This window comes from Fundulus heteroclitus, chromosome 14 (assembly GCF_011125445.2).
Source record: "Fundulus heteroclitus isolate FHET01 chromosome 14, MU-UCD_Fhet_4.1, whole genome shotgun sequence".
NCBI classification, from domain to species: domain Eukaryota; kingdom Metazoa; phylum Chordata; class Actinopteri; order Cyprinodontiformes; family Fundulidae; genus Fundulus; species Fundulus heteroclitus.
This window is the reverse complement of record NC_046374.1, coordinates 35,184,020-35,254,995: the sequence shown is the minus strand read 5'-3', so window position 1 is coordinate 35,254,995 and position 70,976 is coordinate 35,184,020. Positions and strand designations below refer to the sequence as shown.

General features: G+C 38.7%; 5 protein-coding genes and 1 long non-coding RNA gene across 12 annotated transcripts in view; all 6 read left to right on the top strand.

Annotated features, from left to right (window-relative positions):
* Positions 1–2,948, top strand: part of LOC118565785 — a 3,863-nt gene extending 915 nt beyond the window's left edge. The window contains exons 2-5 of the mRNA XM_036146780.1: positions 837–1,199; positions 1,293–1,382; positions 1,493–1,586; positions 1,668–2,948. Coding sequence (XP_036002673.1) covers positions 837–1,199; positions 1,293–1,382; positions 1,493–1,586; positions 1,668–1,869 — 749 coding nt within the window. The 3' untranslated portion in view covers positions 1,870–2,948. The remainder of the gene's footprint in view (positions 1–836; positions 1,200–1,292; positions 1,383–1,492; positions 1,587–1,667) is intronic.
* A 12,075-nt stretch (positions 2,949–15,023) lies between these two features.
* On the top strand, positions 15,024–16,968 carry LOC118565796 (type-2 ice-structuring protein-like). The gene is made up of 7 exons (XM_036146814.1): positions 15,024–15,125; positions 15,214–15,306; positions 15,390–15,419; positions 15,953–16,059; positions 16,171–16,305; positions 16,390–16,501; positions 16,726–16,968. Exons 1-7 carry the CDS (start codon positions 15,071–15,073, stop codon positions 16,791–16,793), a joined length of 600 nt encoding a protein of 199 aa, XP_036002707.1. The 5' UTR covers positions 15,024–15,070; the 3' UTR covers positions 16,794–16,968.
* Positions 16,969–24,795: 7,827 nt separating this feature from the next.
* Positions 24,796–26,875, top strand: LOC118565797 (type-2 ice-structuring protein-like). The gene is made up of 7 exons (XM_036146815.1): positions 24,796–24,832; positions 24,921–25,013; positions 25,097–25,126; positions 25,661–25,767; positions 25,879–26,013; positions 26,095–26,206; positions 26,471–26,875. Exons 2-7 carry the CDS (start codon positions 24,953–24,955, stop codon positions 26,536–26,538), a joined length of 513 nt encoding a protein of 170 aa, XP_036002708.1. The 5' UTR covers positions 24,796–24,832; positions 24,921–24,952; the 3' UTR covers positions 26,539–26,875.
* A 5,263-nt stretch (positions 26,876–32,138) lies between these two features.
* Positions 32,139–34,131, top strand: LOC118565798 (type-2 ice-structuring protein-like). Its single transcript, XM_036146816.1, has 7 exons — positions 32,139–32,175; positions 32,264–32,356; positions 32,440–32,469; positions 32,999–33,105; positions 33,217–33,351; positions 33,436–33,547; positions 33,816–34,131. Exons 2-7 carry the CDS (start codon positions 32,296–32,298, stop codon positions 33,881–33,883), a joined length of 513 nt encoding a protein of 170 aa, XP_036002709.1. The 5' UTR covers positions 32,139–32,175; positions 32,264–32,295; the 3' UTR covers positions 33,884–34,131.
* A 14,969-nt stretch (positions 34,132–49,100) lies between these two features.
* On the top strand, positions 49,101–68,313 carry LOC105924395 (type-2 ice-structuring protein). Of its 7 annotated transcripts, none has more exons than XM_036146808.1 (7): positions 49,101–49,202; positions 49,291–49,383; positions 49,467–49,496; positions 50,030–50,136; positions 50,248–50,382; positions 60,208–60,319; positions 67,940–68,299. In XM_036146808.1, exons 1-7 carry the CDS (start codon positions 49,148–49,150, stop codon positions 68,005–68,007), a joined length of 600 nt encoding a protein of 199 aa, XP_036002701.1. In that variant the 5' UTR covers positions 49,101–49,147; the 3' UTR covers positions 68,008–68,299. The 7 variants fall into 7 exon arrangements, with proteins under 7 accessions (XP_036002701.1, XP_036002702.1, XP_036002700.1 ...); XM_036146809.1 differs by lacking the exon at positions 67,940–68,299 and adding an exon at positions 60,585–60,991 and having other exon boundaries at positions 50,033–50,136; XM_036146807.1 differs by lacking the exon at positions 67,940–68,299 and adding an exon at positions 60,585–60,991.
* On the top strand, positions 50,476–51,046 carry LOC118565801. The gene is made up of 2 exons (XR_004932616.1): positions 50,476–50,578; positions 50,804–51,046. It is a non-coding gene; the product is annotated as an uncharacterized LOC118565801 (long non-coding RNA).
* Positions 68,314–70,976: the final 2,663 nt, after the last annotated feature.

The window sequence follows — 70,976 nt, the reverse complement described above, 5'->3', positions numbered from 1 at the left end:
GGTTTTTACCCATTTTTTTAAAGAACAGGTTCATGCTGAAATATTTTGGGGAATTATGATCAATAACACAATCAATTCAGGTATAAGATAATTAGTTCCTTAATATTTTCTCTTTCACCCCATATCTGTAGGCCATGCTTCATGTCCCAGTTTTACTCATTGGACTCTTGTATGTAATATAATCCAAAATAACAGATTCACCTCCAGCTGGGGCTGCTGTCCTCTTCAGATGCAGCTTCAGGGCCAAATTAGTCAGAATAGGAATAATTAATAATGTATAACAAAAAAAACAGAAATCAGCCTGTGTTGTTTCAACCATGAATAAAATAATTAATGGTGGAACCACATGTCCATTTAAATCATTGGTTTAGCTTTAACAAAGGGTTTAAGATGAGGCTTTTCTCTTATCTGAGATCGGAGAGCACACCAAAGCCTTTTAGTTGGCAAAGCCCACCTGCCTGTTTGTGATTGAACTAAATGGAAACATGACATCACGCTGAAAGGTTTCCCAAAGCAGTTACTTCCTGGAAGAAAAACACCTCTGTGGTTGGAACTATTGTGAATTTCCCTAAACATTTTTCCAATCATCCATCACCAATTAAACAGATTTTTCATATTTCACTCTGGTTTCCACTGTTCTTGTTCTGATGGGTTTTTCCCATCTAGGGTAAATCATACTAAAATATCCGGAGAGAAAAACAACTTGGTTCATTCAGAAACTTTCCAGAAAATAAAATTAAAAAAATATTTTTCGTTTTTCACCCTGAGAGTTTCCACTATTTTGTTTATTTCATTTTGATGATTATATAAAACTTAAATCTCACCCTTGTTTCCAGGTAACCATCAGCTGATTGGTTCGTCTCAGCCAATCACAGCCGCTCCTGGAGATGACGTCCTCCTCCCATGTCGGGTGGATCCTGAGTGGGACGCCGTGGGGAGGACGGTGGAGTGGTCCAGACCGGACCTGCGGGTCCCGGGCAGACAGAGGCGTGTGGAGTACGTGTACGTGTACCGCTTCCAGAAGACGGAGCGAGACATGATGATGGAGACGTACGTCCAGAGGACGTCTCTGTCAGAGGCAGGACTCAAACGTGGAGACGTGTCTCTGACCATCAGGAACGTGAGCTTGGAGGACGGCGGCAGGTTCAGATGTTTCATCCCAAGCCTGAGGAGAGATGCAGAAGTTCTGCTGGTTGTCGGTGAGTAAACGGCTCCAAACTGCAGGTTCTGGTCCTGATTAATGAGAGTTTCTCTGTAGAGTCTCATTAATCCTGCTGCTGTTGCTGTTTCAGACCCAAACTTTGTTAAAACGACGACAACAGAACCGGTTCCTGATAGAAACCCCACCACTCCAGCCACAAAGCAGGAGACCATCAGTACCGGTGAGTCCGTGGGTCCAAACAGAAACATTTAAGCTGCTGAAAATAACCTAAATGTGACTTTACTGGGAGATTTTTGCGTATTCTGATTGTTTTATCTGTTCTTATTCCAGGACCCCGGTCCAGGCTGCCTCTGTGTTTTGCTGTTATTTCCTTCATCATTTCTCTGAGTTTAATTTTCATCTTCACACTTAAAACGAACAAGAAGTAAGTCAAATCATTCAAACATGGCGGCGCTTCTTCCTCCATCAGAACATTTATTAAATGATAAACCTGCTTGTTTTACAGATTTAAAGAGAAACTCCTGAGACAAGCCTCCACCTTGGAGTGTGGATGCCTTGTTCAAGAGCAGGTCTGTGTTCATGTAGATGGGAGCTCCATGAGGTCTTCTCTCCTGCAGCTTTCTGAGGGCTCGGATTCAAACCAGCAACTGCAGCATCAAGTAAAGCCTGGAGAAGAGCCGAGCCTTCAGTCAGAGGACCATGGATGATGGGTCCGGAAAGACTCAGGATTTCTCTGCACCTTTATTTCTCTCATCAGCTCTGCAGTCGGTCTGTTTCTCAGCAAATGTTGGAGGACTTTAACCTAAAACAGCAGAAGACCTGCTGCTTGTTTGACTCTGGACTCTGTTGTTGTTCTACTGGAGCGCCCCCTTCTGGTCACTGACTGACTCTGCAGGAATCCCCCAAACTTTCAGACCAAGCAGTTCTGGATTTATTTTCAAGAAGAGAGAAAAAATCTGGGTTTTTTTGTTGTTGCTTTTTTACCCAAAAAAGAAACAAATTTTTGTGTTAACAGAGCAGCAATTTTTAGTGATGTTGTTTTTAATTTATTTCTGTTGTTTAACCTTTTATGTGAAACTGATCTGGTATCATGTTTATTTTGATGTTTTAGTTTTTAAGCCCATATCTAAATACATGTTGAACATGTTTGAACTGTGAACGTTGCCAAAAGACTATCTGTAGATCAGAGTCAGCTGTAGAGTGTTAGGAAGAAATATTTTAGATCCTTATCTGGACGTGTTCTTGTAGAAGATGTGCAGTAGGGATATTATTGGTGTTTTTTTTATAAAGCTGGTCAGTAACAGCTGCTGAGCACTGTGGAGCCAAAGCTAAAGTCAAACAGCCTGGATTATTGGCTGATTTCTTAAACTGATGTATTTTGCTGCTTGAACCTGGAAGCACTTTTACTGAGACGCAGTGATGTTAGTTATTCACTGACAGTTAAAACTACAGAGAAACAGAAAATGTGTAAAAGCTCAGAGTAATAGTTCACATCCTGTCACTAGTAGGAAGCAGAGCTTTTATTTATTGTAAGTGAACCACGGGTTTATTTATGCTTTATTTCAACATGATGGATTCTTTGCTACCTCCTTCTGTTCATTTATTCCATTACAGAAAAAACATGTTACCTTGAATAAAACCTGCTACAATATCGTGTTTTTTACTTGGATATTTATTTATTTATACACTACTGAATATTCATTCAAATAAGGTGAGCATAAAGTAAATATTTATTAAAACAAAGTGAACTTTGAATACTTTTAAAATAAAGTGACATTTAAAATGGTTCAGTGATTCTTTGTTTTCTTTCCTGTGATTCAGACGTTTTCATCGACCATTAAAGCGTTCCTGGTGATCCGGTTCCTCCGTTCTAAAGCTCACTCCTCGGACTTTTGGGTCTTTAGTATTTGGATTTAATTTTTCACAAACATTATTTCTGAACACTGCAGAAACGACCACACCTGAACGATTAAGTTGACGTTATGTCTTAAATGTGGAAGAAGCTCAAGCTGAGGGATGGACCATCATCTTCTGCTTATTGATCTTGGGGAATGACCTTAATGAAGCTGAAAGTTTCCCAGCATCACTGAGACGTCTGGCAGGAAGTCCCAGCTGAAAAAGTATTCACACCGCTTGGCCTTTTCTACACTTTGTAACATTCCCACAAACTCCTGCGTTTTGTTGGGGTTTTATGTGATAGACCAGGGCTCTGCAACCTGTGGCTCTTTGGACCTTCCACAATGGCTCTTAACAACTTTGGCTAAAAATGGTGACTAAAAATATGTTATTTTAATATAGATATAACACAAGTTTTACTTTTTCTAATGGAATAATTGCATCGACTTTCCAAGTGAGAATGAACCATTTGTCGTTTGGTTGGAAAAGGCACTTTTTGTTATTGTTTAAACATCACTTTCCAACGATTAAAAATCCATAGCCCTAGCGGAAAGTGTATCCAACGTCTTTTTGCAAAGATTTTGATTTTCTTTGTTTTGGCAATCTAAAATGGCAACAAATTTACAAAAGATATTTCTAAAAAAATAAATGTAATTCTTTCCAATCCTTTGATCTAAACTGGTCCGCTGTAACTCTGGCTGTGTTTTGAGTGGTTGCTCTGCTGGAAGGTAAAAACTTTATCCCCTATTCCAAGTCTTCTGCAGCCTCTGAAAGGTTTTCTTGTTTTTCTTTTCCTGTTTTTAGCTCCATCCACTTTGCTGTCCCTTTGTTCCCCTGTTCCTGTTGAAAAAAAACATGTTGCTGCAACCATTGAGTCTCCTTGGAGAAGATCTGGGGGAAGTTCTAGGTTTTCCACACATGTTTTATGGGCTTTACTGCTTCTCACTCTTACAGGTCAGCTTTGTGGGGTTTATGATAGTCATCCTGTCAATGAATCCACATATCTGAGCTGCAGCTCCTCCAGAGTTATCATGGACCTCTCTGCTGCTTTTCTGCCTAATGCTCTCCTTTCCCAGCCTGTCAGCCTAGATCATAATCAAGATGATCTTGATCCAGATGCTCCATCTGCTTTGAAAAGTCCCCCGTGGTTTAAAATAACCGTGGAAGTGAATCTGAGATGACATCAAACCTCCGGGCTGCAGGCAGAAACAGATCCTATGAGGGATTTACCCATGACTGCACATCATAATGTCTTTTGTTTTCATGCTTTTAACCCTTAGTCTCAGAGATAAAGTGATCTGGATGATGTTTGGTCTCCTGATTGATCTTGAAATAAAAGCAAAGGCTAACCTGGAAATCCCACCAGGAGGGATTTTTTTTTGGCTTTTTATTTAAACAAATAGAAATTGGATTCCTAAGAACCCCACGAAATGACTAGCTGCAACTAGTGCCAGGAAGAGTATGCTGTGTGTAAAATTACAACCATGACAGGAAGAGAAAAATAATAATTTCCCCAAAAAGTCTTTAAAACTGAAAGGCACATTCTACTATACAGGGTAAGGGGGGGGGGGGGGTGTTCAGGACTGAGGCTTACCAGCTGGGGAATTCAAAACAATTCAAAATTGGAGACGAAAGTGAAAACCTATGAGCGCCCCAAGAACTGGTGAACGTGCACTGAATGGTGAAAGGAGCCCAGCACGACAGCCCTTACACGGAACCGCCACCCAGAAGACCCCACGGGGAAAAACGGAAGAAGGGTTGCACAGAAAAAGAAAGCAAAAAAAAACCCTTTAGTTACGCAACCACACAAGTGATGACATTACATACCCTTCTAGATTTGGAAAGAAGAAATGTTAATCATAATGTTAAATAAAACTAGACTTACAGAGCTCCCTTAAGGCATTTGGTTTTCTTACATGGAGTTATCTTTAATAGTGACAGGAAACTTGCTCCAATTACACATTCTAGCATCTATTCCCATCTGACTTAGATTTATGGGCCTTTCTCTACACGATGACTAACACGCTTTACTCTAGCTTTTGAATCAACTGTTAACCGACATGTTCTGAAGCCACATCGACAATCATTAATTAGTTCTCCATCTTTAAGAATATATCCTGATCTGCTGACTATTGTTTTCTCTCTTCTTTCGCTCAACTGGGATTTTAAGGCTATTGGTCTGTAGTTATCCGGTTCATAGGAACAAAAACATAGACACAGTTTAAATATTACATTTGTGGTATGGTAGGTTTTTAGGCGTTTAGAACGCGCTCTGTTCCCTGACTATTGTACCCAGTCCATTGTTAAGACAGACTAATGATCTTTCATAATCAGTCTACCATTTCTTCATTTATATTGCCATTATTGTCTGTCTGCCTGCTGGCCCAACATGGGGGACATTTTGTAAGGTTACAGTCAGTAATTAACAGCAACATCTTTGGTTATTTAGCTTGTAAGACAGAAAATAGGGGGTTCATCAATGCAAGTCATATTTTCACCATCTCATTCATGCATTAATAAGCATCACAGTCCTAAACTAAATATTTAATTGGCAAGTCAAATAGTTAGTTTACAAAATTTAGCTTGCAAACTAAATATTTAACTTAGAAATTGTCAGGGTTTAGTTTTGATCGGGCTTTTATTTTACTATTTTTCAGTTCCTCCTCCTTGTCTGGGTTTAGTTAGGTTCTGGCTTAATTTATGGTTCGTTTTCAGACCACTCCCACTCAGCCTTGGAATTTGACAAGCTTTTACAGAAGATAGTTGTTATGGAACTGAAAATCTGTCGACTCGAAGTGAATTATGATATAAACACCGCGCATGGAAATGAAACAACCCTGCCTGTGATTCAGAACGGCGACCACCAGCCCAGCGACTCAGCGAACAAACAGTTCCCTGAGGAAAATGAGAATACCTGGACCAAAGGATCAACGAACCCCACACCTAGACAAAGAAATCTGGCCGAGACTACAGAGAGATGTCCCAAGACAAGGGAAACAACAGCAGGCTGTTCTCAAAACAAATGATAGGATTAAACCTGCTGGAAATGCTGGAATTCCGTTACTAAACAGATTCGCTCCACTCCAAAATGTGACCCAGGAGGACAAAAATCAGAGGTATGTCAACGATTTTCGTTCTAAGACATCAGAGATTATGCAATGGATCTGTAAGGGGGATTAAACATTTCTGTAACAAGAAAAACACAGAGGTGTTGATTTATAATGACAGGAACTGTGGCCGGGTGTCCGATATAACAGACATCCTTCCAAGGGTCTTGAAAGAACGCCCAACCTTGGAAAAACTCATAATACAAGCTGAAGCCCTGAAGGACATCAATACGATAAGAAAATCAGAAGTATTCAAAGAGGATTACATTCGTCTGTTGAACTTAGTTGATGGCAAAAATCAGTTTCTCAGTGGCCCTCGTGCGCCCGTTAAATGTGGAGATGAGATTTTTTCCAGAATTCTGATGCTAATCAAATGGCTGGAAAAAACATGCAAACAAACAGCTGTAACCTTCATAGACAACTTTAACAACTTTTGGGAGAGGAGACATCTGGTCAACAGAGATGGTTTCTCTCTAAATAGATCAGGTGCAAAACGGCTGATTTCAAACATCTTGTATTCTATGAACCATGCTCCATCAGCTTTGTTCCAAAACAAAGCTCATCCAGTGCCAAAACAAATGATAAGCCCAGTACAGCCAGAACAAGCCAAGATAAAGATGGCCAGAAAGATGACACAGAAAGAGGCTATGCCAGAGCTACAGGAGGATTCATCCCAGATCTCAGCAGGACAAAGAGAGGACCAAGAACCTCCATCGTCACGAACACCGGTCCAGACTGGACCCGCCTCCCCTTCTTCTCCACAAAGCCCAGAAGTTCCTTTTCTGGAATTTTCTCACAACATGAACAAAGTATTTAAGATTGGCCTGAAGATGACATCCTCTCCACATAGCCATTCTGCTGTGAATAAACCAGGATTCTCCAAAGGCCTCAGAGCCTCAGATCCTCCTCCTCTACGTATCACAGAACACTCTGGTACTGAGGAACTCCAAATTACTTCGCTGTGATACAGATTGGGCCCTGGCCGCACGTTTATCAGACATGACAGTTTCCAGAATCAGCTTGGGCCTTTTGCCGGAGATTATGGAATATATGTGATAATACATGGCAGAAATAAGAAACACAAATGGATAAACAGGAACAAATACTTAAAAGTCATAAACTGTCAGATGCAACCTGCCACAGAGACATCATCAACCACTAAGTCATATAAACTGGGTTTATTAAACATTAGATCTCTGTCAGGAAAATCCCTGTTAATTAATGACTTCATTATTGACAATAATCTTGATGTAATGTTTTTAACAGAAACATGGCTGCATGAATTTAGTGAAGCAGCTATACTGATGGAGTCGACACCTCCAAACTACAATTTCCTTTGTGAGAGCAGACAGCAAAGGAAAGGTGGAGGAGTAGCAACATTGTTTAATAATTCACTGAAGTGTAAAAAGGTGTTTTTAGGAAAATTCGACTCTTTTGAACATTTGGCTCTCCAGGTAAAGAGCCCGGTACGAACTATGTTTCTGAATGTGTACAGGCCTCCTAAGTCCACATCAAACTTTTTTAAGGATTTTAGTGACCTCCTGTCTGTGATATGTGTTGATTATGACTTTTTAATTATTGTGGGAGACTTCAACTTTCACGTTGACAACCCTGAAGACAGAAGTGCAAAAGAACTGTGTGACACACTTAGAAACTTTGGTTTAACTCAACATGTTAAACAGTCAACGCACAAACAGGGACATATTTTAGACTTGATCATCAATAAAGGTCTAAAGATTTCTAACGCCAATGTAACTGTTGTTGTCCTATTTGATCACTTTTCTGTTACCTTTGAAAGCATAATTTCCGGTGACTCATTTAGCCAAAGGGACATCATAAAAAAACGCACCATTAAGGGCAATGCCACGGAAACTTTTATTCAAGCTTACTCTGCTACTTCAACCTTGGGCTGCAACTCAGTAGATGAGCTAGTAGATAACTTTCAGTCTAAAGTCTCAGACATCATTGACTGCATTGCTCCAGTTAAAGTGAAAGTTCTTTCCGGGAAGAATAAATCTCCTTGGAGAAATGCTCCATCAGTTAGAAGTGAAAAAAGGGAATGTCGCAAAGCTGAACGCAGGTGGAGAAAGAACAGACTCCAGGTTCACTATGACATCTATAAAGAGAGACTTTACAGATATAACTCACAACTGAAAAATGCAAGAGAATCTTTCTTCTCTGAGATCATCAAGAAAAACATTAATAATGCTCGTGTCTTATTTTCCACAGTCGACAGGTTGACAAATCCTCCTGTGTCCGTGGCTTCAGAACTCCACTCCACCAGGGCCTGCAATGAATTTGCTAACTTCTTTACTGAGAAAATCCTAAAAATTAGAGGATCACTTTGTACTTCCATATCAACACCAGAACCAATGCTGTATTCAGCTGGAACTACTTCTGACAAAATGTCCCAATTCAGCCAAATAAACCACAAAAGTTTAGAGCAGATCATTCAGCAGCTAAGTTCATCCTCCTGCTGCCTTGATGGTCTACCCACAGCTTTCTGTAAGAAAGTTCTGCCTGTCATAGCGTCTGATCTGACTCAGATAATAAACACGTCCCTTCTGTCAGGTGTTTTCCCCCAGTCCCTAAAAACAGCAATTATCAAACCACTGCTGAAAAAGAACAATTTAGACAAACTACTACTCCAGAACTACAGGCCCATCTCAAACCTCCCCTTTATCAGTAAGATTATTGAAAAAGCTGGATGTGCCAAAACTTTCTTCAGTTGAATAAAAACACAACAGAAGTAATAATTTTTTGACCAATAGAGGAGAGATCAAAAGTTAGCACACAGCTTCAGTCGCTTCAGCTAAAAACCACTAATCAGGCCCGAAATCTGGGTGTAGTGATGGACTCAGACCTGAACCTTCAAAAGCATCTAAAGACAATTACAAGGTCGGCTTTCTATCACCCGAGGAACATTTCCAGGATTAAAGGACTAATGACTCAGAAGGATCTGGAAAAACTAATTCATGCGTTTATATTTAGTAGAATTCATTACTGTAACAGTGTTTTCACAGGTCTGCCTAAAAAGTGGATCAGACAGCTGCAGCTGATCCAGAACGCTGCTGCCCGCGTCCTCACTAAGACTAAGAAAGTAGAGCACATAACCCTAGTTCTAAAGTCCTTCCACTGGGTCCCTGGATCTCAGAGAATAGACTTTAAAATACTTATGTTAGTCTATAAATCCCTGAATGGCTTAGCACCTAAATACATTACAGACTTGTTATCAGTGTATCAACCCTCCAGACCACTAAGGTCTTCTGGCTCCAGCCTACTCTGCATACCTAGAACCAGAACTAAACACGGAGAAGAAGCATTCAGTTCCTATGCTCCACTGATCTGGAACAAACTTCCAGAAAACTGTAAAAGTGCGGAAAGCCTGAGTTCCTTTAAATTGAGATTAAAAACACATTTGTTTGAAATTGCCTTTGAATGTTCTAGTTAAACTGTTTTACTGTTTTTAATGTTCTTTTTTGTTTCTACATTCTATCCCTACTTGCTTTTATTCCTATATTTTAATCATGTAAAGCACTTTGCATTGTCTCTGTACTGAATTGTGCTATATAAATAAATTTGCCTTGCCTTGCCTTGCCTTCCCTTCACTCCTGCTGCAGTTAAGCCGGGCGTACACTGTACGAGTTTTTCAGTCGTGGTACTTATATACATCTCAAACTGTGCGACGGAACCGCGGGGTTTAAAAAGTTCACCGCTCACGATCTGTGCGGCGCGACGCTCGGACGAGACCGGACTGCTCACACTGTACGTCGTGTCCCCTCTGGGACCGCTCGCTGTGGTGGCAGAGGCAGGCGAGCGACGGTAGGTGACAGGGACCCAGAGCAGGGGTTCGAGCCCAGCTCTGGCGAGGCCCGCAGGAGGCACCGGGCGTCGGGGGAACGGAGGGGAGAGAGAGGAGAGACGAGACGCATCGGCGGCCGCGCGGCACGGCAGGTCGCCTGGCCCGCACCCCCCCCCCCCCCCAGCAAGCGTAGGAGTGCCGAAACAGGCGGCCAGCGCGTTGCGCGGACCGCGGAGGAGTGCCGAAACAGGCGGCCAGCGCGTTGCGCGGACCGCGGAGGAGTGCCGAAACAGGCGGCCAGCGCGTTGCGCGGACCGGACGGCTTGCCCTCCCCAACACCGGCCGGAGGTTGCTTCAGGGACGCCCGCTTCCCTCCCTCCGCTGGCGGGGACGGAGAGGAGGGGAGGGCGCCCCCTCGTAGCTCTGCTTGAACAGCAGGATGCGCTCACGAAAACCTCACGACAGCCGACTGAATTTCAAACATGTTTGATTTTCACGATCGTCCGATTCCTGATCGGGAGGTAGTCGTAAGAAGCCAGTCCCCCCTCCTCCCCCCCTCTACGATCAAGCTGAAATTCGGCCCGATTCAAAAAATGCTCGCACGACTGAAGAATCGGCCCGAAAAGGGGAAAAACTCGTACAGTGTACGCCCGGCTTTAGTCACACCTGTCAGCCACTAAATAGCCAGACTTACTTCACCTGCCAGCCTCCCTCCATAAGCCTCCCTCTGCCTTCACTTCTCTGCCGGTCCGTCTTCAGTACACCACAACTCCTCGCCTGTCTACCTGAGTTTCCCCTACTTGCTGTTGGAACCCTGTCATCACTGCATCTCAAGTTAAGTTTAGCTTGTTGCTGGATCCTTTCTGTCTAATCTCAGTCTGTAATTTTGCCTTTGCCTGTTTACAGGACTTATTAGACTCCTCTCTGTTCCAAGTTTCATCTCTGTCGGTTTACCTGTCTCTCCTGTGCTCCAGTTACCTCAGCCTCCCATTGTTACTACCAGCTGCTTCTGTGCTCACCCTCCTGGACATTCTCTGCCAGCCCTCTGTGTCTGTCTCCACCAACTGGGGAAATATCCTGCCTCATCTGTGCAACTAATCCTGCTGTCACTCAGATCTGCAAATATTCATCCAGCCAAGCTATAAATCCTGTTGTGACTCTGACCAGCTAGTATTCACCTGTAGGCCAGTCGATGTTTAATGAAAGCAGCACGTCCTCCTCCACTACCATCACTTTCTGTCGTTCTGCGCTGTATCCTGCAATTTTGAAATCTGTTTTTTTTTTTAGGTCTTAGCCAATGTCCCCTCTACATATTATATCTGGTACACTTTTTAGCTAATAAATACTTTGATGTTAACTCTTAGACATATAACCTTCCGTTCAAGAATACGTGGAACCCTGTATAATGCTTTAATCACTTCCTTCAGGGTATGGATTTGCTCTGCTTGGATTATTTTCATATCTGAAAATGTCCCTGCTGCTGTCACTGTTGCCTTTTTATTTTAAAGATTGTCGTCTTCATTTGTACCGTAACATATAAATGCTATAAAGGTTTTGTTTTTTTTCACTATCATTTTACATGCAGTTGACATTTGTATTTAGATGTATAATCCCCATTTGACCCTGGAAGTTCTCTTCATTATTTGATAACTGTCATGGAAAAATTAATATAAAGAAGCAAGATACAATATAGAGACCGGTCTTTATTGAAGGCCAATGGCGTTAAAGGTACATTCGTCCCCAAATGCACATCTAGTAGGACAAACTCTGTGTCTTTATAGGAACAGATGTACACAAACAGGAGGAGCCTCTGTGATGAACAAACAAAAAGCCTCATGTGATGTATAACAGCTCCATCTTAGTTCCTGACCTAAAACCCCTCCTAGAGCCTGGAGATGACCCAGCTCGCCTCTACCTCTCTAAATTACCATCATCCAACACACTTTGATACGGTGGCCCAGAGTTGTCACCACTAATACAAAAGCCGCAACACAATTACAAGAGCCACAACGGAAATATAAAACTACAAAGGAAGTGATGCAACAGGTGGTCGGTATACATGACGGTAGAAGAAGAAGTTGACCTGGTGAAAAAAAACAAAGAAGGAGCTTTGCTTGTGGACTCACAAGCAAATATTGCCCGTTTAAGTAAGTAAAACAGGCCAATGCTCTGTAACTGCTAACATTAACTTTTTCCAGCATTTTCTAAATAGGAGGTAAAGATTATCAATAGATCTCCAATCAGTGTGGGTCTTGTTTCGGAGGAAATGCTTAAATTGAAAAATCCCAAAAGAGCTCTATTCAGTTAATCAAACTTTAAATTAGTAATGAAATACAGTCAGCTTCAAACTGGCTGTTTCACTTTGCAGGTTAACATTTTTTGAATGCTACCAAAAAATTACTGAAACTTCAAATATGAAGTTTTTGTTAGAGTAGCAAATATGCAGCCTCAGATACCACACAATGTAGTCCTTAGTAAGGATGATTTAGCCGCTTGGAAAGCCATCAGATAAACAAACACAAAATGACAGTGCTGAACCTTCCAGCAAAACGGGAAGCAACCAACTGAAGAAACTTATACAGAATTTAACAAGACATTACCTAGCATTATTAAGTCCCAGAATGCAAAACCCACATGGCATTTATTCCAAATGATTTTGTTTCTGTCAGGACACTGTTGTGCACTGTTGTGCACTGTTATACACTGTTTAAAGTAATTTAATGTTTAATAAATAACTCTCTGTCTGTTAACTATTGTCTGGTGATGATCAGCTCTAGAGCTGACATCAGGACAATAGTTGAAAGGGATGAATTCGAGCACTAGCGATCTTTTAACAACAAAACCTGCACACACATAGAATAAAGGAGTAACAACTTCTTTTCAAGTTCAAGAATTTAATAACAGAAATAAAATGAACATCCAGTGAAACATCACTATGTAATGCTGTTTACCTGAATTAACACTATATTTCAATAAATAAATCCTCTCTACTAGGCTAGTGAACTTTAACTAAACTACTAAGCAAAATGAAGATAAAAAGAAAGCTAAGCTAAGGAACTATTTACATGCAAAAACAAACAAGACAAAAAGTGGTTGATCATCATCAGAATAATTCAGTGGATCCTGGTTCACTGCAGATCTGACACAAGGAAAACATGGACTGGAGTTAAATTAGCTTAACTAATTCAGAACAACATTTGGCATGTTTTCAAGCCATTCACAACGCAAATCCAGAGTTACACAAAGCAATATTTGAGGAAACTCAAATATTATAGAATATTTTCTCTGAATCTGGAAACTTTGTGAACAGCCGATTTTATCAATGCGATCATACCTCCGTGAGCTAGGGGGTGCTGTAGCGATGGGGTCACTAAAATCGGTTACTCCTAAAGCTAAAGAAAACGCCATTAATTAATTTTTAATATTAATGCGGGAATAACTCTCATAGCAGTATCGAACAACAGCGGAGCGAAACAAACAAGCCTTATGCTTTAGAACAAGCTCCTCTTGACTGTCCGGAACTGGAAGTTACCAGAAGCTAATAGCCGTTTGGAAAGCGGATTTTCTGCACTAACTTTAAAGCTTCGACATTAGTTTTAGTCATAATGAGTGGGCCAGATAACATAAACATTAATATCCCGTCAATGTATAAAACCCCTTAGGAAATAACGTTTGTTATAACCATAAAAACACACATGGATCACATTGGCAATGACATGATACCGAATGCTAGCAATGAGCTACATCCGTTAGCGCTTTGTTTTTAAACACCAGGTAAACACATTACACAGACATTTCCCAATAAACCATGTAACTCTCCCTGCTAATGCTCTCTGCTGAACCTGTCGGTGCCTCTTCTGAGTTTGGTCCACTTTGGCTATCCAAGGGAGAACAGGAGGAAAGGGAAAACGATGGTTCTTGGCAGCAGCAGACCAAAACGTAGTCGGGATATTCAGGCTCAAAGTAAAGATGGGGAAAATTCCAATGATAAATGCCAGTTTCTCATGTGAAGAGATAACACAATTCATTAAAAACAGTCAAGAAGGCACCTAAATGGAATTGTCCTTTTTGGAAATCCACATGCAAACCTATGTTTGGGAAAGAAATCTTTTTATTATTAAGGAACAAGCAGCAATGTTTAGAATGGTCACTACAACTAAACCTGTGTCTGGATAATGATTGAATAGAAACTTTACCAGGCTGTCCCATTACAACAGTGAGTGAAAATCACAGGACACAGAAGATTTCCAGGTTTAATGAGTTGAAGGGGGGGACAGTGGCTAGACCCACCAGAGCAGAAGAGGAACAAGGACTGTGGTTCAGCCAACGATAGCTCACCCACAAGATTTGACTCAACATGCAGGAGCCCAAGCAAGAGCCAAGGAACGGGCTATGGGTGTGTCTCTGCAGTCCTCAGTGCAACACATCCTTTTTTTCTACTTATCAAAAGTACTCAAACATCTAAAAAGTGATTTGGTAACTGTTAGACTAATTGGAAGGATGCAGAAAGGCCTGGGACGAAGTTAAGGAAAGAACAAAGCAATGACAATGCATAAACACAGAAGGAACATGGAAGGTTTTGGAGAAAAACACAAAAGGAGCTACAAACAAAGGGGAAAAAAACTGATGCACACGTAATAGTATCTAGAGTGATACCATTACGTGTATCTATATCAAAATAAAGTTGTTGTTTTTTTCCTTCCTTAAGGATTTAAATTGTTTAAAAAGGGTAAAAGAAATAATCTGCAACATTCATGTTTCTCCCTTTTGGTATTTACAGTTTCTGAACATCTGTTTCCATCCACAGCTCTGAAACAATCGTCTTCATTGCCAGCTGACCTTTTACTGGTGAAGAAAACTCTTCTTTCCGACTCATTTAGTTCCTCTTCTTGTAACAGCATTGCTAAAACCCTTCTTGCAACAACCTTCACAGTCATGACAGGCACAAAATCTAAGGTATGGATTTTGGTCTTTGCTGAATTATGAAACAAGTTCAGAACCAGATCTGATCAAGGACTATAACTCTGCAGAATCACTTTGTGTCATTTCCTCATTTTGTGGATGATGGCATGTTAAGAATCTTTATAAGTAACCTGTGATTCCATGGTGAAGGCAAGCTGGTGCTGGCTGATTCAGGAAACAGATCCTTCTGCATCAGGTTGGCTAATAACATTTCTGCTGATCTAGTTCAACATTATGAGACTGAATGTTCTTAACATGTTTGCTTTATTTTGACTTGATTTCAGTTTTCAAATCTGCATCATCTCATCACCTCATCATGAAGCTGCTGGCTGTGTGTGTCCTGGTTTTCTCTGTGATGGCTCAGACCAGAGCTGACCGTGAGCATTTCTGAAGTATTCAACTTATGTAGCAAGACTAACACACAAAGAATCTCACTAACACCTGTTTATAATGTCCACAGCTATTCCAGATGACGGTTCCCCTGATCCAGGTCAGTGGGTCTTTTGTGTCACTGTTTTATTTCCTCAGCGTGAGGATTAGGAACCTTAACTAATCCATAATAAATAAAATATTTATATTTCCTTGTAGTATCAAAAATAAAAAATACTTTTTCTTCAGATTATGCAGTAGAATTATATTAAAATATATTCTCTGATGCTTTTAAACAACATGCTAACTACTCTGAGTCTCTGGGTATTTTTGTGATTATGTGAGCAAACCTTTTACCCCTATTATAAGTTTCTAGTTAGCAATTCAGCAGTCCACCATCAGCGGCTCTTTGCTTTAATTAAGAGGCCATTTTAAACAAATCAAATAAAGTTGTCTAATTATTGATTGTGACTAACTAGGAATTTAACTTTAAACATTCTGCTCATGCAGTGACACCATACAATGTTATCTCTTTTAATACATTCAATTTTATTTTGTGACAGGATGTCATAGCCTGTCACAAAATAAAGTCAATACAAGACTAATGGAACATAAATTGTGTTTAACCGAGACTCTCCTTCTTTTTATCATCAGAAGAAGTTGACTTGGTCCAGAGATCATCTTGTCCTCCCGGCTGGTCTCCAATCAACAATCGCTGCTTTCACTATGTTGCCAAACCCATGACTTGGGCTAGAGCTGAGGTGATTTCTATCAACACTGTGTTTTTATTTTCTTTCACTCTCCCTTTTTTCAGTTCTTTATTAACAACACCCAGCTACTAATCCTCCACATCATGGTGTGTTTGTCTGTAGAGAAACTGTCTGTCCATGGGAGCAAACCTGGCATCAGTTCATGACACGAACGAGTACCATCAGGTTCAGTCTGTGATAGAAATGGCAACTTACAAGTCCGATGAAACATGGATTGGAGGCACTAACGCACAGGAGGTATTTTAACCAGTAAAGTCTATTTATTAAGTATTTTGTGAAACATTGGATGAAACGTGTCATCTATTGAATTCTTTCTTTCAGACGAGCATTTGGTTTTGGAGCGATGGAAGCCATCTCCGCTATACAAACTGGTGTCACGGACAGCCTGATAATTGGGGAAACAATCCGCACTGTTTGCAGATGAACTTTTCTGGTAAAGGAACATCTCACATGACTGTGTTTTTTTTATTGGTTTAGTCTTTAAGTAAACTTTTTAGATACTATACAAATAAATTTACTAGATTAAATTCATAGGCTTATATTGATTTTTGGGGGGACATAAAAAGATCAAAATGTCAACCTTTCCCATAATTATGATAGTGTGTAGAACTAGGGTTTTTTTCTGTGATGTTGACTGATTTGTTCTCTTGATCAAAGGTGAAAAGTGCTGGGATGATGGGACCTGTTCTAACCTTCGTCCTTCTGTCTGCGCCAAGAAAGTCTGATCAGTCTGAGGTTCAAAAAGATGCTTAAAACAGAATCCAGTGGAGGATCGTTGTGACCTGTTTCTGTTAACCTGCCTTTTTACAGCCTTGTGGCTATCCTCAAAGCTCTTTCTGCTCCTTTGCTTAATGTAATTTCTCTTTAATGGTACCCAGTGAATAAAGCCACAAATAAACAGCTGGTAGTTTTCTTCTTTTTAATTAGAGCAGACTGGGTATAAAAAAAATTATTTAAAACATTTAAGACCTTGTAAAAATAAATCTTTGACGCACAAAACGATTGTGTGGTTTGTTTCCCAATTTTGATTTATTAATTTTTACCTATTCTTTTATTTCACCTTTGCACACAAACAAAACATTTACAGTAATATTTTGCACCTATATGGGTAAACGCCACTGACTTGACCTACATTTGTTTATCCCTTTCAGTAACCAAAAAAAGAAAAGAAAAAAATATCACAATCTCTTTTTAGTTAACCTTTTAAACTATTAGGAACTATTAGGAATGTTAATACTGGCCTGCTCCTGCTTATCTCTGAAGGCCTGTCTTAGACTTAGAGTTAGACAACTTTATTTGTCATTTTGTATGCACAGAGTGCGTACAGAACGAAATTCCGTTTCATACAGCTTTGTAAATTGCAGTAAAAGTTAGATTACAGTTTTAGGTGCAGCAGAGATTTAAAAGTAAACATAGATTTAAAATACAATATAAAAACAATTGAAATGTAAACAATGCAGGAGAAGGTCACAGTATACAAACCATTGAATGTGCAGAATTGGGTTGTGCAAGGGCATTTGTGCAAGAATGCTTTTAAGGACTAAGAGTTCGGTAGCATTTATAATGCTAAATGGAGATGCAATGATGCAAAGTGTGCAAATATGCAAATGTTGTGCAGAGTTTATGGGTTGTAGTTCAGCCGTTTAACAGCAGTTCAACAGTCTGATGGCAGCAGGGAAAAAGCTTTTGCAGAACCTGGTGGACTTGCAGCGGATGCTGCGGAACCTCTTCCCAGAGGGCAGTAGGGAGAACAGTCCATGGTGGGGGTGTGAGGGGTCCCTGATGATGTTACGGGCTCGGGACACAACGCTGGGACGAAATGTCTTTTATGGAGAGAAGAGGAGACCCGATGATCCCTTCTGCTGTCCTCACGTTCTTCCAGTCGGAGGCACTGCAGCCTCCACACCACACAGAGAGACAGCTGGTCAGAATGCTGTCTATGGTGCTTCTGTAGAATGTCGTGAGGATGGGCAATTACAAAAGCCACAAGGGAAACAGCTGCAACAGAAATATAAAACTACAACGGAAGTGATGCAACAGGTGGTCGTTATACATGACGGTAGAAGAAGAAACTGACCCGGCAAAAAAAAACAGAAGAAGGAGCTTTGCTTGTGGACTCACAAGCAAATATTGCCCGTTTAAGTAAGTAAAAAAATTTTCTTTAGTTATATATGGTACAGGTGTACCGCTGTGCCAGAGAGTGGGTTTACTGACAACTCCAAGTTTGTTAACCCTGTGAAGAGAAAAACATTGCATTCAGGTTTGCGAGTCAGTGGTCACCATGGAAACGAGTCAGACAATTTCGGATAACTTGCTTTGCTTAGCGACAGTATGGTGCAAAAAAACGGAGAATTTATCACTCAGAAACTCTCGAATTCGAAGTTATAACTCTATCTGTATTATACTTTGGTTAAATTGTTTTAAATTGTCTCCATAGCCTCACTGAGTTGCTCTTTACAGTAGATAATTGAAAGGAATCACAGCGCAATCGAAAGGTAGTTGTTTTTTTGTTGTAGCCGATGTTGCTTTTTCCTTTAGCAGAAGACTCCTCTTACCCAGATGCACCACAGAGCGCCAGATTGATGCCTGTGGTGATCAATCTCTACAACGCCTCCCTCAGTGATTCAGAAACCACCCCTCTGTCTTGACATTTATTTATTTATTTTTCTTTTGCACATTGTCACATTGCTTCGCTGCAATCCCTCATACTGAGCAAGCATGAAGCGACAGTGGAAAGAAAAACTCCCAATTAACAGGATGGAAAAACCTCCAGCAGAACCGGGCTCAGTATGAACGGTCATCTGCCTCGACCGACTGGGGGTTACAGAAGACAGAGCAGAGACACAGCAAGACAGAAAAAAAAGCACAGAAGCTCACATTGATCCAGTAATATGTGCTCATTAGATGGTAATAGCGGGTGATCTGTCTTCCCTGGATGATGTCACAGTTAACAGAACGTCAGACCAGGTGTACCTACTATGAAAAAAAAAATGACAGAGAAATAGAAGTTAGAAGTTGAAAGAACAACACATAATGCAAATTGGAAAACAGTAGAAGAAATCAGCAGAGTAAGAAAAATAGGCCCTGATGTCCTCCAGTAGCCTAAGCCTATAGCAGCATAACTATAGAGGTAGCTCAGAGTAACATGAGCCACTCTAACTCAGCCTAGTCTTTATAGCAGACAGGGTGTCTGTTTCACGGACCAGAACTGGGAGTTGGTTCGACAGATAAACTCTGAAACTGATTTTAACTCTTCAAACAGGCCAATGCTCTGTAACTGCTAACATTAACTTTTTCCAGCATTTTCTAAATAGGAGGTAAAGATTATTAATAGATCTCCAATCAGTGTGGGTCTTGTTTTGGAGGAGATTTTTGTTTAAGTAAATGCTTAAATTAAATAATCCCAAAAGAGCTCTATTCAATTAATCAAACTTTAAATTAGTAATGAAATACAGTCAGCTTCAAACTGGCTGTTTCACTTTGCAGGTTAACATTTTTTGAATGCTACCAAAAAATTACTGAAACTTCAAATATGAAGTTTTTGTTAGAGCAGCAAATATGCAGCCTCAGATACCACACAATGTAGTCCTTAGTAAGGATCATTTAGCCACTTGGAAAGCCATCAGATAAGCAAACGCAAAATGACAGTGCTGAATTAATATTTTCTTAACCTTCCAGCAAAACGGGAAGCAACCAACTGAAGAAACTTATACAGAATTTAACAAGACATTACCTAGCATTATTAAGTCCCAGAATGCAAAACCCAAATGGCATTTATTCCAAATTATTTTTTCTGTCAGGACATTGTTGTGCAATTATACACTGTTCAAAGTCATTTAATGTTTAATAAAAAACTCTGTTAAGTATTTTCTGGTGATGATCAGCTCTAGAGCTGACATCAGGACAATAGTTGAAAGGGATGAATTTGAGCGCTAGCGATCTTTTAACAGCAAAACCTGCACACACGTAGAATAAAAGAGTGACAACTTCTTTTCATGTAATGCTGTTTACCTGAATTAACACTATATTTCAATAAATAAATCCTCTCTACTAGGCTAGTGAACTTTAACTAAACTACTAAGCAAAATGAAGATAAAAAGAAAGCTAAACTAAGGAACTATTTACATGCAAAAACAAACAAGACAAAAAAAGTGGTTGATCATCATCAGAATAATTCAGTGGATCCTGATTCACTGCAGATCTGACACAAGGAAAACATGGACTGGAGTTAAATTAGCTTAACGAATTTAGAACATCGTTTGGCATGTTTTCAATCTATTCACAATGCAAATCCAGAGTTAAACAAAACATTATTTGATGAAATAACATTTTGATTGAGTTAAAGAACCAAAGTTCAACTTAAAGAACATAGAATGAGCTTAAATTAGCTTCACTAATTCAGAACATTTGGTATGTGTTTCAACCCATTCACAACGCAAATCACAACGAGTTACACAAAGCTATATTTGAGGAAACTCAAATATTATAGAATATTTTCTCAGTAAGAATCTGGAAACTTTATGAACAGCCGATTTTATCAATGCGATCATACCTCCGTGAGCTAGGGGGTGCTGTAGCAATGGGGTCACTAAAATCGGTTACTCCTAAAGCTAAACAAAACGCCTTTAATTACTGTGAATGCAGTAGTCATTCACAGTTATTGAGATCCTCTTCCGCCTTTTTACTGTTTAAAGTTTGATTCGCTTCTCCTCCTACAGTTTTTCTCCGATTTCAACCATTCAACTTTTAAACTATTCAGCTTCTTCTGGAATCGATGGCTATATCTTTTTGTACTTATATCTTTTCAACTTTTTAAAATATTCAGCTTTTTCTGCACATTTTCAGCTTTGTTTTTCTCCCATAGGAAATGAATGTAATTCACTAAAATTCCGCTCATTTCAGCTGCTTTTTGACAGCATACTGCTTCAGCCTACTTTCAGCTAGAAACGCCATTCAACTTTTAAAATGTAGTGATATCTTTCAGCTATTATGGTCTATTTCAGCTTTTTCATATCTTTTACCATTTTCATATAGTACCTCCTTAAAATAATTTTGGCTTTTCAAGAAATTCAGCAAATAACATGCGTTGCTATGGTCGTCAAGGAGGCAGTTATAGAGTGCGCACTCTAGAAATTCAACAAATTCTTCTTCTCCGAACAACTTCTTCTCACTCGCTCAATTTTCAACCTATCCACATGAATTATACATCAAAACGTAGGAATTTTTGTCTGGATTCAGGAAATGTAACCGTCATTGGTGTAGCATTTATAGATTTTTCGCAAATCACCTCAGAGCGACACAAACCCGAAACCTCCCCCATTCATTTCCTATGGAGCGGTTTTGAAAAATGACGTCTTAAAATCCAAAACATCACACGTTTTCGCATCGTCGCTACTCCTAAACCGTTTGATGTACAGGCATGAGACTTTCACATATGAATGTCCCAACCCTTCTGGCACTCACAAAAATTGAATTTTGTGGATAACTGTTACAGTTTTTCCGCAGGAACAATTTGTTCGGGAGTAGCGAATTTGCAAAATCCTGAAGACGCTTTGGACCTCCATCACCCCAAATGATCCACTTTTTTACATCGTCGCTGTGCCTACACCGATTTTTGTACAAACATAAAACTGAGCAACATAGTCCTCAAAAGCCTGCTGATACTCACAGTGAAATAATTGTTTTGATATCTCTTATACTTTTTCAGCTAGAGCGATTTGTTCGGGACTGTTTTTAGAGGATTTTGCAAATTCCTTAAAAACCCCCTTTAGATCATAATTTTTTACGCCTTTATTAAACTTTTTCCAGCAAAAAACGATAGATTTTCTTCTTCCCCTACCCGTTACGAACTAAACGCAGAAAAAATTACGTCTCTACCATTTAGGGATCAGGAGATATGAAGCGTTGTTCGGGGCAAAGTTCTCCATTATAATCCAACGGGACTTATTGTGAGCAAAGTGTCTGCACTTCGGTAGACTGGCCGCTGCAGGTGTGTGAGTGAGTTTCCATGACGACGGAACTCTGAGGGCCAGAGGGAGAAGCTCCATTAGGATACAATGGCAACTTTTGACGCCTCCTGCAGCGGCTGTGATTAATGTAGGAATCTGAAATTCGCACAGTCACTTCCTCTTAACATTTTAAAATTTTCAAGTGATTTTCAGCCATGTGTCACTTTTCTGTCCAATTTTGGATTTCACATGCTTTCCTATTGGGCCTTTGCTTCCAACAGGACCTGGCATGATGCCCAGACACGACCCAATTGGCCAATACAGCACCACCCACCTGTGGGAAATGGCGCTACACGCCATTTTGGTCAAATGTTGAGTTCTGGGCCCAGATGTGGTGAGGCTGAGTTGCAAAAGGAGGCCAATCTGACCCATGAACTTTGGTGACCTTTGGTGACATTAAGTATTGGCACCCCTTTTTGAGGCACTTCCCAGTACAGGATTTGGACCAACCTGACAGAGTACAATCACCCGGTCATACTGAACACAACCATGTTAGCGGCTAACGGTTAGCATGTTGCTAATCGGAAGTAGCTCTAAGAAGCTCGGACAAACTTCTGCTTTACAGAGTCTGTACCTCCTTTATACAGAATGCTCCACAATAAGTTTGGGCCTCGTCACGTAAAGCATCTCCAAGTTAGGAGGTGTCAAACATCCAATGCTTTTCAATGGGGGCGAAACCCCTTATACTCCCTAGAAATGCAGGTCCACATATGGCTACAGTATATTTAAGTTTGAAATTCTACTTCTGCTTTGTTAAACGATTCAGTGTTTAGAATGAGTTAGGAAATGTTAGGTGCCTTTCCCTCAGTTTTTTCTTCTTCTAATCATTCAGCTATTGTTCTTTCATGTTCAAATTCTTCAACTCTTTCAAATTCTTCAACTTTTTCAACTTCTTCAATGCTTTTCAGCTATTTTTTCTCTTCTTCAAAGATCTTCTGCATCTTTTGCTCAATCAATCAGCTATCTGCATTCACAGTGCATTTTCGCAGGAAATGCAAATTTTTCTAGTTAATTTTAAATATTAATGCGGGAATAACTCTCATAGCAGTATCGAACGACAGCGCAGCGAAACAAACAAGCCTTATGCTTTAGAACAAGCTCCTCTTGACTGTCTGGAACTGGAAGTTACCAGAAGCTAATAGCCGTTTGGAAAGCAGATTTTCTGCACTAACTTTAAAGCTTCGACATTAGTTTTAGTCATAGTGAGTGGGCCGGATAACATAAACATTAATATCCCGTCAATGTATGAAACCCATTAGGATATAACGTTTGGTATAACCATAAAAACACACTTGGATCACATTGGCAATGACATGATACCGAATGCTAGCAATGAGCTACATCCGTTAGCGCTTTGTTTTTAAACACCATGTAAACGCATTACACAGACATTTCCCAATAAACCATGTAACTCTCCCTGCTAATGCTCTCTGCTGAACCTGTCGGTGGCTCTTCTGAGTTTGGTCCATTTTGGCCATCCAAGGGAGAACAGGAAGAAAGGGAAAACGATGGTTCTTGGCAGCAGCAGACCAAAACGTGGTCAGGATATTCAGGCTCAAAGTAAAGATGGGGAAAATTCCAATGATAAATGCCAGTTTCTCATGTGAAGAGATAACACAATTCATTAAAAACAGTCAAGAAGGCACCTAAATGGAATTGTCCTTTTTGGAAATCCACATGCAAACCTATGTTTGGGAAATAAATCTTTTTATTTTTAAGGAACAAGCAGCAATGTTTAGAATGGTCACTACAACTAAACCTGTGTCTGGATAATGATTGAATAGAAACTTTACCAGGCTGTCCCATTACAACAGTGAGTGAAAATCACAGGACACAGAAGATTTCCAGGTTTAATGAGTTGAAGGGGGGGACAGTGGCTAGACCCACCAGAGCAGAAGAGGAACAAGGACTGTGGTTCAGCCACTGATAGCTCACCCACAAGATTTGGCTCAACATGCAGGAGCCCAAGCAAGAGCCAAGGAACGGGCTATGGGTGTGTCTCTGCAGTCCTCAGTGCAACACATCCTTTTTTCTACTTGTCAAAAGTACTCAAACATCTAAAAAGTGATTTGGTAACTGTTAGACTAATTGGAAGGATGCAGAAAGGCCTGGGACGAAGTTAAGGACAGAACAAAGCAATGACAATGCCTAAACACAGAAGGAACATGGAAGGTTTTGGAGAAAAACACAAAAGGAGCTACAAACAAAGGGGAAAAAAACTGATGCACACGTAATAGTATCTAGAGTGATACCATTACGTGTATCTATATCAAAATAAAGTTGTTGTTTTTTTCCTTCCTTAAGGATTTAAATTGTTTAAAAAGGGTAAAACAAACAATCAGCAACATTCTTGTTTCTCTTTTATGGTATTTACATTGTTCCTGAACATCTGTTCCCATCCACAGCTCTGAAACAATTGTCTTCAGTGGCAGCTGACCTTTTACTGGTGAAGATCACTCTTCTTTCCGACTCATTTAGTTCCTGTTCTTGTAACAGCATTGCTAAAACCCTTCTTGCAACAACCTCCACAGCCATGACAGACACAAAATCTAAGGTATGGATTTTGGTCTATGCTGAATTATGAAACAAGTTCAGAACCAGATCTGATCAAGGAGGGAAATTCTGTAGAATTACGTTGTGTCATTTCCTCATTTTGTGGATGATAGCACGTTAAGAATCTCTATAAGTAACCTGTGATTCCATGGTGAAGGCAAACTGTTGCTGGCTGATTCAGGAAACAGATCCTTCTGCATCAGGTTGGCTGATAACATTTCTGCTGATCTTTTTCAACATTATGAGACTGAATGTTCTTAACATATTTGCTTTATTTTGACTTGATTTCAGTTTTCAGATCTGCATCATCTCATCACCTCATCATGAAGCTGCTGGCTGTGTGTGTCCTGGTTTTCTCTGTGATGGCTCAGACCAGAGCTGACCGTGAGCATTTCTTAAGTATTCAACTTATTTAGCGAGACTAAGACACAAATAATCTCACTAACTCATGTTTATAATGTCCACAGCTATTCCAGATGACGGTTCCACTGATCCAGGTCAGTGGGTCTTTTGTGTCACTGTTTTATTTCCTCAGCGTGAGGATTAGGAACCCTAACTAATCCATAATAAATAAAATATTTATATTTCCTTGTAGTATCAAAAATAAAAAAATACCTTTTCTTCAGATTATGCAGTAGAATTATATTAAAATATATTCTCTGATGCTTTTAAACAACATGCTAACTACTCTGAGTCTCTGGGTATTTTTGTGATTATGTGAGCAAACCTTTTACCCCTATTATAAGTTTCTAGTTAGCAGTTCAGCAGTCCACCATCAGCATCTCTTTGCTTTAATTAAGAGGCCATTTTAAACAAATCAAATATAGTTGTCTAATTATTGATTGTGACTAACTAGGAATTTAACTTTAAACATACTGCTCATGCAGCGACACCATACAACGTTATCTCTTTTAATACATTAGATTATATTTTGTGACAGGAGGTCATAACCTGTCACAAAATAAAGTAAATGCAAGTCTAATGGAACATAAATTGTGTTTAACCGAGACTCTCCTTCTTTTTGTCATCAGAAGAAGTTGACTTGGTCCAGAGATCTTCTTGTCCTCCCGGCTGGTCTCCAATCAACAATCGCTGCTTTCACTATGTTGCCAAACCCATGACCTGGGCTAGAGCTGAGGTGATTTCTATCAACACTGTGTTTTTCTTTTCATTCTCTCTCCCTTTTTTCAGTTCTTTATCAACAACACTCAGCTACTAATTCACCACATCATGGTGTGTTTGTCTGTAGAGAAACTGTCTGTCCATGGGAGCAAACCTGGCATCAGTTCATGACACGAACGAGTACCATCAGGTTCAGTCTGTGATAAGAATGGCAACTTACAAGTCCGAAGTGACATGGATTGGAGGCACTAACGCACAGGAGGTATTTTAACCAGTAAAGTCTATTTAAGTATTTTGTGAATTATTGGATGAAACATGTCATTTACTGAATTCTTTCTTTCAGACGAGCATTTGGTTTTGGAGCGATGGAAGCCCTCTCCGCTATACAAACTGGTGTCACGGAGAGCCTAATAATTGGAGAAACAATCAGCACTGTTTGCAGATGAACTATTCAGGTAAAAACATCACACATGACTGTGTTTTTTTTTCCAGATAGTAAAATGACTCATAGGTGAGAAGCTGGTTTAGTCTTTAAGTAAACTTTTTAGATGCCATACATATAGATTTACTAGATTAAATACATGTGCTTATATAATGATTTTTTGGGGGGGCGACATAAAAAGATCAAAACATCAAACTTCCCCATAATTATGATAGTCTGTAGAACACTTCAGGGTTTTGTCTCTGTGATGTTGACTGATTTGTTCTCTTAATCAAAGGTGAAAAGTGCTGGGATGACCAGACCTGTTCCGTCCGTCTTCCTTCTGTCTGCGCCAAGAAAATCTGATCAGTCTGAGGTTCACAAAGATGCTTAAAACAGAATCCAGTGTAGGATCGTTGTGACCTGTTTCTGTTAACCTGCCCTTTTACAGCATTGTGGCTATCCTCAAAACTCTTTCTGCTCCTTTGCTTAATGTAATTTATTTTTAATGGTACCCAGTAAATAAAGCCACAAATAAACAGCACAGGTGGTTTTCTTCTTTTTAATTAGAGCAGACTGGGTATAAAAAAATATTTACAGACATTTAAGACCTTGCAAAAATAAACCTTTGAAGCATAAAAAAGATTGTGTGTGGTTTATTTCCCAATTTTGATATCTCCTTGTAGTATCAAAAATAAAAAAATACAGCAGGTGGTTTTCTTCTTTTTAATTAGAGCAGACTGGGTATTAAAAAAAATAATTTAAAACATTTAAGACCTTGTAAAAATAAACCTTTGAAGCATAAAAAGATTGTGTGGTTTGTTTCCCAATTTTGATTTATTAATTTTTACCTATTCTTTTATTTCACCTTTGCACACAAACAAAACATTTACAGTAATATTTTGCACTTATATGGGTAAACGCCACTGACTTGACCTACATTTGTTTATCCCTTTCAGTAACCAAAAAAAGAAAAGAAAAAAATATCACAATCTCTTTTTAGTTAACCTTTTAAACTATTAGGAACCATCTAGTAGTTTCAAAAACCTTTTTCTCCAGCTAAACTCTGTGGAAATAGGAGGAAAGGCTTGAAACTGAAGTTCTGGGGATAAGGTATATCACCCTTGGTATTGTGGATATTAATCCTGGACTGCTCCTGCTTATCTCTGAAGGCCTGTCTTAGACTTAGAGTTAGACAACTTTATTTGTCATTTTGTATGCACAGAGTGCGTACAGAACGAAATTCCGTTTCATACAGCTTTGTAAATTGCAGTAAAAGTTAGATTACAGTATTAGGTGCAGCAGAGATTTAAAAGTAAACATAGATTTAAAATACAATATAAAAACAATTGAAATGTAAACAATGCAGGAGAAGGTCACAGTATACAAACCATTGAATGTGTAGAATTGATTTGTGCAAGAATGCTTTTAAGGACTAAGAGTTCGGTAGCATTTATAATGCTAGATGGAGATGCAATGATGCAAAGTGTGCAAATATGCAAATGTTGTGCAGAGTTTATGGGTTGTAGTTCAGCCGTTTAACAGCAGTTCAACAGTCTGATGGCAGCAGGGAAAAAGCTTTTGCAGAACCTGGTTGACCTGCAGCGGATGCTGCGGAACCTCTTCCCAGAGGGCAGTAGGGAGAACAGTCCATGGTGGGGGTGTGAGGGGTCCCTGATGATGTTACGGGCTCGGGACACAACGCTAGGACGAAATGTCCTTAATGGAGGGAAGAGGAGACCCGATGATCCCTTCTGCTGTCCTTACCACTCTCCTCACGTTCTTCCAGTCGGAGGCACTGCAGCCTCCACACCACACAGAGAGACAGCTGGTCAGAATGCTGTCTATGGTGCTTCTGTAGAATGTCGTGAGGATGGGCAATTACAAAAGCCACAAGGGAAACAGCCGCAACTGAAATATAAAACTACAATGGAAGTGATGCAACAGGTGGTCGTTATACATGCCGGTAGAAGAAGAAACTGACCCGGCAAAAAAAAACATAAGAAGGAGCTTTGCTTGTGGACTCACAAGCAAATATTGCCCGTTTAAGTAAGTAAAACATTTTTCTTTAGTTATATATGGTACAGGTGTACCGCTATGCCAGAGAGTGGGTTTACTGACAACTCCAAGTTTGTTAACCCTGTGAGGAGAAAAACATTGCATTCATGTTTGCGAGTCAGTGGTCACCGTGGAAACGAGTCAGACAATTTCGGATAACTTGCTTTGCTTAGCGACAGTATGGTGCAAAAAAACGGAGAATTTATCACTCAGAAACTCTCGAATTCAAAGTTATAACTCTAACTGTATTATACTTTGGTTAAATTGTTTAAATCGTCTCCATACCCTCACTGAGTTGCTCTTTACAGTAGGTAATTGAAAGGAATCACAGCGCAATCGAAAGGTAGTTGTTTTTTTGTTATTGCCGATGTTGGTTTTTCCTTTAGCAGAAGACTCCTCTTACCCAGATGCACCACAGAGCGCCAGATTGCTGCCTGTGGTGATCAATCTCTACAACGCCTCCCTCAGTGATTCAGACACCACCCCTCTGTATTGACATTTATTAATTTTTTTTTTTCTTTTGCACATTGTCACATTGCTTCGCTGCAATCCCTCATACTGAGCAAGCATGAAGTGACAGTGGAAAGAAAAACTCCCAATTAACAGGAAGGAAAAACCTCCAGCAGAACCGGGCTCAGTGTGAACGCTCATCTGCCTCGACCGACTGGGGGTTACAGAAGACAGAGCAGAGACACAACAAGACAGACAAAAAAGCACAGAAGCACACATTGATCCAGTAATCTGTGCTACATTAGATGGTAATAGCGGGTGATCTGTCTTCCCTGGATAATGTCACAGTTAACAGAACGTCAGACCAGGTGTACCTACTATGAAAAAAAAATGACAGAGAAAAAGAAGTTAGAAGTTGAAAGAACAACACATAATGCAAATTGGAAAACAGTAGAAGAAATCAGCAGAGTAAAAAAAATAGGCCCTGATGTCCTCCAGTAGCCTAAGCCTATAGCAGCATAACTATAGAGGTAGCTCAGAGTAACATGAGCCACTCTAACTAAGCCTAGTCTTTATAGCAGACAGGGTGTCTGTTTCACGGACCAGAACTGGGAGTTGGTTCGACAGATAAACTCTGAAACTGACTTTAACTCTTCAAACAGGCCAATGCTCTGTAACTGCTAACATTAACTTTTTCCAGCATTTTCTAAATAGGAGGTAAAGATTATTAATAGATCTCCAATCAGTGTGGGTCTTGTTTTGGAGGAGATTTTTGTTTAAGTAAATGCTTAAATTAAATAATCCCAAAAGAGCTCTATTCAATTAGTCAAATTTTAAAATAGTAATGAAATACAGTCAGCTTCAAACTGGCTGTTTCAATTTGCAGGTTAACATTTTTTGAATGCTACCAAAAAATTACTGAAACTTCAAATATGAAGTTTTTGTTAGAGTAGCAAATATGCAGCCTCAGATACCACACAATGTAGTCCTTAGTAAGGATGATTTAGCCGCTTGGAAAGCCATCAGATAAACAAACACAAAATGACAGTGCTGAATTAATATTTTCTTAACCTTCCAGCAAAACGGGAAGCAACCAACTGAAGAAACTTATACAGAATTTAACAAGACATTACCTAGCATTATTAAGTCCCAGAATGCAAAACCCAAATGGCATTTATTCCAAATTATTTTGTCTGTCAGGACATTGTTGTGCAATTATACACTGTTCAAAGTCATTTAATGTTTAATAAATAACTCTGTTACAAGACAAAAAGTGGTTGATCATCATCAGAATAATTCAGTGGATCCCGATTCACTGCAGATCTGACATAAGGAAAACATGGACTGGAGTTAAATTAGCTTAACGAATTTAGAACAACATTTGGCATGTTTTCAATCCATTCACAATGCAAATCCTGAGTTACACAAAACGTTATTTGATGAAATAACATTTTGATTGAGTTAAAGAACCAAAGTTCAACTTAAAGAACATAGAATGAGCTTAAATTAGCTTCACTAATTCAGAACATTTGGTATGTGTTTCAACCCATTCACAACGCAAATCCCGAGTTACACAAAGCAATATTTGAGGAAACTCAAATATTATAGAATATTTTCTCAGTAAGAATCTGGAAACTTCATGAACAGCCGATTTTATCAATGCGATCATACCTTCGGGAGGTAGGGGGTGCTGTAGCGATGGGGTCACTAAAATCGGTTACTCCTAAAGCTAAACAAAACGCCTTTAATTACTTTTAAATATTAATGCGGGAATAACTCTCATAGCAGTATCGAACAACAGCGGAGCGAAACAAACAAGCCTTATGCTTTAGAACAAGCTCCTCTTGACTGTCTGGAACTGGAAGTTACCAGAAGCTAATAGCCGTTTGGAAAGCGGATTTTCTGCACTAACTTTAAAGCTTCGACATTAGTTTTAGTCATAGTGAGTGGGCCGGATAACATAAACATTAATATCCCGTCAATGTATGAAACCCGTTAGGATATAACGTTTGTTATAACCATAAAAACACACTTGGATCACATTGGCAATGACATGATACCGAATGCTAGCAATGAGCTACATCCGTTAGCGCTTTGTTTTTAAACATCAGGTAAACACATTACACAGACATTTCCCAATAAACCATGTAACTCTCCCTGCTAATGCTCTCTGCTGAACCTGTCGGTGGCTCTTCTGAGTTTGGTCCATTTTGGCCATCCAAGGGAGAACAGGAGGAAAGGGAAAACGATGGTTCTTGGCAGCAGCAGACCAAAACGTAGTCGGGATATTCAGGCTCAAAGTATAGATGGGGAAAATTCCAATGATAAATGCCAGTTTCTCATGTGAAGAGATAACACAATTCATTAAAAACAGTCAAGAAGGCACCTAAATTGAATTGTCCTTTTTGGAAATCCACATGCAAACCTATGTTTGGGAAATAAATCTTTTTATTTTTAAGGAACAAGCAGCAATGTTTAGAATGGTCACTACAACTAAACCTGTGTCTGGATAATGATTGAATAGAAACTTTACCAGGCTGTCCCATTACAACAGTGAGTGAAAATCACAGGACACAGAAGATTTCCAGGTTTAATGAGTTGAAGGGGGGGACAGTGGCTAGATCCACCAGAGCAGAAGAGGAACAAGGACTGTGGTTCAGCCACTGATAGCTCACCCACAAGATTTGGCTCAACATGCAGGAGCCCAAGCAAGAGCCAAGGAACGGGCTATGGGTGTGTCTCTGCAGTCCTCAGTGCAACACATCCTTTTTTTCTACTTGTCAAAAGTACTCAAACATCTAAAAAGTGACTTGGTAACTGTTAGACTAATTGGAAGGATGCAGAAAGGCCTGGGACGAAGTTAAGGAAAGAACAAAGCCATGACAATGCCTAAACACAGAAGGAACATGGAAGGTTTTGGAGAAAAACACAAAAGGAGCTACAAACAAAGGGGAAAAAAACTGATGCACACGTAATAGTATCTACAGTGATACTATTAGGTGGATCTATATCAAAATAAAGTTGTTGTTTTTTTCCTTCCTTAAGGGTTTAAATAGTTTAAAAAGGGTAAAAGAAACAATCTGCAACATTCATGTTTCTCCCTTTTGGCATTTACAGTTTCTGAACATCTGTTCCCATCCACAGCTCTGAAACAATCGTCTTCATTGCCAGCTGACCTTTTACTGGTGAAGAAAACTCTTCTTTCCGACTCATTTAGTTCCTCTTCTTGTAACAGCATTGCTAAAACCCTTCTTGCGGCAACCTTCACAGCCATGAATGGCACAAAATCTAAGGTATGGATTTTGGTCTATGTTGAATTATGAAACAAGTTCAGAACCAGATCTGATCAACGACTATAACTCTGCAGAATCACTTTGTGTCATTTCCTCATTTTGTGGATGATAGCGCGTTAAGAATCTCTATAAGTAACCTGTGATTCCATGGTGAAGGCAAACTGTTGCTGGCTGATTCAGGAAACAGATCCTTCTGCATCAGGTTGGCTGATAACATTTCTGCTGATCTTTTTCAACATTATGAGACTGAATGTTCTTAACAAATTTGCTTTATTTTGACTTGATTTCAGTTTTCAGATCTGCATCATCTCATCACCTCATCATGAAGCTGCTGGCTGTGTGTGTCCTGGTTTTCTCTGTGATGGCTCAGACCAGAGCTGACCGTGAGCATTTCTGAAGTATTCAACTTATGTAGCGAGACTAAGACACAAAGAATCTCACTAACTCATGTTTATAATGTCCACAGCTATTCCAGATGACGGTTCCCCTGATCCAGGTCAGTGGGTCTTTTGTGTCACTGTCTTATTTCCTCAGCGTGAGGATTAGGAACCCTAACTAATCCATAATAAATAAAATATTAATATTTTCTTGTAGTATCAAAAATAAAAAAATACCTTTTCTTCAGATTATGCAGTAGAATTATATTAAAATGTATTCTCTGATGCTTTTAAACAACATGCTAACTAAGTCTCTGGGTATTTCTGTGATTATGTGAGCAAACCTTTTACCCCTATTATAAGTTTCTAGTTAGCAGTTCAGCAGTCCACCATCAGCGGCTCTTTGCTTTAATTAAGAGACCATTTTAAACAAATCAAATAAAGTTGTCTGATTATTGATTGTGACTTACTAGGAATTTAACTTTAAACATACTGCTCATGCAGCGACACCATACAATGTTATCTCTTTTAATACATTAGATTATATTTTGTGACAGGATGTCATAACCTGTCACAAAATAAAGTCAATGCAAGTCTAATGGAACATAAATTGTGTTTAACCGAGACTCTCCTTCTTTTTATCATCAGAAGAAGTTGACTTGGTCCAGAGATCATCTTGTCCTCCCGGCTGGTCTCCAATCAACAATCGCTGCTTTCACTATGTTTCCAAACCCATGACCTGGGCTAGAGCTGAGGTGATTTCTATCAAGACTGTGTTTTTCTTTTCTTTCACTCTCCCTTTTTTCAGTTCTTTATCAACAACACCCAGCTACTAATTCTCCACATTATGCTATATTTGTCTGTAGAAAAACTGTGTGTCCATGGGAGGAAACCTGGCATCAGTTCATGACATGAACGAGTACCATCAGGTTCAGTCTGTGATAAAAATGGCAACTTACAAGTCCGATGAAACATGGATTGGAGGCACTAACGCACAGGAGGTATTTTACCCAGTAAAGTTTATTTATTAAGTATTTTGTGAATTATTGGATGAAACATGTCATCTATTGAATTCTTTCTTTCAGACGAGCATTTGGTTGTGGAGCGATGGAAGCCCTCTGCACTATACAAACTGGTGTCACGGAGAGCCTAATAATTGGAGATACCAGCAGTACTGTTTGCAGATGAACCATTCAGGTAAAAACATCACACATGACTGCGTTTTGTTTTTTTCCAGATAGTAAAATGACTCATAGGTGAGAAGCTGGTTTAGTCTTTAAGTGAACTTTTTACACTCCATACATATAGATTTACTAGATTAAATACATGTGCTTATATGATGATTTTTTTACAGAGGGGACATAAAAAGATCAAAATATCAAACTTTCCCATAATTATGATAGTGTGTAGAACCCTTCAGGGTTTTGTTTCTGTGATGTTGACTGATTTGTTCTCTTAATCAAAGGTGAAAAGTGCTGGGATGACCTGCAATGTTCTGTCCGTCGTCCTTCTGTCTGCGCCAAGAAAGTCTGATCAGTCTGAGGTTCACAAAGATGCTTAAAACAGAATCCAGTGGAGGATCGTTGTGACCTGTTTCTGTTAACCTGCCCTTTTTACAGCCTGGTGGCTATCCTCAAAACTCTTTCTGCTCCTTTGCTTAATGTAATTTCTCTTTAATGGTACCCAGTGAATAAAGCCACAAATAACAGTGGGTGGTTTTCTTCTTTTTAATTAGAGCAGACTGGGTATAAAAAAATTATTTAAGACATTTAAGACCTTGCAAAAATAAACCTTTGAAGCATAAAAATATTGTCTGTGGTTTATTTCCCAATTTTGATTTATGAATTTTTACCTATTGTTTTATTCCACCTTTGCACACAAACAAAACATTTACAGTAATAATTTACACCTATATGGGTAAACGCCACTGACTTGACCTACATTTGTTTATCCCTTTCAGTAACCAAAAAAAAGAAAAGAAAAAAAATCACAATCTCTTTTTAGTTAACCTTTTAAACTATTAGGAACCATCTAGTAGTTTCAAAAACCTTTTTCTCCAGCTAAACTCTGTGGAAATAGGAGGAAAGGCTTGAAACTGAAGTTCTGGGGAAAAGGTATATCACCCATGGTATTGTGGATATTAATACTGGCCTGCTCCTGCTTATCTCTGAAGGCCCGTCTTACAACGGTTTAAGATTTGGCAGTAAAGGAGAAACAATGATCAGAGGCAAACAATTAAAATATTCAATTCATTTGGAATTCCAAAAGGAGACACAATCTACATTACCATTTCGCTGTATTCAGTATATTACCCGGCCTCCTGCCTCATGGTGATGCAAGTGATTCTGTCTGTCTTACACTACAGCTGAACACATCTGACTGACTGCCCCTCCTGATTTGTTTTGGGGGGGGGGGGGGCAAACATGGAGGATCTGCTTCTAAAACAAAGAGGCTCTTCTTCTCAAGGACTTCATTCAGTAAAGCTTGATTTAGTACTGAAACCTGTCCTATAAGGGGTCAAGCCAGATGACCTCCACAGCCATAAACCCCCTCTCAACATATCCTGCAAGCTACGTGTTTACTTTGCCACAAAGGGAGACAAAGTTTCCTTTTATTATTCTCCACACAAATGCCTGATTAATATGACAGGTAATTGTATTGGTCCACAGAGAGGAGAGGTGAGGACCAGAGCTGCGGTTGAAGACGGGTACACAAAATTGGACGAATTGAAGAGTTCACTGTTCTGACATGTAATACTGGTCAGGAAAAGGAAAAAGGATGTCCAAGGTTGTTTCCAGATGAGATGCGATATGGAGGACCAATCCTGCCAATATTCAGAACACATACAGAAATAAAGAAAATGACTAAAAAAAAAAAATACAATGCCAACAAGTAGCTAAAATATAAAATTGTGTGCCATTAAAGGCAAAAAATGTATAAATAGAAGACATTCATTCAATAGTTGATCAGTTACCAATGTATATTTCTATTTCAATATTAACTGCTGTACTTTATCTTTTTGCTTCATTACATGTTGTTTATTTAAGCCACTAAATTTCAGTCATCTGTTTTTCTTGAACTCTTTATTTATTCTTTGTCCATTTATTACAAGTGATTTTTTCCCTTATCCCTTTTTATATAAACAACCCATTTTCAATCATTAATTTTTTGTGAACAATCTGCTACTGTTGCTGTTTCAGACCCAAACTTTGATAAAATGACGACAACAGAACCGGTTCCTGATAGAAACCTCATCACTCCAGCACCAAAGGATAAAACCATGGGTCAAAACAGAAACATTTCAGCTGCTGAAGCTAACCTAAATGTGACTTTTCTGAGAGATTATTGTGTATTTTGATTGTTTTATCTGTTGTTATTCCAGGACGCCCGTCCGGGGGTCCGTTCTTCGTACGTTGCTTAAAACATCCGAGATCAAATGACACATCCAAGATGATTTCATCTGGCTAATCATGATCCAGCTAATTGGGTTCTTCGAACACACCTGTTGTTTATTATTATATATATATATATATATATATATATATATATATATATATATATATATATATATATATATATATATATATATATTAGGGCTGGGCAACGATTAAAATATTTAATCGCAAGTAATCGCATAATTTGCCTGATTAATCGCGATTAATCGTGATTAATCGCATTGTATTTACAAACTCCAAAAATGAATTCAAAAGTAGTGTAAAGAGCACTTTTATTTTAATGTTCTGCTGCCATATGAACAAAAGTGTTGTAACATTTGTAGCACTTATCAGTAACACATATTTAGTGTAAAGCTAAACTTAAACATGTAAAACAAAAAATAGCAATAATAATAAATTAAAGCTTATTGCCAATGACAGGGAATTCTCTTTATTGGGAAAAAATCTACCAAAAACAGGCAATTTCTGAGGTAACAGCAGGGAGCAGCATTACCATTTTATGTTCAATACCAAAGTTTAACTTGGCAGTGGTTACAACTAACTTGTTTCTGTCATATTCGATGCTGGAAGAACTTTAAACTGAAATGCTTGCTAACTCGATATGCTTGCGTTGCTTGCGTTTATTTGATGTTGACACGCGGTTTTTTGTTGTTGCTTTCTCGCGTGCATATAGTGAATGGCAGAGAAAAACAGGCAAAAATACATGGATACTTTGAAACGAGAAGCGACTTCACCGACGGCGTCGATGCAGACCTCGCTCCGCTCCGCACAAAACTTGTTCCGTTCGCCAACTCACCGCCTCGCCTAAGCAAATTCCTGCGGGAAACACAGCCTTCCCCATGTCAGCTTTGTTTTTTTCCGGCAAGCACCTTTCTTCCTCTAAATCCGAGGTTTGGGTGACAGCGAGTTTATTGGCGCATTATCGCCACCTACTGTTCTGATTCAAACCCCTACACCGCAGCAACAGACCTTCATAAAATAAAAGCATGTGAGCAACATGCATTAATGCGCATTAAAGAAAATATCGCCGTTAATAGTCTAATGAGTTAACACGAATTTAACGAGTTAACTTGCCCAGCCCTAATATATATATATTATATTATATTGTATCGCTGGATTGCGTTATCTGAGAAAACTGCGCGTTCATGCGTCGCTTTAAAAGGGGAAATGTATCGATAGTAGAAACAATGATCAGCAACGCTGCTATTGGTTGTTCAGCATGGCCAAAGAACGCCCATAGTTTGTCTCCCAAGCAGAACACGAGCTTTTAATGGAAGGTTATGCCAAATTTGAGTCATTCATTAAAACAACAGGGAACACCTCAAAATCTGTTAAAGCCAGGAGAGAGGGCTGGCAAAAAGTAGCAGACAAATGAATGTGTAAATCAGGGGTGTCAAACATACGGCCCCCTGGCTAAATGCATTATCATTATTTAAAAATAAAAATAAAAAAATAATAATAATTTTTCAGTGTCCTGTCTGGCAATGTGGCAATAAGAATTGTTGTCTTAATGCCAAAAAAGAGCTCATCAGATTTGACTTTCACAAGTGGAGCAGTACTGCTTTTGCCATAGTGATCCATTTGATTTATGAATGTGAATAGTTTTATTATGATTCATGCGGGGAATATCTCAAATGATATGGACACTACAATGGTAAAGTAGGAAAGGAAAGGAAGAACAAGAAGAAAAAAAGAAAAGGTGAAAGAAAGAGGAGATAAAAGGAAGAGAATGATAAAGCAATTATTGGGAAAAAAATGTACTTCATTTAATTGAAAATCTGCAGTTCCTATATTGTCCACGGGGGGCGCTGTGTTTTAATCAGCAGATGGTAGCACTGAGCTTCAGATGTGGAATATTGATTTTAAATAATTTCTTAATTTTTATCTGTTTGATGTATTTTGTCATCTAGAACAATGTTTTTAAGTTCCAAAAAATGTGAATAAATGTTTTTCAACATTGTACAATCACTGTGATCAGTTCTTATGCATGATGCACTTAAGTAAATGTTTAACTGAGTAAAAGTATTGTTGAAATTGCACATACTTTTCTTAAAAACGCTGAGGTTATTTATAATATATTGTTTAAAAGTGAAATTAATTTAATATAAAAATCAACAACAAGTCCACATTTATTAGTTATATTTAATGTTGCGAGGAGTTTACTCGTGTGGCCCTCTTGACATCAGATTAAGATGAATGCGGCCCCTAAACCAAAATGAGTTTGACACCCCTGGTGTAAATACTGTACATAGTAGATGTTTCTATAACTTCCTACAGTATGAATTTTTGCATTTTAATAATTTCATATTTACTTTGTTCTTTTATATCAGCCTCCACAAGACCCATTAGAACATGGGGACAAGTACAAGTGAAATACAAGAATATTCTTCAAAATGGTAGCCTTTAATTATTATACTTTATTTCAAAAAGGCACTTGTTATGTCAAGAGATCCAAATTTCGGTGTCATTCCTTAGACACTGGAAGTAAAGGACGCGTGCAAACTGGGAATTTTAACAAAAAAAATTCTTTATCTATAAAAAAATGAAGTTCTTCCTTTTCCAAGTCATACACAGTTTACACGGTAAAACTGTATTGCTCCATGTCTAGATAATCCATCCATAGTTTTTTCTAATACAATATACGACTCGACAGGAAGCAAGCCTTTCAAAGTAAAACTAAACTTCACAATAAAATGTTCTGAACAACTCTTCTTACTTAATATGATAAAAATAGAAAGCACACCATCATACAAATAACTTAAATAACTTCTATTTATGGCTCTAACACCAATGTTTCCTCTTTTTAAAATCCACTGTTAAATGATGTGTTTGTCTATAACAGCCACCAAGGAAAATCTCTCTATAATTACACTGTCGCGCTGCGCTAAAGCAACCTCTCTATTGCGCAATACGTGATTAATTCAAAAAGCTCTGAAATAATTCTCGCACCTTCCGCAACAGGTTGCTGTCGTAAAGATGGACGACATGGATACAACAGACTTCCCTATCTCCTCAGCTTATAAAGCTGCGATCTAATCCTGTTTACAAGAAATAAGCCTGCTCTCGAGCAGGTTTAAGCTGGCACACATGTTGCTATGACAACAAGTCCAGGATGACTTTCAAAGAACCGAACAATCCAAGATCATGCCAAATCGTCAACAATCAAATCCAGCTAACCGAGTTAGTGACGTACGAAGAAGGCTGCCTCTGTGTTTTGTTGTTATTTCCTTCATCGTTTCTCTAAGTTCACTTTTCATCTTCAAACTCAAAATGAACAAGAAGTGAGTCAGAAATCATTCAAACACAGCGGCACGTCAGTGGCGGCTGGTGAAAAAAAATCTTGGTGGGGCTGGCCAATAGATTTCCCTGCCTAACCCAGTACATGCACTTAAATTAAAAGTCGGAAAATTACTACGATTCCACAATAAGCATTTAATTAATAAAAAAAACATTGTTCACAAAGGATTATTTTGGTGGTTTTGTCTTATTCATCCTTTTCGCAGACTCGTGCCAGAGGGTTTGCATACATTGTACATGTACGTATATTATTACGAAACGAACGTTTACGTCTTGACTTAAATATATATCCTAATTTTTTATTTATATAATGATTTAAGTAGACCAATGACCAGTGCAAAATTAAGTTGTATTTACCGGAGATGAAGTGTAGACTGCAAATTCTGTCGTGGTATGATGGCTCCCACAGTCGATTGGGATTGTCTGCCTGCATCCTTTTTATTGAAATTATCCATTTATTTCTTCATCCTTCGGTAAACGAAAGAAACGTACATCTGACGATTTGGAATGTACGTTCCAGCTCTGTGTGCAACCGGGAGCACAAGTCGTAGGCATTGTTTAGATTCCAAAAATAAAGTTCACCCGTTTTGTCACATAGGTAAGCGAAAACAGTACTGTTTTTGCCGACCAACGTGACCCGGATGTAGCACGGATGTGCCTCGTGACGTCACGCGTGAAATGCTCCTATCACTGTGCAGCTAGGGCTACGACTCCAGGAGCCCCAAACCCATTCATTTTGGCGATGCTGATTGGCCAAATATTTATAAATCTTCCCTATCAACAGCATACGATTGGTTATTTTGCTACACTTGTAGGGCTCCTTGAGTCACAGCCCCACAAGTGTAGAAGAAGAGAAATGATACGTTCTGTTGGTGGAAATGCACTGTTAAATGAGAGTCAATTGATAGAGTCAGTTAGTAGAAGTGCTTTAATAATTCTTATTCCATGTAGCCATGTATTATTAAGTAAACACTGACATTAATAATACTTTTAAAATCTATATATATTTTGACTTTTCCTCCACATCTAGGGAGGGCAGCGCCCGAGCGCCCCCTATGGGCCAGCCGCCCCTGCGGCACGTCTTCCTCCATCAGAACATTAATTAAATTATAAACCTGCTTGTTTTTACATATTTAAAGAGAAACTCCTGAGACAAGCCTCCGCCTTGGAGTGTGGATGCCTTGCTCAAGAGCAGGGCTGTGTTCAAGTATATGGGTAGTAGTGTGCAGGTGAGGCTTTCAGTATTTCCTCATAAACTGCTAGACACTGTAGCAAAAAGGAATGTCTTGGTAAAACTTACTTCAGACAGACTTCGACCGCGCGGTGAAATCATCTTGATTGGTAATGTAAACTCTGTCTCCATATTTAATTTCTATGAATTAAATATTCATATTAAACTGTGTTACCTCTTGATTAATGTTTTCTCACTTGTGGCCAAATCTGGAACCGGGATAAGATGGGTTTTCAATAGACATGTAACAGCAGGCCGGGAAACCCAATCTTCAACATGGTGCCGTGACCTTCGGATTTTGGCAGTGAGCAGAGGAACTGTTTCAAAATTGGACACGAAAGAGGACTTTTCTGCAGCACCACGGGTCGACCGAAAAAAGTAAGGAGATTTTTTCTCCATTGGCAAAATGTTAGATGTGTAGGCTAAATTAAGTGGTGCTGTGATTTAAGATACTCTCTTCTCAAACTATCAGAGGCTGAACAGTACAACTAGATTTGAATGGAATTTATGTTGAAACCGAGAAATGATTGAATGGGATTTATGTGTATGTCCATGTCAGAAAAATGTAAAATAAGATAGAAACTTAAAAGAGAATAAAAGCCAAGAAGCTGTAAGTGGTGAGGCTGTCGTAAACAGTGGCGTGCACAGACATTTTGGGGGGCAGGTGCTCAGGGAGGGGGGGGGCACTTTTTAGCGCACGTGGAACACTTAATTATAAAAAAAATAATAATAAAATACACACGCATGTTGAATGAAATTTGACTTTTATTTGTAACATTCTCTAAATGTGAGTTTTCAATGGAAAACAGTCACACCACCAACAGAACAGACTAAAGCGTACTACTTTAAAGCAGCATCCTCCTTGGTGCCATGTCTTTAAAGATGTTGATGACCTCGCTGTGGTTTACCTCAATGTCTTTTTCAATGGCAAGCAGAAGAAGGTCAGAAAGCCTTTCTTCTCCACACAGGCTTCTTAGTTTAGTTTTGATGATTTTCAGCTTGGAAAATGATCTTTCAACTGAAGCTGTTGTCACTGGTAATGTTGCATATATTTGGATCATTTTGACAAAGGCAGGAAAGATCAGCTGGCCATTGTTTTCCCTCAGTATTGAACATATTTCTTGTAGGTTCTTTGAAGTAAAGCTGGAGTGGAAGACCTTTAGTTCTGTCTTAAGCTGCTCCTCATCTTCTCCATAGAAGATGCGGGCGACCGCGCGAGTTCACGTGACAAAGGAAGAGACATAGGCTGGTCGGGTGTGCACAAGGAGGTGGCTCATTTCAGGGCATTGTTTCAGTCGTTTTTAATGGCTCAGGTTTTCAAAAGATAATTTCAAAACCGACCTCAGTAAGATCTTAATAATATTCAGGGCAGTCAAACTTTTTTTACAGTAGCAGGCTACACACTACCAGGTAGGAGGGTGCACTTATATATATATATATATATATATATATATATATATATATATATATATATATATATATATATATATATATATTTCAGACTAAACAGTGGCTCTGTGACTACTGTAACAAACAAATAGCAATAGTGTAGTCGGTGTTGCCATATTAGGCAGGTTTCCAACCAATAAGGCTTTTGAACACATTGAGCTGGGAAAAAAAATAGCTTATGGGCAGATTGTAAAAAATTTCGGAAGCTTTTCATAACATTTGTTGGGCTTTTAGAAAGATTTACTAACAAAATATATCAAAATAGTCATTTATTTTTTAAATATGTTGAATCTGTCGATCTGACATCGTCAATGAAAATTAGTTATGAATAATATTGATTGTTATATTAAAACAAGAAAAGAATAATGGTTAATCAAGTGTTTGGTCAATGTAAACGCCCAAGAGTCATGAAAATATTTTTCGTGGTCTGTGGGGGAAATACCGTACAGTAAATACAGTGTTTGGTCTCTGACCGCGAGAGTCGGTCTTGCTTTACGGCGAGAACTCCATGTGTTTTTGCCCTGCCATTCACTATATGCACGCGCGAAAGCAACAACAAAGAACCGCGTGTTAACATGAAATAAACATGTAAGCATATCGAGTTTTTATTTTATTTTATTTTTTTTATTTTTTTATTTTTTTTTGAATGTTGGATGTTGTTGAATTACTACCATCTAATGTAGAACAGATTACTGGATCAATGTGTGCTTCTGTGCTTGTTTGTCTCTCTTGTTGTGTCTCTGCTCTGTCTTCTGTAACCCCAGTCGGTTGAGGCAGATGACCGTTCATACTGAGCCCGGTTCTGCCGGAGGTTTTCCTTCCCGTTAATGGGGAGTTTTTCTTCCCACTGTCGCTTCATGCTTGCTCAGTATGAGGGATTGCAGCAAAGCCATGGACAATGCAGACGACTCTCCCTGTAGCTCTACGCTTCTCCAGGAGTGAATGCTGCTTGTCGGGACTTTGATGCAATCAACTGGTTTCCTTATATAGGACATTTTTGACCAATCTGTATAATCTGACCCAATCTGTATAATATGATTGAACTTGATTTTGTAAAGTGCCTTGAGATGACATGTTTCATGATTTGGCGCTATATAAATAAATTGAATTGAATTGAATTGAATTGAATTGAATTGAATAGAATTGATTACTGTAACGGTGTTTTCACAGGTCTGCCTAAAAAGTGGATCAGACAGCTGCAGCTGATCCAGAACGCTGCTGCCCGCGTCCTCACTAAGACTAAGAAAGTAGAGCACATCACCCCAGTTCTAAAGTCCTTCCACTGGGTCCCTTTATCTCAGAGAATATACTTTAAAATACTTCTGTTAGTCTATAAATCCCTGAATGGCTTAGCACCTAATTACATCGCAGACTTGTTATCAGTGTATCAACCATCCAGACCACTCAGGTCTTCTGGCTCCAGCCTACTCTGCGTACCTAGAACCAGAACTAAACACAGAGAAGCAGCATTCAGTTCCTATGCTCCACTTATCTGGAACAAACTTCCAGAAAACTGTAAAAGTGCGGAAAGCTCGAGTTCCTTTAATCGAGACTAAAAACACATTTATTTGTTTCTTCATTCTATCCCTACTTGCTTTTATTCCTATATTTTAATCATGTAAAGCACTTTCCATTGTCTCTGTACTGAATTGTGCTATATAAATAAATTTGCCTTGCCTTGCCTTGCCTTCCCTTCACTCCCGCTGCAATTAGTCACACCTGTCAGCCACTAATTAGCCAGACTTACTTCACCTGCCAGCCTCCCTCCATAAGCCTCCCTCTGCCTTCACTTCTCTGCCGGTCCGTCTTCAGTACACCACAACTCCTCGCCTGTCTACCTGAGTTTCCCCTACTTGCTGTTGGAACCCTGCCATCACTGCATCTCAAGTTAAGTTTAGCTTGTTGCTGGATCCTTTCTGTCTAATCTCAGTCTGTAATGTTGCCTCTGCCTGTTTACCGGACTTATTAGACTCCTCTCTGTTCCAAGCTTCATCTCTGTCGGTTTACCTGTCTCTCCTGTGCTCCAGTTACCTCAGCCTCCCATTGTTACTACCAGCTGCTTCTGTGCTCACCCTCCTGGACATTCTCTGCCAGCCCTCTGTGTCTGTCTCCACCAACTGGGGAAATATCCTGCCTCATCTGTGCAACTAATCCTGCTGTCACTCAGATCTGCAAATATTCATCCAGCCAAGCTATAAATCCTGTTGTGACTCTGACCAGCTAGTATTCACCTGTAGGCCAGTCGATGTTTAATGAAAGCAGCACGTCCTCTTCCACTACCATCACTTCCTGTCTTTCTGCGCTGTATCCTGCAATTTTGAAATCTTTTTTTTTTTTTTTTTTTTTTTAGGTCTTAGCCAATGTTCCCTCTACATATTATATCTGGTACACTTTTTGGCTAATAAATACTTTGATGTTAACTCTTGGACATCTAACCTTCCGTTTAAGAATACGTGGAACCCTGTATAATGCTTTAATCACTTCCTTCAGGGTATGGATCTACTCTGCTTGGATTATTTTCATATCTGAGAATGTCCCTGCTGCTGTCACTGTTGCCTTTTTATTTTAAAGATTGTCGTCTTCATTTGTACCGTAACATATAAATGCTATAAAGGTTTTTTTTCACTATCACTTTACATGCAGTTGACACTTGTATTTAGATGTATAGTCCCCATTTGACCCTGGAAGTTCTCTTCATTATTTGATAACTGTCATGGAAAAATTAATATAAAGAAGCAAGATACAATATAGAGACCGGTCTTTATTGAAGGCCAATGGCGTTAAAGGTACATTCTTCCCCAAATGCACATCTAGTAGGACAAACTCTGTGTCTTTATAGGAACAGATGTACACAAACAAGAGGAGCCTCTGTGATGAAAAAACAAAAAGCCTCATGTAATGTATAACAGCTCCACCTCAGCTCCTGACCTTTAACCCCTCCTAAAGCCTGGAGATGACCCAGCTCGCCTCTACCTCTCTAAATTACCATCATCCAACACGGTGGCCCAGAGCTGTCACCGCTAATACAAAAGCCGCAACACAATTACAAGAGCCACAACGGAAATATAAAACTACAATGGAAGTGACGCAACAGGTGGTCGGTATACATGACTGTAGAAGAAGAAGTTGACCTGGCGAAAAAAACCAAAGAAGGAGCTTTGCTTGTGGACTCACAAGCAAATATTGCCCGTTTAAGTAAGTAAAACATTTTTCTTTAGTCATATATGGTACAGGTGTACCGCTATGCCAGAGAGTGGGTTTACTGACAACTTCAAGTTTGTTAACCCTGTGAAGAGAAAAACATTGCATTTTAGGTTTGCGAGTCAGTGGTCACCATGGAAACGAGTCAGACAATTTCGGATAACTTGCTTTGCTTAGCGACAGTATGGTGCATAAAACGGAGAATTTATCACTCATAAACTCCCGAATTGCAAGTTATAACTAACTGTGTTATACTTTGGTTAAATTGTTTAAATCGTCTCCATAGCCTCACTGAGTTGCTCTTTACAGTACATAATTGAAAGGAATCACAGCGCAATCGAAAGGTAGTTGTTTTTTTGTTATTGCTGATGTTGCTTTTTCCTTTAGCAGAAGACTCCTCTTACCCAGATGCACCACAGAGCGCCAGATTGCTGCCTGTGGTAATCAATCTCTACAACACCTCCCTCTGTGATTCAGACACCACCCCTCTGTATTGACATTTATTTATTAATTCATTTATTTATTTTTCTTTTGCACATTGTCACATTGCTTTGCAGCAATCCCTCATACTGAGCAAGTATGAAGCAACAGTGGAAAGAAAAACCACCCATTAGCGGGAAGGAAAAACCTTCACCAGAACCAGGTTTAGGATGAATGGTCATCTGCCTCGACCGACTGGGGGTTACAGAAGACAGAGCAGAGACCCAACAAGACAGACCAAAAGCTCAGAAGCACACATTGATCTAGTAATCTGTTCTACATTAGATGGTAATAGCGGATGATCTGTCTTCTCTGAAAGATGTCACAGCTAACAGAACGCCAGACCAGGTGTACCCAAGAAAAAAATGACAGAGAAAAAGAACTTAGAAGTTGAAAGAACAACACATAATGCAAATTGGAAAACAGTAGAAGAAATCAGCAGAGTAAGAAAAATAGACCATGATGTCCTCCAGTAGCCTAAGCCTATAGCAGCATAACTATAGGGGTAGCTCAGAGTAACATGAGCCACTCTAACTAAGCCTAGTCTTTAAAGTAGGCAGGGTGTCTGTTTCATGGACCATAACTGGGAGCTGGTTCAACAGATAAACTCTGAAACTGACTTTAACTCTTCAAACAGGCCAATGCTCTGTAACTGTGTGGGTCTTGTTTTGGAGGAGATTTTTGTTTAAGTAAATGCTTAAATGAAATAATACCAAAAGAGCTCTATTCAATTAATCAAACTTTAAAATAGTAATGAAATACAGTCAGCTTCAAACTGGCTGTTTCACTTTGCAGGTTAACATGTTTTGAATGCTACCAAAAAATTATTGAAACTTCAAATATGAAGTTTTTGTTAGAGGAGCAAATATGCAGCCTCAGATACCACACAATGTAGTCCTTAGTAAGGATGATTTAGCCACTTGGAAAGCCATCAGATAAACAAACACAAAATGACAGTGCTGAATTAATAATTTCTTAACCTTCCAGCAAAACGGGAAGCAACCAACTGAAGAAACTTATACAGAATTAACAAAACATATTACCTAGTATTATTAAGTCCCAGAATGCAAAACCCACATGGCATTTATTCCAAATGATTCTGTATATGTCAGGACACTGTTGTGCACTGTTGTGCACTGTTATACACTGTTTAAAGTCATTTAATGTTTAATAAATAACTCTCTGTCTGTTAACTATTGTCTGGTGATTATCAGCTCTAGAGCTGACATCAGGACAATAGTCGAAAGGGATGAATTCGAGCACTAGCGATCTTTTAACAACAAAACCTGCACACACATAGAATAAAGAAGTGAACACTTCTTTTCAAGTTCAAGAATTTAATAACAGAAATAAAATGAACATCCAGAGAACATCACTGTGTAATGCTGTTTACCTGAATTAATACTATATTTCAATAAATAAATCCTCTCTACTAGGCTAGTGAACTTTAAACTACTAAGCAAAATGAAGATAAAAAGAAAGCTAAGCTAAGGAACTATTTACATGCAAAAACAAACAAGACAAAAGGTGGTTGATCATCATCAGAATAATTCAGTGAATCCTGGTTCACTGCAGATCTGAAACAAGGAAAACATGGACTGGAGTTAAATTAGCTTAACTAATTCAGAACAACATTTGGCATGTTTTCAATTCATTCACAATGCAAATCCTGAGTTAAACAAAACGTTATTTGATGAAAAAACATTTTGTTTTAGTTAAAGAACCAACTTAAAGAACATAGAATGAGCTTATTAATTAGCTTCACTAATTCAGAACATTTGGTATGTGTTTCAACCCATTCACAACGCAAATTCAGAGTTACACAAAGCAATATTTGAGGAAACTCAAATATTATAGAATATTTTCTCTGAATCTGGAAACTTTATGAACAGCCAATTTTATCAATGCGATCATACCTCCGGGAGCTAGGGGGTGCTGTAGCGATGGGGTCACTAAAATCGGTTACTCCTAAAGTTAAACAAATTGCCTTTAATTCATTTTAAATTTTAATGCGGGAATAACTCTCATAGCAGTATCGAACGACAGCGGAGCGAAACAAACAAGCCTTATGCTTTAGAACAAGCTCCTCTTGACTGTCCGGCACTGGAAGTTACCAGAAGCTAATAACCGTTTGGAAAGCAGATTTTCTGCACTAACTTTAAAGCTTCGACATTAGTTTTAGTCATAGTGAGTGGGCCGGATAACATAAACATTAATATCCCGTCAATGTATAAAACCCCTTAGGAGATAACGTTTGTTATAACCATAAAAACACACTTGGATCACATTGGCAATGACATGATACCGAATGCTAGCAATGAGCTACATCCGTTAGCGCTTTGTTTTTAAACACCAGGTAAACACATTACACAGACATTTCCCAATAAACCATGTAACTCTCCCTGCTAATGCTCTCTGCTGAACCTGTCGGTGCCTCTTCTGAGTTTGGTCCACTTTGGCTATCCAAGGGAGAACAGGAGGAAAGGGAAAACGATGGTTCTTGGCAGCAGCAGACCAAAACGTAGTCGGGATATTCAGGCTCAAAGTAAAGATGGGGAAAATTCCAATGATAAATGCCAGTTTCTCATGTGAAGAGATAACACAATTCATTAAAAACAGTCAAGAAGGCACCTAAATGGAATTGTCCTTTTTGGAAATCCACATGCAAACCTATGTTTGGGAAAGAAATCTTTTTATTATTAAGGAACAAGCAGCAATGTTTAGAATGGTCACTACAACTAAACCTGTGTCTGGATAATGATTGAATAGAAACTTTACCAGGCTGTCCCATTACAACAGTGAGTGAAAATCACAGGACACAGAAGATTTCCAGGTTTAATGAGTTGAAGGGGGGGACAGTGGCTAGACCCACCAGAGCAGAAGAGGAACAAGGACTGTGGTTCAGCCACTGATAGCTCACCCACAAGATTTGGCTCAATATGCAGGAGCCCAAGCAAGAGCCAAGGAACGGGCTATGGGTGTGTCTCTGCAGTCCTCAGTGCAACACATCCTTTTTTTCTACTTGTCAAAAGTACTCAAACATCTAAAAAGTGATTTGGTAACTGTTAGACTAATTGGAAGGATGCAGAAAGGCCTGGGACGAAGTTAAGGAAAGAACAAAGCCATGACAATGCCTAAACACAGAAGGAACATGGAAGGTTTTGGAGAAAAACACAAAAGGAGCTACAAACAAAGGGGAAAAAACTGATGCACACGTAATAGTATCTAGAGTGATACCATTACGTGTATCTATATCAAAATAAAGTTGTTGTTTTTTTCCTTCCTTAAGGATTTAAACAGTTTAAAAAGGGTAAAAGAAATGATCTGCAACATTCTTGTTTCTCCCTTATGGTGTTTACAGTTCCTGAACATCTGTTCCCATCCACAGCTCTGAAACAATCGTCTTCATTGCCAGCTGACCTTTTACTGGTGAAGAAAACTCTTCTTTCCGACTCATTTAGTTCCTCTTCTTGTAACAGCATTGCTAAAACCCTTCTTGCAACAACCTTCACAGTCATGACAGACACAAAATCTAAGGTATGGATTTTGGTCTTTGCTGAATTATGAAACAAGTTCAGAACCAGATCTGATCAAGGACTATAACTCTGCGGAATCACTTTGTGTCATTTCCTCATTTTGTGGATGATGGCATGTTAAGAATCTTTATAAGTAACCTGTGATTCCATGGTGAAGGCAAGCTGGTGCTGGCTGATTCAGGAAACAGATCCTTCTGCATCAGGTTGGCTGATAACATTTCTGCTGATCTTTTTCAACATTATGAGACTGAATGTTCTTAACATGTTTGCTTTATTTTGACTTGATTTCAGTTTTCAAATCTGCATCATCTCATCACCTCATCATGAAGCTGCTGGCTGTGTGTGTCCTGGTTTTCTCTGTGATGGCTCAGACCAGAGCTGACCGTGAGCATTTCTAAAGTATTCAACTTATGTAGCAAGACTAACATACAAAGAATCTCACTAACACCTGTTTATAATGTCCACAGCTATTCCAGATGACGGTTCCCCTGATCCAGGTCAGTGGGTCTTTTGTGTCACTGTTTTATTTCCTCAGCGTGAGGATTAGGAACCCTAACTAATCCATAATAAATAAAATATTTATATTTCCTTGTAGTATCAAAAATAAAAAATACTTTTTCTTCAGATTATGCAGTAGAATTATATTAAAATGTATTCTCTGATGCTTTTAAACAACATGCTAACTACTCTGAGTCTCTGGGTATTTTTGTGATTATGTGAGCAAACCTTTTACCCCTAATATAAGTTTCTAGTTAGCAATTCAGCAGTCCACCATCAGCGGCTCTTTGCTTTAATTAAGAGGCCATTTTAAACAAATCAAATAAAGTTGTCTAATTATTGATTGTGACTAACTAGGAATTTAACTTTAAACATTCTGCTCATGCAGTGACACCATACAATGTTATCTCTTTTAATACATTCAATTTTATTTTGTGACAGGATGTCATAGCCTGTCACAAAATAAAGTCAATACAAGACTAATGGAACATAAATTGTGTTTAACCGAGACTCTCCTTCTTTTTATCATCAGAAGAAGTTGACTTGGTCCAGAGATCTACTTGTCCTCCCGGCTGGTCTCCAATCAACAATCGCTGCTTTCACTATGTTGCCAAACCCATGACTTGGGCTAGAGCTGAGGTGATTTCTATCAACACTGTGTTTTTATTTTCTTTCACTCTCCCTTTTTTCAGTTCTTTATTAACAACACCCACCTACTAATCCTCCACATCATGGTGTGTTTGTCTGTAGAGAAACTGTCTGTCCATGGGAGCAAACCTGGCATCAGTTCATGACACGAACGAGTACCATCAGGTTCAGTCTGTGATAGAAATGGCAACTTACAAGTCCGATGAAACATGGATTGGAGGCACTAACGCACAGGAGGTATTTTAACCAGTAAAGTCTATTTATTAAGTATTTTGTGAAACATTGGATGAAACATGTCATCTATTGAATTCTTTCTTTCAGACGGGCATTTGGTTTTGGAGCGATGGAAGCCATCTCCGCTATACAAACTGGTGTCACGGACAGCCTGATAATTGGGGAAACAATCCGCACTGTTTGCAGATGAACTTTTCTGGTAAAGGAACATCTCACATGACTGTGTTTTTTTTATTGGTTTAGTCTTTAAGTAAACTTTTTAGATACTATACAAATACATTTACTAGATTAAATTCATAGGCTTATATTGATTTTTGGGGGGACATAAAAAGATCAAAATGTCAACCTTTCCCATAATTATGATAGTGTGTAGAACTAGGGTTTTTTTTCTGTGATGTTGACTGATTTGTTCTCTTGATCAAAGGTGAAAAGTGCTGGGATGATGGGACCTGTTCTAACCTTCGTCCTTCTGTCTGCGCCAAGAAAGTCTGATCAGTCTGAGGTTCAAAAAGATGCTTAAAATAGAATCCAGTGGAGGATCGTTGTGACCTGTTTCTGTTAACCTGCCTTTTTACAGCCTTGTGGCTATCCTCAAAGCTCTTTCTGCTCCTTTGCTTAATGTAATTTCTCTTTAATGGTACCCAGTGAATAAAGCCACAAATAAACAGCTGGTAGTTTTCTTCTTTTTAATTAGAGCAGACTGGGTATAAAAAAAATTATTTAAAACATTTAAGACCTTGTAAAAATAAATCTTTGACGCATAAAAACGATTGTGTGGTTTGTTTCCCAATTTTGATTTATTAATTTTTACCTATTCTTTTATTTCACCTTTGCACACAAACAAAACATTTACAGTAATATTTTGCACCTATATGGGTAAACGCCACTGACTTGACCTACATTTGTTTATCCCTTTCAGTAACCAAAAAAAGAAAAGAAAAAAATATCACAATCTCTTTTTAGTTAACCTTTTAAACTATTAGGAACTATTAGGAATGTTAATACTGGCCTGCTCCTGCTTATCTCTGAAGGCCTGTCTTAGACTTAGAGTTAGACAACTTTATTTGTCATTTTGTATGCACAGAGTGCGTACAGAACGAAATTCCGTTTCATACAGCTTTGTAAATTGCAGTAAAAGTTAGATTACAGTTTTAGGTGCAGCAGAGATTTAAAAGTAAACATAGATTTAAAATACAATATAAAAACAATTGAAATGTAAACAATGCAGGAGAAGGTCACAGTATACAAACCATTGAATGTGCAGAATTGGGTTGTGCAAGGGCATTTGTGCAAGAATGCTTTTAAGGACTAAGAGTTCGGTAGCATTTATAATGCTAAATGGAGATGCAATGATGCAAAGTGTGCAAATATGCAAATGTTGTGCAGAGTTTATGGGTTGTAGTTCAGCCGTTTAACAGCAGTTCAACAGTCTGATGGCAGCAGGGAAAAAGCTTTTGCAGAACCTGGTGGACTTGCAGCGGATGCTGCGGAACCTCTTCCCAGAGGGCAGTAGGGAGAAGAGTCCATGGTGGGGGTGTGAGGGGTCCCTGATGATGTTACGGGCTCGGGACACAACGCTGGGACGAAATGTCTTTTATGGAGAGAAGAGGAGACCCGATGATCCCTTCTGCTGTCCTCACGTTCTTCCAGTCGGAGGCACTGCAGCCTCCACACCACACAGAGAGACAGCTGGTCAGAATGCTGTCTATGGTGCTTCTGTAGAATGTCGTGAGGATGGGCAATTACAAAAGCCACAAGGGAAACAGCTGCAACAGAAATATAAAACTACAACGGAAGTGATGCAACAGGTGGTCGTTATACATGACGGTAGAAGAAGAAACTGACCCGGCAAAAAAAACAGAAGAAGGAGCTTTGCTTGTGGACTCACAAGCAAATATTGCCCGTTTAAGTAAGTAAAAAAATTTTCTTTAGTTATATATGGTACAGGTGTACCGCTGTGCCAGAGAGTGGGTTTACTGACAACTCCAAGTTTGTTAACCCTGTGAAGAGAAAAACATTGCATTCAGGTTTGCGAGTCAGTGGTCACCATGGAAACGAGTCAGATTATTTCGGATAACTTGCTTTGCTTAGCGACAGTATGGTGCAAAAAAACGGAGAATTTATCACTCAGAAACTCTCGAATTCGAAGTTATAACTCTATCTGTATTATACTTTGGTTAAATTGTTTTAAATTGTCTCCATAGCCTCACTGAGTTGCTCTTTACAGTAGATAATTGAAAGGAATCACAGCGCATTCGAAAGGTAGTTGTTTTTTTGTTGTAGCCGATGTTGCTTTTTCCTTTAGCAGAAGACTCCTCTTACCCAGATGCACCACAGAGCGCCAGATTGATGCCTGTGGTGATCAATCTCTACAACGCCTCCCTCAGTGATTCAGAAACCACCCCTCTGTCTTGACATTTATTAATTTATTTTTCTTTTGCACATTGTCACATTGCTTCGCTGCAATCCCTCATACTGAGCAAGCATGAAGCGACAGTGGAAAGAAAAACTCCCAATTAACAGGAAGGAAAAACCTCCAGCAGAACCGGGCTCAGTATGAACGGTCATCTGCCTCGACCGACTGGGGGTTACAGAAGACAGAGCAGAGACACAACAAGACAGAAAAAAAAGCACAGAAGCTCACATTGATCCAGTAATATGTGCTCATTAGATGGTAATAGCGGGTGATCTGTCTTCCCTGGATGATGTCACAGTTAACAGAACGTCAGACCAGGTGTACCTACTATGAAGAAAAAAATGACAGAGAAATAGAAGTTAGAAGTTGAAAGAACAACACATAATGCAAATTGGAAAACAGTAGAAGAAATCAGCAGAGTAAGAAAAATAGGCCCTGATGTCCTCCAGTAGCCTAAGCCTATAGCAGCATAACTATAGAGGTAGCTCAGAGTAACATGAGCCACTCTAACTCAGCCTAGTCTTTATAGCAGACAGGGTGTCTGTTTCACGGACCAGAACTGGGAGTTGGTTCAACAGATAAACTCTGAAACTGATTTTAACTCTTCAAACAGGCCAATGCTCTGTAACTGCTAACATTAACTTTTTCCAGCATTTTCTAAATAGGAGGTAAAGATTATTAATAGATCTCCAATCAGTGTGGGTCTTGTTTTGGAGGAGATTTTTGTTTAAGTAAATGCTTAAATTAAATAATCCCAAAAAAGCTCTATTCAATTAATCAAACTTTAAATTAGTAATGAAATACAGTCAGCTTCAAACTGGCTGTTTCACTTTGCAGGTTAACATTTTTTGAATGCTACCAAAAAAATTACTGAAACTTCAAATATGAAGTTTTTGTTAGAGTAGCAAATATGCAGCCTCAGATACCACACAATGTAGTCCTTAGTAAGGATCATTTAGCCACTTGGAAAGCCATCAGATAAGCAAACGCAAAATGACAGTGCTGAATTAATATTTTCTTAACCTTCCAGCAAAACGGGAAGCAACCAACTGAAGAAACTTATACAGAATTTAACAAGACATTACCTAGCATTATTAAGTCCCAGAATGCAAAACCCAAATGGCATTTATTCCAAATTATTTTTTCTGTCAGGACATTGTTGTGCAATTATACACTGTTCAAAGTCATTTAATGTTTAATAAATAACTCTGTTAAGTATTTTCTGGTGATGATCAGCTCTAGAGCTGACATCAGGACAATAGTTGAAAGGGATGAATTTGAGCGCTAGCGATCTTTTAACAGCAAAACCTGCACACACGTAGAATAAAAGAGTGACAACTTCTTTTCATGTAATGCTGTTTACCTGAATTAACACTATATTTCAATAAATAAATCCTCTCTACTAGGCTAGTGAACTTTAACTAAACTACTAAGCAAAATGAAGATAAAAAGAAAGCTAAACTAAGGAACTATTTACATGCAAAAACAAACAAGACAAAAAAAGTGGTTGATCATCATCAGAATAATTCAGTGGATCCTGATTCACTGCAGATCTGACACAAGGAAAACATGGACTGGAGTTAAATTAGCTTAACGAATTTAGAACATCATTTGGCATGTTTTCAATCTATTCACAATGCAAATCCAGAGTTAAACAAAACATTATTTGATGAAATAACATTTTGATTGAGTTAAAGAACCAAAGTTCAACTTAAAGAACATAGAATGAGCTTAAATTAGCTTCACTAATTCAGAACATTTGGTATGTGTTTCAACCCATTCACAACGCAAATCCCGAGTTACACAAAGCTATATTTGAGGAAACTCAAATATTATAGAATATTTTCTCAGTAAGAATCTGGAAACTTTATGAACAGCCAATTTTATCAATGCGATCATACCTCCGTGAGCTAGGGGGTGCTGTAGCAATGGGGTCACTAAAATTGGTTACTCCTAAAGCTAAACAAAACGCCTTTAATTACTGTGAATGCAGTAGGCATTCACAGTTATTACTGTGAATGCAGTAGGCATTCACAGTTATTGAGATCCTCTTCCGCCTTTTTACTGTTTAAAGTTTGATTCGCTTCTCCTCCTACAGTTTTTCTCCGATTTCAACCATTCAACTTTTAAACTATTCAGCTTCTTCTGGAATCGATGGCTATATCTTTTTGTACTTATATCTTTTCAACTTTTTAAAATATTCAGCTTTTTCTGCACATTTTCAGCTTTGTTTTTCTCCCATAGGAAATGAATGTAATTCACTAAAATTCCGCTCATTTCAGCTGCTTTTTGACAGCATACTGCTTCAGCCTACTTTCAGCTAGAAACGCCATTCAACTTTTAAAATGTAGTGATATCTTTCAGCTATTATGGTCTATTTCAGCTTTTTCATATCTTTTACCATTTTCATATAGTACCTCCTTAAAATAATTTTGGCTTTTCAAGAAATTCAGCAAATAACATGCGTTGCTATGGTCGTCAAGGAGGCAGTTATAGAGTGCGCACTCTAGAAATTCAACAAATTCTTCTTCTCCGAACAACTTCTTCTCACTCGCTCAATTTTCAACCTATCCACATGAATTATACATCAAAACGTAGGAATTTTTGTCTGGATTCAGGAAATGTAACCGTCATTGGTGTAGCATTTATAGATTTTTCGCAAATCACCTCAGAGCGACACAAACCCGAAACCTCCCCCATTCATTTCCTATGGAGCGGTTTTGAAAAATGACGTCTGAAAATCCAAAACATCACACGTTTTCGCATCATCGCTACTCCTAAACCGTTTGATGTACAGGCATGAGACTTTCACATATGAATGTCCCAACCCTTCTGGCACTCACGAAAAAGGAATTTTGTGGATAACTGTTACGGTTATTCTGCAGGAACAATTTGTTCGGGAGTAGCGAATTTGCAAAATCCTGAAGACGCTTTGGACCTCCATCACCCCAAATGATCCACTTTTTTACATCGTCGCTGTGCCTACACCGATTTTTGTACAAACATAAAACTGAGCAACATAGTCCTCAAAAGCCTGCTGATACTCACAGTGAAATAATTGTTTTGATATCTCTTATACTTTTTCAGCTAGAGCGATTTGTTCGGGACTGTTTTTAGAGGATTTAGCAAATTCCTTAAAAAAACCCTTTAGATCATAATTTTTTACGCCTTTATTAAACTTTTTCCAGCAAAAAACGATAGATTTTCTTCTTCCCCTATCCGTTACGAACTAAACGCAGAAAAAATTACGTCTCTACCATTTAGGGATCAGGAGATATGAAGCGTTGTTCGGGGCAAAGTTCTCCATTATAATCCAATGGGACTTATTGTGAGCAAAGTGTCTGCACTTCGGTAGACTGGCCGCTGCAGGTGTGTGAGTGAGTTTCCATGACGACGGAACTCTGAGGGCCAGAGGGAGAAGCTCCAATAGGATACAATGGCAACTTTTGACGCCCCCTGCAGCGGCTGTGATTAATGTAGGAATCTGAAATTCGCACAGTCACTTCCTCTTAACATTTTAAAATTTTCAAGTGATTTTCAGCCATGTGTCACTTTTCTGTCCAATTTTGGATTTCACATGCTTTCCTATTGGGCCTTTGCTTCCAACAGGACCTGGCATGATGCCCAGACACGACCCAATTGGCCAATACAGCACCACCCACCTGTGGGAAATGGCGCTACACGTCATTTTGGTCAAATGTTGAGTTCTGGGCCCAGATGTGGTGAGGCTGAGTTGCAAAAGGAGGCCAATCTGACCCATGAACTTTGGTGACCTTTGGTGACATTAAGTATTGGCACCCCTTTTTGAGGCACTTCCCAGTACAGGATTTGGACCAAACTGACAGAGTACAATCACCCGGTCATACTGAACACAACCATGTTAGCGGCTAACGGTTAGCATGTTGCTAATCGGAAGTAGCTCTAAGAAGCTCGGACAAACTTCTGCTTTACAGAGTCTGTACCTCCTTTATACAGAATGCTCCACAATAAGTTTGGGCCTCGTCACGTAAAGCATCTCCAAGTTAGGAGGTGTCAAACATCCAATGCTTTTCAATGGGGGCGAAACCCCTTATACTCCCTAGAAATGCAGGTCCACATATGGCTACAGTATATTTAAGTTTGAAATTCTACTTCTGCTTTGTTAAACGATTCAGTGTTTAGAATGAGTTAGGAAATGTTTGATGCCTTTCCCTCAGTTTTTTCTTCTTCTAATCATTCAGCTATTGTTCTTTCATGTTCAAATTCTTCAACTCTTTCAAATTCTTCAACTTTTTCAACTTCTTCAATGCTTTTCAGCTATTTTTTCTCTTCTTCAAAGATCTTCTGCATCTTTTGCTCAATCATTCAGCTATCTGCATTCACAGTGCATTTTCGCAGGAAATGCAAATTTTTCTAGTTAATTTTAAATATTTTTTTTACTGCTATGAGAATAACTCTCATAGCAGTATCGAACGACAGCGCAGCGAAACAAACAAGCCTTATGCTTTAGAACAAGCTCCTCTTGACTGTCTGGAACTGGAAGTTACCAGAAGCTAATAGCCGTTTGGAAAGCAGATTTTCTGCACTAACTTTAAAGCTTCGACATTAGTTTTAGTCATAGTGAGTGGGCCGGATAACATAAACATTAATATCCCGTCAATGTATGAAACCCGTTAGGATATAACGTTTGGTATAACCATAAAACACACTTGGATCACATTGGCAATGACATGATACCGAATGCTAGCAATGAGCTACATCCGTTAGCGCTTTGTTTTTAAACACCATGTAAACGCATTACACAGACATTTCCCAATAAACCATGTAACTCTCCCTGCTAATGCTCTCTGCTGAACCTGTCGGTGGCTCTTCTGAGTTTGGTCCATTTTGGCCATCCAAGGGAGAACAGGAAGAAAGGGAAAACGATGGTTCTTGGCAGCAGCAGACCAAAACGTGGTCGGGATATTCAGGCTCAAAGTAAAGATGGGGAAAATTCCAATGATAAATGCCAGTTTCTCATGTGAAGAGATAACACAATTCATTAAAAACAGTCAAGAAGGCACCTAAATTGAATTGTCCTTTTTGGAAATCCACATGCAAACCTATGTTTGGGAAATAAATCTTTTTATTTTTAAGGAACAAGCAGCAATGTTTAGAATGGTCACTACAACTAAACCTGTGTCTGGATAATGATTGAATAGAAACTTTACCAGGCTGTCCCATTACAACAGTGAGTGAAAATCACAGGACACAGAAGATTTCCAGGTTTAATGAGTTGAAGGGGGGGACCGTGGCTAGACCCACCAGAGCAGAAGAGGAACAAGGACTGTGGTTCAGCCACTGATAGCTCACCCACAAGATTTGGCTCAACATGCAGGAGCCCAAGCAAGAGCCAAGGAACGGGCTATGGGTGTGTCTCTGCAGTCCTCAGTGCAACACATCCTTTTTTCTACTTGTCAAAAGTACTCAAACATCTAAAAAGTGATTTGGTAACTGTTAGACTAATTGGAAGGATGCAGAAAGGCCTGGGACGAAGTTAAGGACAGAACAAAGCAATGACAATGCCTAAACACAGAAGGAACATGGAAGGTTTTGGAGAAAAACACAAAAGGAGCTACAAACAAAGGGGAAAAAAACTGATGCACACGTAATAGTATCTAGAGTGATACCATTACGTGTATCTATATCAAAATAAAGTTGTTGTTTTTTTCCTTCCTTAAGGATTTAAATTGTTTAAAAAGGGTAAAACAAACAATCAGCAACATTCTTGTTTCTCTTTTATGGTATTTACAGTTCCTGAACATCTGTTCCCATCCACAGCTCTGAAACAATTGTCTTCAGTGGCAGCTGACCTTTTACTGGTGAAGATCACTCTTCTTTCCGACTCATTTAGTTCCTGTTCTTGTAACAGCATTGCTAAAACCCTTCTTGCAACAACCTCCACAGCCATGACAGACACAAAATCTAAGGTATGGATTTTGGTCTATGCTGAATTATGAAACAAGTTCAGAACCAGATCTGATCAAGGAGGGAAATTCTGTAGAATTACGTTGTGTCATTTCCTCATTTTGTGGATGATAGCACGTTAAGAATCTCTATAAGTAACCTGTGATTCCATGGTGAAGGCAAACTGTTGCTGGCTGATTCAGGAAACAGATCCTTCTGCATCAGGTTGGCTGATAACATTTCTGCTGATCTTTTTCAACATTATGAGACTGAATGTTCTTAACATATTTGCTTTATTTTGACTTGATTTCAGTTTTCAGATCTGCATCATCTCATCACCTCATCATGAAGCTGCTGGCTGTGTGTGTCCTGGTTTTCTCTGTGATGGCTCAGACCAGAGCTGACCGTGAGCATTTCTTAAGTATTCAACTTATGTAGCGAGACTAAGACACAAATAATCTCACTAACTCCAGTTTATAATGTCCACAGCTATTCCAGATGACGGTTCCACTGATCCAGGTCAGTGGGTCTTTTGTGTCACTGTTTTATTTCCTCAGCGTGAGGATTAGGAACCCTAACTAATCCATAATAAATAAAATATTTATATTTCCTTGTAGTATCAAAAATAAAAAAATACCTTTTCTTCAGACTATGCAGTAGAATTATATTAAAATATATTCTTTGATGCTTTTAAACAACATGCTAACTACTCTGAGTCTCTGGGTATTTTTGTGATTATGTGAGCAAACCTTTTACCCCTATTATAAGTTTCTAGTTAGCAGTTCAGCAGTCCACCATCAGCATCTCTTTGCTTTAATTAAGAGGCCATTTTAAACAAATCAAATATAGTTGTCTAATTATTGATTGTGACTAACTAGGAATTTAACTTTAAACATACTGCTCATGCAGCGACACCATACAACGTTATCTCTTTTAATACGTTAGATTATATTTTGTGACAGGAGGTCATAACCTGTCACAAAATAAAGTAAATGCAAGTCTAATGGAACATAAATTGTGTTTAACCGAGACTCTCCTTCTTTTTGTCATCAGAAGAAGTTGACTTGGTCCAGAGATCATCTTGTCCTCCCGGCTGGTCTCCAATCAACAATCGCTGCTTTCACTATGTTGCCAAACCCATGACCTGGGCTAGAGCCGAGGTGATTTCTATCAACACTGTGTTTTTCTTTTCTTTCACTCTCCCTTTTTTCAGTTCTTTATCAACAACACTCAGCTACTAATTCACCACATCATGGTGTGTTTGTCTGTAGAGAAACTGTCTGTCCATGGGAGCAAACCTGGCATCAGTTCATGACACGAACGAGTACCATCAGGTTCAGTCTGTGATAAGAATGGCAACTTACAAGTCCGAAGTGACATGGATTGGAGGCACTAACGCACAGGAGGTATTTTAACCAGTAAAGTCTATTTAAGTATTTTGTGAATTATTGGATGAAACATGTCATTTACTGAATTCTTTCTTTCAGACGAGCATTTGGTTTTGGAGCGATGGAAGCCCTCTCCGCTATACAAACTGGTGTCACGGAGAGCCTAATAATTGGAGAAACAATCAGCACTGTTTGCAGATGAACTATTCAGGTAAAAACATCACACATGACTGTGTTTTTTTTTTCCAGATAGTAAAATGACTCATAGGTGAGAAGCTGGTTTAGTCTTTAAGTAAACTTTTTAGATGCCATACATATAGATTTACTAGATTAAATACATGTGCTTATATAATGATTTTTTTGGGGGGCGACATAAAAAGATCAAAACATCAAACTTCCCCATAATTATGATAGTCTGTAGAACACTTCAGGGTTTTGTCTCTGTGATGTTGACTGATTTGTTCTCTTAATCAAAGGTGAAAAGTGCTGGGATGACCAGACCTGTTCCGTCCGTCTTCCTTCTGTCTGCGCTAAGGAAGTCTGATCAGTCTGAGGTTCACAAAGATGCTTAAAACAGAATCCAGTGTAGGATCGTTGTGACCTGTTTCTGTTAACCTGCCCTTTTACAGCATTGTGGCTATCCTCAAAACTCTTTCTGCTCCTTTGCTTAATGTAATTTATTTTTAATGGTACCCAGTAAATAAAGCCACAAATAAACAGCACAGGTGGTTTTCTTCTTTTTAATTAGAGCAGACTGGGTATAAAAAAATATTTACAGACATTTAAGACCTTGCAAAAATAAACCTTTGAAGCATAAAAAAGATTGTGTGTGGTTTATTTCCCAATTTTGATATCTCCTTGTAGTATCAAAAATAAAAAAATACAGCAGGTGGTTTTCTTCTTTTTAATTAGAGCAGACTGGGTATTAAATTTTTTTTAAAAACATTTAAGACCTTGTAAAAATAAACCTTTGAAGTATAAAAAGATTGTGTGGTTTGTTTCCCAATTTTGATTTATTAATTTTTACCTATTCTTTTATTTCACCTTTGCACACAAACAAAACATTTACAGTAATATTTTGCACTTATATGGGTAAACGCCACTGACTTGACCTACATTTGTTTATCCCTTTCAGTAACCAAAAAAAGAAAAGAAAAAAATATCACAATCTCTTTTTAGTTAACCTTTTAAACTATTAGGAACCATCTAGTAGTTTCAAAAACCTTTTTCTCCAGCTAAACTCTGTGGAAATAGGAGGAAAGGCTTGAAACTGAAGTTCTGGGGATAAGGTATATCACCCTTGGTATTGTGGATATTAATCCTGGACTGCTCCTGCTTATCTCTGAAGGCCTGTCTTAGACTTAGAGTTAGACAACTTTATTTGTCATTTTGTATGCACAGAGTGCGTACAGAACGAAATTCCGTTTCATACAGCTTTGTAAATTGCAGTAAAAGTTAGATTACAGTATTAGGTGCAGCAGAGATTTAAAAGTAAACATAGATTTAAAATACAATATAAAAACAATTGAAATGTAAACAATGCAGGAGAAGGTCACAGTATACAAACCATTGAATGTGTAGAATTGATTTGTGCAAGAATGCTTTTAAGGACTAAGAGTTCGGTAGCATTTATAATGCTAGATGGAGATGCAATGATGCAAAGTGTGCAAATATGCAAATGTTGTGCAGAGTTTATGGGTTGTAGTTCAGCCGTTTAACAGCAGTTCAACAGTCTGATGGCAGCAGGGAAAAAGCTTTTGAAGAAACCTGGTTGACCTGCAGCGGATGCTGCGGAACCTCTTCCAAGAGGGCAGTAGGGAGAACAGTCCATGGTGGGGGTGTGAGGGGTCCCTGATGATGTTACGGGCTCGGGACACAACGCTAGGACGAAATGTCCTTAATGGAGGGAAGAGGAGACCCGATGATCCCTTCTGCTGTCCTCACCACTCTCCTCACGTTCTTCCAGTCGGAGGCACTGCAGCCTCCACACCACACAGAGAGACAGCTGGTCAGAATGCTGTCTATGGTGCTTCTGTAGAATGTCGTGAGGATGGGCAATTACAAAAGCCACAAGGGAAACAGCCGCAACTGAAATATAAAACTACAATGGAAGTGATGCAACAGGTGGTCGTTATACATGCCGGTAGAAGAAGAAACTGACCCGGCAAAAAAAACAGAAGAAGGAGCTTTGCTTGTGGACTCACAAGCAAATATTGCCCGTTTAAGTAAGTAAAACATTTTTCTTTAGTTATATATGGTACAGGTGTACCGCTATGCCAGAGAGTGGGTTTACTGACAACTCCAAGTTTGTTAACCCTGTGAGGAGAAAAACATTGCATTCATGTTTGCGAGTCAGTGGTCACCGTGGAAACGAGTCAGACAATTTCGGATAACTTGCTTTGCTTAGCGACAGTATGGTGCAAAAAAACGGAGAATTTATCACTCAGAAACTCTCGAATTCAAAGTTATAACTCTAACTGTATTATACTTTGGTTAAATTGTTTAAATCGTCTCCATACCCTCACTGAGTTGCTCTTTACAGTAGGTAATTGAAAGGAATCACAGCGCAATCGAAAGGTAGTTGTTTTTTTGTTATTGCCGATGTTGGTTTTTCCTTTAGCAGAAGACTCCTCTTACCCAGATGCACCACAGAGCGCCAGATTGCTGCCTGTGGTGATCAATCTCTACAACGCCTCCCTCAGTGATTCAGACACCACCCCTCTGTATTGACATTTATTAATTTTTTTTTTTCTTTTGCACATTGTCACATTGCTTCGCTGCAATCCCTCATACTGAGCAAGCATGAAGTGACAGTGGAAAGAAAAACTCCCAATTAACAGGAAGGAAAAACCTCCAGCAGAACCGGGCTCAGTGTGAACGCTCATCTGCCTCGACCGACTGGGGGTTACAGAAGACAGAGCAGAGACACAACAAGACAGACAAAAAAGCACAGAAGCACACATTGATCCAGTAATCTGTGCTACATTAGATGGTAATAGCGGGTGATCTGTCTTCCCTGGATAATGTCACAGTTAACAGAACGTCAGACCAGGTGTACCTACTATGAAAAAAAAAATGACAGAGAAAAAGAAGTTAGAAGTTGAAAGAACAACACATAATGCAAATTGGAAAACAGTAGAAGAAATCAGCAGAGTAAAAAAAATAGGCCCTGATGTCCTCCAGTAGCCTAAGCCTATAGCAGCATAACTATAGAGGTAGCTCAGAGTAACATGAGCCACTCTAACTAAGCCTAGTCTTTATAGCAGACAGGGTGTCTGTTTCACGGACCAGAACTGGGAGTTGGTTCGACAGATAAACTCTGAAACTGACTTTAACTCTTCAAACAGGCCAATGCTCTGTAACTGCTAACTTTAACTTTTTCCAGCATTTTCTAAATAGGAGGTAAAGATTATTAATAAATCTCCAATCAGTGTGGGTCTTGTTTTGGAGGAGATTTTTGTTTAAGTAAATGCTTAAATTAAATAATCCCAAAAGAGCTCTATTCAATTAGTCAAATTTTAAAATAGTAATGAAATACAGTCAGCTTCAAACTGGCTGTTTCAATTTGCAGGTTAACATTTTTTGAATGCTACCAAAAAATTACTGAAACTTCAAATATGAAGTTTTTGTTAGAGTAGCAAATATGCAGCCTCAGATACCACACAATGTAGTCCTTAGTAAGGATGATTTAGCCGCTTGGAAAGCCATCAGATAAACAAACACAAAATGACAGTGCTGAATTAATATTTTCTTAACCTTCCAGCAAAACGGGAAGCAACCAACTGAAGAAACTTATACAGAATTTAACAAGACATTACCTAGCATTATTAAGTCCCAGAATGCAAAACCCAAATGGCATTTATTCCAAATTATTTTGTCTGTCAGGACATTGTTGGCAATTATACACTGTTCAAAGTCATTTAATGTTTAATAAATAACTCTGTTACAAGACAAAAAAAGTGGTTGATCATCATCAGAATAATTCAGTGGATCCCGATTCACTGCAGATCTGACACAAGGAAAACATGGACTGGAGTTAAATTAGCTTAACGAATTTAGAACAACATTTGGCATGTTTTCAATCCATTCACAATGCAAATCCTGAGTTACACAAAACGTTATTTGATGAAATAACATTTTGATTGAGTTAAAGAACCAAAGTTCAACTTAAAGAACATAGAATGAGCTTAAATTAGCTTCACTAATTCAGAACATTTGGTATGTGTTTCAACCCATTCACAACGCAAATCCCGAGTTACACAAAGCAATATTTGAGGAAACTCAAATATTATAGAATATTTTCTCAGTAAGAATCTGGAAACTTCATGAACAGCCGATTTTATCAATGCGATCATACCTTCGGGAGGTAGGGGGTGCTGTAGCGATGGGGTCACTAAAATCGGTTACTCCTAAAGCTAAACAAAACGCCTTTAATTAATTTTAAATATTAATGCGGGAATAACTCTCATAGCAGTATCGAACAACAGCGGAGCGAAACAAACAAGCCTTATGCTTTAGAACAAGCTCCTCTTGACTGTCTGGAACTGGAAGTTACCAGAAGCTAATAGCCGTTTGGAAAGCGGATTTTCTGCACTAACTTTAAAGCTTCGACATTAGTTTTAGTCATAGTGAGTGGGCCGGATAACATAAACATTAATATCCCGTCAATGTATGAAACCCGTTAGGATATAACGTTTGTTATAACCATAAAAACACACTTGGATCACATTGGCAATGACATGATACCGAATGCTAGCAATGAGCTACATCCGTTAGCGCTTTGTTTTTAAACATCAGGTAAACACATTACACAGACATTTCCCAATAAACCATGTAACTCTCCCTGCTAATGCTCTCTGCTGAACCTGTCGGTGGCTCTTCTGAGTTTGGTCCATTTTGGCCATCCAAGGGAGAACAGGAGGAAAGGGAAAACGATGGTTCTTGGCAGCAGCAGACCAAAACGTAGTCGGGATATTCAGGCTCAAAGTATAGATGGGGAAAATTCCAATGATAAATGCCAGTTTCTCATGTGAAGAGATAACACAATTCATTAAAAACAGTCAAGAAGGCACCTAAATTGAATTGTCCTTTTTGGAAATCCACATGCAAACCTATGTTTGGGAAATAAATCTTTTTATTTTTAAGGAACAAGCAGCAATGTTTAGAATGGTCACTACAACTAAACCTGTGTCTGGATAATGATTGAATAGAAACTTTACCAGGCTGTCCCATTACAACAGTGAGTGAAAATCACAGGACACAGAAGATTTCCAGGTTTAATGAGTTGAAGGGGGGGACAGTGGCTAGATCCACCAGAGCAGAAGAGGAACAAGGACTGTGGTTCAGCCACTGATAGCTCACCCACAAGATTTGGCTCAACATGCAGGAGCCCAAGCAAGAGCCAAGGAACGGGCTATGGGTGTGTCTCTGCAGTCCTCAGTGCAACACATCCTTTTTTTCTACTTGTCAAAAGTACTCAAACATCTAAAAAGTGACTTGGTAACTGTTAGACTAATTGGAAGGATGCAGAAAGGCCTGGGACGAAGTTAAGGAAAGAACAAAGCCATGACAATGCATAAACACAGAAGGAACATGGAAGGTTTTGGAGAAAAACACAAAAGGAGCTACAAACAAAGGGGAAAAAAACTGATGCACACGTAATAGTATCTACAGTGATACTATTAGGTGGATCTATATCAAAATAAAGTTGTTGTTTTTTTCCTTCCTTAAGGGTTTAAATAGTTTAAAAAGGGTAAAAGAAACAATCTGCAACATTCATGTTTCTCCCTTTTGGCATTTACAGTTTCTGAACATCTGTTCCCATCCACAGCTCTGAAACAATCGTCTTCATTGCCAGCTGACCTTTTACTGGTGAAGATCACTCTTCTTTCCGACTCATTTAGTTCCTCTTCTTGTAACAGCATTGCTAAAACCCTTCTTGCGGCAACCTTCACAGCCATGAATGGCACAAAATCTAAGGTATGGATTTTGGTCTATGTTGAATTATGAAACAAGTTCAGAACCAGATCTGATCAACGACTATAACTCTGCAGAATCACTTTGTGTCATTTCCTCATTTTGTGGATGATAGCGCGTTAAGAATCTCTATAAGTAACCTGTGATTCCATGGTGAAGGCAAACTGTTGCTGGCTGATTCAGGAAACAGATCCTTCTGCATCAGGTTGGCTGATAACATTTCTGCTGATCTTTTTCAACATTATGAGACTGAATGTTCTTAACATATTTGCTTTATTTTGACTTGATTTCAGTTTTCAGATCTGCATCATCTCATCACCTCATCATGAAGCTGCTGGCTGTGTGTGTCCTGGTTTTCTCTGTGATGGCTCAGACCAGAGCTGACCGTGAGCATTTCTGAAGTATTCAACTTATGTAGCGAGACTAAGACACAAAGAATCTCACTAACTCATGTTTATAATGTCCACAGCTATTCCAGATGACGGTTCCCCTGATCCAGGTCAGTGGGTCTTTTGTGTCACTGTCTTATTTCCTCAGCGTGAGGATTAGGAACCCTAACTAATCCATAATAAATAAAATATTAATATTTTCTTGTAGTATCAAAAATAAAAAAATACCTTTTCTTCAGATTATGCAGTAGAATTATATTAAAATGTATTCTCTGATGCTTTTAAACAACATGCTAACTAAGTCTCTGGGTATTTCTGTGATTATGTGAGCAAACCTTTTACCCCTATTATAAGTTTCTAGTTAGCAGTTCAGCAGTCCACCATCAGCGGCTCTTTGCTTTAATTAAGAGACCATTTTAAACAAATCAAATAAAGTTGTCTGATTATTGATTGTGACTAACTAGGAATTTAACTTTAAACATACTGCTCATGCAGCGACACCATACAATGTTATCTCTTTTAATACATTAGATTATATTTTGTGACAGGATGTCATAGCCTGTCACAAAATAAAGTAAATGCAAGACTAATGGCACATAAATTGTGTTTAACCGAGACTCTCCATCTGTTTGTCATCAGAAGAAGTTGACTTGGTCCAGAGATCTTCTTGTCCTCCTGGCTGGTCTCCAATCAACAATCGCTGCTTTCGCTATGTTGCCAAACCCATGACCTGGGCTAGAGCTGAGGTGATTGCTATCAAGACTGTGTTTTTCTTTTCATTCACTCTCCCTTTTTTCAAAGTTCTTTATTAACAACACCCAGCTACTAATTCACCACATCATGGTGTGTTTGTCTGTAGAGACACTGTCTGTCCATGGGAGCAAACCTGGCATCAGTTCATGACACGAACGAGTACCATCAGGTTGAGTCTGTGATAAAAATGGCAACTTACAAGTCCGATGAAACATGGATTGGAGGCACTAACGCACAGGAGGTATTTTAACCAGTAAAGTTTATTTATCAAGTATTTTGTGAAACATTGAATGAAACATGTCATCTATTGAATTCTTTCTTTCAGACGAGCATTTGGTTTTGGAGCGATGGAAGCCCTCTCCGCTATACAAACTGGTGTCACGGAGAGCCTAATAATTGGAGAAACAAGCAGTTCTGTTTGCTGATGAACCATTCAGGTAAAAAAACATCACACATGACTGTGTTTTTTTTTTTCCAGATAGTAAAATGACTCATAGGTGAGAAGCTGGTTTAGTCTTTAAGTAAACTTTTTAGATGCCATACATATAGATTTACTAGATTAAATACATGTGCTTATATAATGATTTTTTTTTTGGGGGGGGGGGGGACATAAAAAGATCAAAATATCAAACTTTCCCATAAATATGATAATGTGTAGAACCCTTCAGGGTTTTGTCTCTGTGATGTTGACTGATTTGTTCTCTTAATCAAAGGTGAAAAGTGCTGGGATGACCAGACCTGTTCTGTCCGTCGTCCTTCTGTCTGCGCCAAGAAAATCTGATCAGTCTGAGGTTCACAAAGATGCTTAAAACAGAATCCAGTGGAGGATCGTTGTGACCTGTTTCTGTTAACCTGCCCTTTTACAGCCTTGTGGCTATCCTCAAAACTCTTTCTGCTCCTTTGCTTAATGTAATTTCTCTTTAATGGTACCCAGTGAATAAAGCCACAAATAAACAGCGGGTGGTTTTCTTCTAATTAGAGCAGACTGGGTATAAAAAAATATTTACAGACATTTAAGACCTTGCAAAAATAAACCTTTGAAGCATAAAAAAGATTGTGTGTGGTTTATTTCCCAATTTTGATATCTCCTTGTAGTATCAAAAATAATTTTGATATCTCCTTGTAGTATCAAAAATAAAAAAATACAGCAGGTGGTTTTCTTCTTTTTAATTAGAGCAGACTGGGTATTAAAAAAAATAATTTAAAACATTTAAGACCTTGTAAAAAATAAACCTTTGAAGCATAAAAAAGATTGTGTGGTTTGTTTCCCAATTTTGATTTATGAATTTTTACCTATTCTTTTATTTCACCTTTGCACACAAACAAAACTTTTACAGTAATATTTTGCACCTGTGTGGGTGAAAGCCACTGACTTGACCTACATTTGTTTATCCCTTTCAGTAACCAAAAAAAGAAAAGAAAAAAAAAATCACAATCTCTTTTTAGTTAACCTTTTAAACTATTAGGAACCATCTAGTAGTTTCAAAAACCTTTTTCTCCAGCTAAACTCTGTGGAAATAGGAGGAAAGGCTTGAACCTGAAGTTCTGGGGATAAGGTATATCAGCCTTGGTATTGTGGGTGTTAATACTGGCCTGCTCCTGCTTATCTCTGAAGGCCCGTCTTACAATGGTTTAAGATTTGGCAGTAAAGGAGAAACAATGATCAGAGGCAAATAATTAAAATATTCAATTCATTTGGAATTCCAAAAGCAGACACAATCTACATTACCATTTCGCTGTATTCAGTATATTACCCGGCCTCCTGCCTCATGGTGATGCAAGTGATTCTGTCTGCCTTACACTACAGCTGAACACATCTGACTGACTGCCCCTCCTGATTAGTCTTGTGGAGAGGGGGGGGGGGTCTGCTTCTAAAACAAAGAGGCTCTTCTTCTCAAGGTCTTCATTCAGTAAAGCTTGATTTAGTACTGAAACCTGTCCTATTAGGAGTCAAGCCAGATGACCTCCACAGCCATAAACCCCCTCTCAACATATCCTGCAAGCTGCGTGTTTACTTTGCCTCAAAGGGAGACAAAGTTTTAGAGGCCATGCGTTCCTTTTATTATTCTCCACACAAATGCCTATTTAATATAATAGTTCATTTTATATTCCTCAACAGTATCTTATTTGCTCAAGGAGGTGTCTGTGAAGAAGAGAGGAGAGGTGAGGACCAGAGCTGTGGTTATACTGGTGTAACCGTGTAATACTGGTCAGGAAAAGGAAGAAGGAGGTCCAAGGTTATTTCCAGATGAGGTGCGATATGGAGGACCAATCCTGCCAATATTCAGAACACATACAGAAATAAAGAAAATGACTCAATAAAAATAAATACAACGCCAACAAGCAGCTAAAATATAAAATTGTGTGCCATTAAAGGCAAAAATGTATAAATAAATTTTATAAATACACCGAGACGCAGCTCGGTAGGCAATTTGGGGTTAAGTGCCTTGCCCAGGGGCACATCAACATGTGGCAAGGGGAAGCTGGATTCTAAACATCCACCATCAACATCTACAGAATGATGTTTGAGCCCATTGTTGTTTGGAAAATAGCTCAGACTCAGTCAGGTTGAACGGATAACATCTGGAATAATCAGTGAGAATGCTATACAGCATTCTCACTTGTTGTTTTCCTGTTTTTCTTTTTTATTATTCCGTCTGCATCTAACTACTCCCGCCTACTTCAACCGATTTTAACAATTTTGGTATCAAAACGTTTGGCTCGTTCCCGGCATGCCTGCTATATCTCATGGTTATGCTAACTTTTACACTTTTTAAAATATTTCGCATTTTGTACGATTTTTTGGCTGTTCTCATTGAAATCAATGCAAATTCCTTCAAATTCTTCACATTCTTCACATTCTTCAAATTCGTCCAATTCTTCTTATTGTTCTAATTCTTCAAATTTTTATATTTTTTCAAATTCTTCAAATTTTTTCAAATTCTTCAAATCTTTCAAATTCCTTTTAAAAAATTCAAATTCTCCAAATTCCTTCAAATTGTTTCAAATTCTTCGAATTCCTTAAAATTTTTCAAATTCTTTAAATTCTTCACATTCTTCAAATTCTTCTAATTCTTCAAATTCTTCAAATCTGATTTCAGTGTTTTTCAGCTACTTTTTCTCTTCTGCAGGGATCTTCTGAATTTTCTGCTCAAATCATACTGCAGATTAGCATTCTCACTCGCTGTTACGTAGGAACAGCTTTTTCTAGTTACTGTGAATGCAGTAGGCATTCACAGTTATTGAGATCCTCTTCCGCCTTTTTACTGTTTAAAGTTTGATTCGCTTCTCCTCCTACAGTTTTTCTCCGATTTCAACCATTCAACTTTTAAACTATTCAGCTTCTTCTGGAATCGATGGCTATATCTTTTTGTACTTATATCTTTTCAACTTTTTAAAATATTCAGCTTTTTCTGCACATTTTCAGTTTTTTTTTCTCCCATAGGAAATGAATGTAATTCACTAAAATTCCGCTCATTTCAGCTGCTTTTTGACAGCTTACTGCTTCAGCCTACTTTCAGCTAGAAACGCCATTCAACTTTTAAAATGTAGTGATATCTTTCAGCTATTATGGTCTATTTCAGCTTTTTCATATCTTTTACCATTTTCATATAGTACCTTCTTCAAATAATTTTGGCTTTTCAAGAAATTCAGCAAATAACATGCGTTGCTATGGTCGTCAAGGAGGCAGTTAAAGAGTGCGCACTCTAGAAATTAAACAAATTCTTCTTCTCCGAACAACTTCTTCTC

Coding starts and splice junctions, on each gene's coding strand:
- LOC105924395 (XM_036146808.1), top strand. CDS start 49,148: ATGGTGAAGGCAAGCTGGTGCTGGCTGATTCAGGAAACAGATCCTTCT. Junction 50,137..50,247: donor TGACTTGGGCTAGAGCTGAG/GTGATTTCTATC, acceptor GTTTGTCTGTAG/AGAAACTGTCTGTCCATGGG. Junction 60,320..67,939: donor TTTGCAGATGAACTATTCAG/GTAAAAACATCA, acceptor TCTTAATCAAAG/GTGAAAAGTGCTGGGATGAC.
- LOC118565797 (XM_036146815.1), top strand. CDS start 24,953: ATGAAGCTGCTGGCTGTGTGTGTCCTGGTTTTCTCTGTGATGGCTCAG. Junction 26,014..26,094: donor GAGGCACTAACGCACAGGAG/GTATTTTAACCA, acceptor TCTTTCTTTCAG/ACGAGCATTTGGTTTTGGAG. Junction 26,207..26,470: donor TTTGCAGATGAACTATTCAG/GTAAAAACATCA, acceptor TCTTAATCAAAG/GTGAAAAGTGCTGGGATGAC.
- LOC118565798 (XM_036146816.1), top strand. CDS start 32,296: ATGAAGCTGCTGGCTGTGTGTGTCCTGGTTTTCTCTGTGATGGCTCAG. Junction 32,470..32,998: donor TGACGGTTCCCCTGATCCAG/GTCAGTGGGTCT, acceptor TTTTATCATCAG/AAGAAGTTGACTTGGTCCAG. Junction 33,352..33,435: donor GAGGCACTAACGCACAGGAG/GTATTTTACCCA, acceptor TCTTTCTTTCAG/ACGAGCATTTGGTTGTGGAG.
- LOC118565796 (XM_036146814.1), top strand. CDS start 15,071: ATGGTGAAGGCAAGCTGGTGCTGGCTGATTCAGGAAACAGATCCTTCT. Junction 15,126..15,213: donor AACAGATCCTTCTGCATCAG/GTTGGCTAATAA, acceptor ACTTGATTTCAG/TTTTCAAATCTGCATCATCT. Junction 16,306..16,389: donor GAGGCACTAACGCACAGGAG/GTATTTTAACCA, acceptor TCTTTCTTTCAG/ACGAGCATTTGGTTTTGGAG.